At 42.0% G+C, this 72,089-nt stretch overlaps 1 protein-coding gene across 4 annotated transcripts; it reads left to right on the forward strand.

Annotated features, from left to right (window-relative positions):
- The first annotated feature begins 20,787 nt into the window (after positions 1-20,787).
- On the forward strand, positions 20,788-49,715 carry HMGN3 (high mobility group nucleosomal binding domain 3). 4 transcript variants are annotated; one of them, XM_046677620.1, is made up of 7 exons: positions 20,789-21,052; positions 39,025-39,075; positions 44,748-44,777; positions 47,174-47,224; positions 48,586-48,699; positions 48,821-48,920; positions 49,228-49,715. In XM_046677620.1, the coding sequence occupies exons 1-7, from the start codon at positions 20,831-20,833 to the stop codon at positions 49,239-49,241; spliced, it is 582 nt and encodes a 193-aa protein (XP_046533576.1). In that variant the 5' UTR covers positions 20,789-20,830; the 3' UTR covers positions 49,242-49,715. The 4 variants fall into 4 exon arrangements, with proteins under 4 accessions (XP_046533575.1, XP_046533576.1, XP_046533577.1 ...); XM_046677621.1 differs by having other exon boundaries at positions 20,791-21,052; positions 48,821-48,863; XM_046677619.1 differs by lacking the exon at positions 49,228-49,715 and having other exon boundaries at positions 20,788-21,052; positions 48,821-49,221.
- Positions 49,716-72,089: the final 22,374 nt, after the last annotated feature.

The following is a 72,089-nucleotide window of genomic DNA, read 5'->3' on the forward strand; positions in this document are numbered from 1 at the left end:
AAGGCAACAAATCAAAAATAAACAAATTGGACTACATCAAACTTAAAAGCTTCTGTACAGCAAAGGAAATCATCAAAAAAATGAAAAGGCAACCTACTGAATGGTAGAAAATATTTGCAAATCATATTCTGATAAGAGATTAATATCCAAAATATATGAAAACTCATCACAACTCAATAGCAAAAAAGCAAACAATTCAATTAAAAAATGGGCAGAGGATTTGAATAAGTATTTTTCCAAAGAAGAGACACAAGTGGCCAACAGGTACATGAAAAGATGCTCAGCATCACTAATCATCAGGGAAATGCAAATCAAAACCACAATGAGATATCACCTCACATCAGTTAGAATAGCTATTACAAAAAAAAACAAGAAATAAGTGTTGGCGAGGATGTGGAGAAAAGGAAACCCTTGTGCCCTGTTGGTGGGAATGTAAACTGGTGTAGCCACTATGGAAAACAGTATGGAGTTCCCTCGAAAAATTAAAAATACATCTACCATATCCAGCAATTCCACTTCTGGGTATTCATTCAAAGAAAATGAAAACACTAATTCAAAAAGATATATGCACCTCATGTTCATTGCAGCATTGTTTACAATAGCCAAGATACAGAAACAACCTGTTTCCATCAAGGGATGAGTGGATAAAAAAGATGTGGTATATATACACAGTGGAATATAATTCAGTCACAAAAAAGAAGGAAATCCTGCCATTTGTGACAAGATGGATGGACCTTGAGGGCATTATGCTAAGTGAAATAAGTCAGACAGAAAAAGACAGATGCTGTATGATCTCATTTATACGTGGAACCTAAAACATTAACAACAAAAACTCCACCAAGCTCATAGATACAGAGAACAGACTGGTGGTTGCCAGAGGTGGGAGTGAGGAGTGGGGATGAGTGAAATGGATGAAAGAAGTCAAAAGGTACAAACTTCCAAGTATGAAATAAATAAGTCCTGGGGATGTAATGGACAGCATGGTGACTATAGTTAATAATACTGTATTGCATATTTGAAAGTTGCAAAGAGAGTAAATCTCAGATTTTCTCATCACAAGAAAAAAATGTTTTGTAACTCTGTATGGTGACAGATATAAATTAGACTTATAATAACGCTATATGTCAATTATACCTCAATTAAAAAAAGAAAAGAAAAAAGTCGATTGGTCATAGATGTATGAGTTAATTTCTGGACTCTACCTTCTATGCCATTGATCTTTATATTTATGTTAATGCCAGTACCACACTGCTGTTTCTTTGAAGTAAGTTTTGAAATCAGGAAATGTGAGTTCTCCCACTTTGTTCTTCCTTCTGAAGATGGTTTTCACTATTCTGGGTTCCTTGCAGTTCCATGTGAATTTTAGCATCAGCTCGCCTGTTTCTGTAAAAATGGCAGTTGGAATTTTGACAGGGATTGCATTGCATCTGTAGATCAATTTGGGTGGTATTGCCATCTTAACAATATTAAGTTTTCCAATCCAAGGGCACAGGACATCTTTCCATTTATTTAGGTATTCTTTAATTCTTTTCAGCAACGTCCTGCAGTTTTCAGTGTTCAAGCCTTGCACCTCTTTGGTTAAATTTATTCCTGAGTATTTTCTTCTTGTTTAAGTTGTTGTAAATGAAGTTTTCTTGATTTCATTTTTGGATTGTTCCTTATAATGTATACAACACACCTCACTTTTGTATATTGATCTTGCATCCTGCAAATTTGCTGAACTTATTAGCTATAATAGCTTTTTTTGTAGCTTCTTTAGGGTTTTCTCTATATAAGATCATGTCATCTGCAAGTAGAGAGAGTTTTATTTCTTCCTCTCCAATCTGGATGACTGGTTTTTGCTATTTGTTTGTTTGTCTGTTGTCCTGTTGAATAGAAGTATTAGGAGCAGAAGTCCTTTGCTTGTCCTTGATCTTAGGGAAAAACTTTAAGTCTTTCATCATTAAGTATGATGTTAGCTGTAGGTTTTTCACAGATGCCCTTTATTAGTTTGAGGAAGTTCCCTTCTGCCTCTAGTTTGTTGAGTATTTTTATTATGAAAGGGTATTGGATTTAGTCAAATGCTTTTTCTGCTTCTATTGAAATGATCATGTGGGGTTTTTTCCTTTATTCTATAATATAGTATATTTCATTGATTCATTTCATCTGTTGAAATAACCTCAGATTCCTGGAATAAATCCCACTTGATTGATTCCATTAAAAAGGTGTATAATCCTTTTTACATGTTGCTGAATTTGGTTTACTGATATTTTGTTGAAGATTCATAAGACATATTGGTCTGTAGTTTTCTTTCTTATGATATACTTTTCTGGCTTTGGTATCAGGGTCATAGTGGCCTCACAGAATGAGTTAGGAAGTGTTCTTTTCTCTTCTACTTTTGGAAGAGTTGTGAAGGATTGGTGCTAATTCTTCTTTAAATACATTGTAGAACTCACCAGTGAAGCCATCTGGTCCTGAGCTTTTCTTTGATGGAAGGTTTTTGATTACTGATTCAATCTCCTTACTTGTTATATAGGTCAATACACATTTTCGACGTCTTCTTGAGTCAGTGATGGTAATTTATGTCTTTGTAAGAATTTGTCCAGTTCATCTAGGGAATCTAATTTGTTGGCATATCACTATTTATATTATTTCACTATAAGCTTTCTAATCCACCTCTTCCCTATAGTTATGCAGCACTGATCTGGCATACATTTTGTGTATCTTCCATGAATTCAATGCTGATGCTGCTCATGTGATGCTCCAAAACAACGCCAAAACGATTGCTTAGTCATTCCTTCCTCAAAGGATCCTTTTCTCTTATCCTCAATTTCATCAAATCTGCCTTTAATAAGCTGTGACACCACTAAACCTTCCCTTCAATAACACTCATCACAATTGTAGTTTTATGATTATTTGTGCTAAGTTTTATAGTCTCTATGTTTTGTGTCTTTTTTCCCACCAGTATCTCCCCAGTATCTAGCATAAATCTGGCACATAGTAGATAGTCAACGAACTTATTGAATAAATAATTTCATTGAATTGAATTGAAGTGAATGAATGAATTGATGAATTAATTGTGTTTAAAAGAACTCAAAGGATTGCGTAGTTCAAAGAAGTAAAAAAAAATCAATGAGAACCATACCATAATAGTCAGCAAAGGCCTGATGAGGCAAAAGTAAAACTGTTATAACAAGTTATAAATCATAAAAACAAGCAGTATGACTCTAGACCTTGAGTCCTCCATTGAATTGCATTCCAGAAATCTTATTTTAAAGTCCAATTAAACAAATTGTATTTGGGTGAGAGTTGCCATAGTGTCATCTTAGAACGCTATCACGGGTAGTAAATATTAAAACTGTTCCAAATATGATAATTCTTGGATACTTCAGATCACACCCTGGGAACGTGCAGTGCCTTAGGGACATCACAGCAAACTACAATTATCGCAGCACAACTCAGCGGTTACAGACAACACAGGCTTGCTTTCAGGGATCTGTCAAAAATGCTGCACCAGCATTGGGCCTCCCAGCCTTCTGCTATGCTCTGGGCTGAGAGAGACAATGTCCTGGCATAAAGCAAGCAGGCAGAAGTAGCTCTTACAATCCTTAGGGTATGAGGGCAGCCACTAACCCTTTCCCCAGAAAATGGCCTTCACACCACTAGCAGCACAAGTGTTTGATGTTATCCATGCTAATGACAGCATTAATGTAGTGGGAAGTATGACAAGTTTTGTCAGAAATTTGGGAGGGACTTAATCCTGCCTCCATCATTACCAGTTGCATGACCTTGGAAAATGCATTTGACCTCTGTAGAACATTAAGCCAGATAAGTCGTTGAAACATTTTCAGTAAGCTCTCCTGTTAACAATTTTTAACCATGGACCTTGTGCTTCAAAATATTATGTCTAGAAAAAGTCACTTAGTGAGCAATAATTAAGTGTTTCACTTTCTGTTTTGTGAAAAATTCTGACAAATCTCTAAGGGGGATTAGGAATGGTGGTGACACAAATGAGGGAAGCTGTAGCAGGCAGAGAGCAGCGCAGGCGACTGGGCTGGAGGGAGGTGTCAATCTCACCGAGTAATTCAGCAACAATTTGATGTCCTGTTTTTATGGAACAAAGACCTATAAAACTGAACACATTAGGGAAAAAGCCCAGCAAGAGTATGATTTCGTCTAGGGATTTTGAAATCTTGAAAATAGCTCACGACACTCCATTACTATCTTCGTAATTATTCAAAGATCTCAGGCTGGACACCACCACACAGGACATCCCAGAAGTCCCTAGGAAAAGTGTGCTCCAGGACGAATTTCTATTCACTGAGCTTTGGGGTCCCGGCCTTCTACAGTCAAATTAAGGAATGTTTTTTTAGAGGGGGGTAGTTATCCCTTGTACATAGAAATCACATGTAAGAACCCTCCAACAATGAAATTACACAACTGAAAGGAAAATATATCTTTCTTGCAAATATTTACTTTATAAATATTTTCTGTCAGTGCTTTAAATTTATATTATGCATTCTCAGTGGGGCACTACTACACCAAACAGGACAAAAATTGTTCCTTGGGGAGTGTTAAAAAAAATCTTAATATTGCAATGTTATATAGCCCTCTGAAGCTCAACCCTATCTAATAAAACCTTATTCCTTAGTATTTAATTCCTCTTGTTGGGTTTTGGGTTTTTAGGCGTATCACATGAGTAGCATTGACACTGAAATCATGGAAGGTACACAAAATGTATGCCAGATCAGGTCTACAGAACCACGGCTAACAGAAGGCTGAGAATCAAGGACCTGCTCTTGCTCGACGGTTCCATCTCAGAGTCACATTTCAAGAGATGGCCTGCACATGGCTCTGGGCTGCTGCTGGCCTGCTGAAGGCTGTTGATGTTTATTCTTCACGTTTCTGTGTGTGAGTGGACTTTGAGAATTAAATAAAAATAGTTTACATTTTATTATTTAACTCTACAAAAATTATTTGATACATTATCAGTTATGACAAGTGCTGAAAAGAAAAAGGTCAACAAAATCTGCGTATCTAGTAGCTAAATTAAAAGCTATGTTCTCACATCGAGCAAAAGTCTAAAGTTAAGTTTACTAAAAGTAATTAAGAAATTAATTTTTCAATAGTTTCACTCTTGCCAGAAAAATAACACTTTTGAGTGATTTTTTTTAAAAATTTGGTTACATTACTATCATTATTATGTATTTATATACATTGCTAGAATTTGTCCCCTTTCTGGAATTTAGTTCCATTAGACTTCTTTGAGTTCCACAGCCCTCTGTTTTTTTTTGAAATATGATTTTCTTAGTTTGTCTAATTTTTCCTCATTTAAGGATGGAAGTGGGGCTGGCCCTGTGGCCACGTGGTTAAGTTCCCGTGCTCGGCTTCGGTGGCCCAGGGTTTCACTGGTTCGGATCCTGGGCATGGACGTGGCACCGCTCATCAGGTCACGCTGAGGCGGCGTCCCACATGCCACAACTAGAGGGACCCACAACTAAAATATACAACTATGTCCTGGGAGGCTTTGGGGAGAAAAAGGAAAAATAAAATCTTTAAAAAAGAAAAGGATGGAAGTGATTCTCTGTCACAACTTTCTACATTCTAACTGGAGCAGAATGCCATTTATTTTAATTTTGCCATTTTGATAAAGGGGAAAAGCCAATAGTATACAGGGATTTTATATTTGATTTAAACTTTTAAGGACATAAGGGCATGGCAGCATCTGTGATGAGAATTTCTCCAGTCCAAAGACACACTAGGCAATTTACTCTGAAGGGAGTCTCAGTACAGGGAAGGAGCCAAATGAAATTTTTAGAAATGGGCCACAACACTGGGGACAATGCTGATTCTCAGACTGTGGGGCTAAAGCTCTTCAAGCCCTTCTTATGTAAAGTCACTTGGTCCTCACCTTCAGACTAAAGTTTCTCATGGTTTCCTTTTAGCATCACAAGCATATGTGAAGCCTCATTGGCTTTTTCTTTGGTCTAGCAAGAGATGTTGGTCAAAACAGTGTAAATGCCAGACTAGATCGAAGATCGAGAGAGGAGTTCTAGTTTCTGATTCCCTGTGTGGTGACCCTGTGTGGGGCACAGATTATGGAAGCCTGGAGCTAATCAGAGCATGTATTCTTCTGAAGTTCTGAGTTCTGAAAAGTGATCATTTTCCTCAATTGAGGGGTTCTTGTACACCAAGTAAAGGAAGTGATGAGTTAGCTGAAAACTGAATGTAAAAAAATCTGAATAGAAAAAAAATATAACATTTTGCTGTGTAATAAGATTTGATTTATTTATAACCCCATTCATCCTAAAGCTTTAAAATACTTCTTTGGAAACCACTGATCATTTCTCGAAGGTTCCTTTCAAGGCCAAGGTTATAAGTAAAGCCGCTAAGCTCCTTCCCCCTGGCTTTGGGAAACAGAGGCCAGTGAAACTCCCAATTTGTTCAGAGTCCAAAATACAAAAAGCAGTTCCAAACTTAATCAAAACGTTCAAAGCTCTTCCCATCATTAAGAGAGGCAAACAGCTTGTTCTGTTATTCTACTGTTACACGGTTAGACCCGAGACAAAGGAACTGCCCTGGCATCTGGTCCCCCCTTATGACCAAAAGGATGTATTTGTGTCACAGCTGGCCATGGTGAAGGTCACTGACTCTGGTCCCTCGGTTTTGTAGAACTTTGTAATCTACGATGCACACTATCCAGTTTTCATGAGGTAGACAGCTAAGGCAAAACCCATCAGCATCTTTGGGAAGCTGACAGGCATAGCCCAGTACCTATATATTTCGACTTGCCCATCAGATAGCTAATACAGAAAAGAGTCAAGGTACCCAGAATGCTAATAATAAAGGACTGGGACATGCCAGCCATGCCTCCTCCAGTTCTTTCCTTGGTTTTGTTACTATGAGCTCTCTCTACGTTTGAATGACAAGATTCACCACTCAATGATCCAGTTCAGAAATGCAGCATCATCCATTACAATGCAGCTCCACCTAGTTCTACTCACCAAATTCTCTGATGTCTACAAAGCAAAGCAGAGTAAAGCAGAGACTGCAGCTAGCTGCCACCTACTATCTATTTATACTTCTCCCTCAGCAATGGAAGCCCCAAATGTTGGCTAGGCATATGGAACCCCAAAATAAAGACGACATTCTCCCTTGTAGCTTGGTGTAGCAATGTCAATAATTTTTCACTAATGGGACAGTAGATGTGACTTCTGGAAGTTGCCTTTAAAGGGAGACTGAAAGCCCTTTTCCTTCTCTTTTCCTCTTCTCTCTTCTATCTACTGGCTAGAATGCAGGTATGAGGGCAAAGGTGGAGCAAGCAGTGTGGACCCCAAAATGGGATCTACATGGTGAGGATGATGAACCCTGGGAATCTGATCATCGTGCAGCTTCCCATCAGCCCCAGATCTGACTTTCACTTGAAGTAGGAAAAAAACCTCTACCCTGTTTAACCCTCTGTTATTTTGGAGTAGCTGATGCTCACAATCAAATCTAATTAGAATTTGGTACCCAGAAGTCTGGTTCTGCAAGTAACAGAACTAGACATGACTTAATGAAAGCGCTCAAGCAGTGAAAGACAAGCACACCGGAAAACCAGTGATGCTTGCTATTCTGTGGCAAATATTTGGTAGTAAAGTGACCATAGAAACCTTGACAGGCAGGGTCAACGGCAGGAGAAATTCAGAACGTAGGTGTGTACTGGATGATTCTTGCTGCCTTCAAGGAAAAGATCAACTCAGGAAGGAACTGAATAGCGTGAAAGCAGAGAAAGTAAAGAAGATAGCTCGGCTAACAGAGGGATATCTGCCTGCAGCCTGCAAACTAACTTCACAAAAAGTCTGGTAACGTGGGGTTTTGCAGGGCTAAGAAAGGTGGTATGCTCTGAATCAACAGTCATAGCTGGAAATAAGACTGTGGCCCCAAGTGTTTTGCAAGCTATTTCTATTAAGAATTATCTGTCAGACAATGAGAGCCAGTCCAGCAGCAAATATCAGAATAAAAATATTTTCTTCCTACCTAAGCCTATTGTTCCATATGCCCTCTAGGTAGCTGTCATTTTGTTGAGAGGAAGAGATGGGAAGAGCATGGAGGTCAGTATTTAAAAGAATAATCTTAAGGCTTAAAAATCATAGGGGCTGGCACGATGGTGTAATGATTAAGTTCATGTGCTCTGCTTTGGTGGCCCAGGGTTTGCAGGTTCAGATCCCAGGTGTGGACCCACGCACTGTTCATCAAGCCATGCTGCGGCAGCATCCCACATACAAAATAGAGGAAGATTGGCACAGCTGTTAGCTCAGGGCCAAACTTCCTCACCAAAGAAAAACAATTACATATAGACAACATCTGCTATTGTTAATTGCCAATGAACTGGCTGCAAGTAAATAAATTGGAAGCCTACCAAGCATTTGGAAAAGTATATTGCCAAGAAACTGCAAACTTTGAAAATCCAAAACTGTTTAACCTTCAAAGCGATCCTTGGGCACTCAAACTCATAGCAGGAAGAAGCAGGATACCAAAGTTTAGCAGCTTCTAAATGCGATGAACTCTTCAATGCCCACTTCATATTGGCCCTGGAGGATGCAGCACAAGGCAGACTTCCCAGTAGGCAGAGTTAGAGAGTATGCAGGAAAGTGGGCATCCTCCTGATGAGGATGGCCTGCCATCAAGGCTGCCAGATGAGCCAGTCAAGGAACTCAGTGCTGGAGAAGAAGCCTCATCCACCCATCACAATATACTCGGTGTTTGGAGAGCAGGTAACTTGGCTCCATCCAGATCTGATGGACAGGACTGAATCCGTCCTGGCGGGCCTGGACTTTGAGCTGCACACTATAAATGGAAGAGATGGATGGGATTTGAGGTGTCTCTCCGTTGGATAGGTAAGTCTGTTCTATGTGTGAAAAAAAGAGTATGCACAGATACTTGGGTGGCCAAAGGGGAGCACTGTGGCTGAAATCTTAGTGCATTCATTTTCCAATGCTGTTCTAGCAAATTATCATAAGTTTAGTGGCTTAAAACAAAAAAATGTATTATCTTACTGTTCTATAGGTCAGAAGGCCAACACAGGTCTCAGTGGGCTAGGATTAAGGTGTGGGCTGGGCAGTGCTCCTTTCTGGAGGCTCTACAGGAGGATTCGTCCCCTGCCTTTCCCAGTTTCTAAAGGCCACCTGCATTTTTTGGCTCATGATCCCCTTTCTTCCTTTATAAAGCCAGAAATGGTGAGTGAGTCTTTTCCTCACGGAATCTCATTGACTCTCCTGTAGTCACATCTGCTTTCTGACCACAGCCAGGAAAAGTTCTCCACTTTTAAGAATCCACATGGGCCAGCCTGGTGGCAGAGTGGTTAAGTTCATGTGCTCTGCTTCAGTGGCCCAGGGTTCACAGGTTCAGATTCCGGGCATGGACCTACAGACCACTCATCAAACCATGCTGTGGCGGTGACCCACACATAAAATAGAGGAAGATTGGCACAGATGTTAGCTCAGGGACAATCTTCCTCAAGCAAAAGAAAAAAGAAAAGAAAGAATCTACATGATTAGATTGGGCCCACCAGGATAATCTCCCCATCTCAAGGTCATTACCTTAATCACATCTGCAAAGTCCTTTTTCCATGAAAGGTAATATGTTCACAGGAATATTCTGGGAATTAGCATGTGGATATCCTTGGGGGACAATCATTCTGCCTACCATAGCTAGTTATACCTCCATGACTGTTTTTCTCTTCTTCAAAAGTAGAATCTCCATGTTATTTACTGAAAGCAGAGAACATCACTGCCCAAAATAAAGACCATGTTTCCCAGTTTCCTTTGATGTTTGATGTGATTGAATTCTACCATGGAATTTAAGTGGAAAGAGTATATTCAGCTTCTGGAAGTTGCCTTAAAGAGAGATGCATTTCTTTCTCTTTCTCTTTTATCCTTCCTGCTGGCCAACATGCGCACAGGAGGAATAAAGCTGGACCAGGTATCTTGGACCATGACATACAAAGAAGCTGCATAATGAGGGTGACAGAGTAATGAGACAGGAGACTGCCTCCCACTTGGTCGTGGAACCACCATATCAACCCTGTGTTTTTAATGTGAAGGAAAACAATTAGCTTCTAAGCTTCTGTTATTCGGGAGTTTTGTGCTCAGAGTCAATCCCACTCCTACCAAACATACAAGGTACAGTGATGTTGCCAATCTAAAGTGGAGAAAACGAGACAAACGGACAGGGAATGAGAAAAAGGGATTTGGGATTTCTCCAGGCTTTGGCCAGCTAAAGGAGGAGAAGTGACCGGTATGGCCATGGCCACAAAAAACAAAACAAAATAAAACAAGAAAAACCTCAAGAAGAAGGTGTAACCAAGGGGACACCACAGAAGCATAGGACTCAAATACGGGAGCCTTCCTCACTATGGGAGTCTTTGATGAAGTGTTTGTCTCTGCAAACTTTGGAAGAGTCAAATTTTAATTTTAAAAGTTAAGATCTTATCAGTTTTCACTGGCGAAAAAAGAACTAAAATCTCAGTGGCTTTAAACAACCAAAGTTTATTTCTTGCTCACTGTTCATGTCCAACAAGGGTCAGGAGTGAGCTCTGCTCCTTTTGCTAACTCAGGGACCCAGGCTGCAAGAAGCTCATCTTAATGTGCACCTCCTGCTCACAGCAGCAGGAGAAAGGGAGCATAGTGAATCACACCCCGGCTCTTTAGAACAGTGCTCAGCAAAACAGCGCTATTCTCAATAGTCAAGAGGTGGAAGCAACTCAAACGTCCACTAATGAATGAATGGACAAACCAAAGGTAGGTTACTCATACAATAGAATATTATTCAGGCTTTAAAAGGAAGGACATCCTGTCATGCTACAACATGGATGAAACTTGAGGACGTTATGCTAAATGAAAGAGGCAGTCACAAAAAGACAAATACTGTCCGATTAATTCCACTTACCGGAGGTACCTAGAGTAGTCAAATTCATAAAGACAGAAAGTAGAATGGTGGTTACCAGGGGTTGGGGAAGGGAGAAAAGGAAAGTTGTTTAATGGGTACGGAGTTTCAGTTTTGCAAGATAAAAAAGTTCTGGAGATCTATTTCACAAGCACATTCATGTGAATATGCTTAACACTACAGAATTATACACTTAAAAGTGGTTAAGATGGTAAATGTTATGCTGTGTGGTTTTTACCGCAATGAAAAAAAAAACAACGGTGCTCAGGAAAGACAAATGTCACTTGTTCACATTTAATTAGCCAAAGCAAGTTACATAGCTATGCCTAACTTCGAAAGCGGGGGGGAGGGAAAGCACAGTCCTAGCAAGGACCCACAAGGAGCACGGCAGATGTACTGGTGCACAGCACTAATTATTATCACAAGCTCCTCTCCTGGGCACGAAGCATTCCTCTCACCTTCCTTTCTGCATACGAAATGCATTCACTCACTCCCTTTCCAGGGAGGATAACTCAAAAGTCCCAGTGATGGCATCAAGCCCAAAGCCTGGAGTCTCTGGGTGATCTTCCCATCAGGGGATAACGGGCAAGGGGCCTCTGCAGCAGGTCCGTCTCCTCTTGATCCAGAGATGCGCCCTCCCCAAACACACACACACACACACACACACACACACACACACACACACATCCAGAGGGGGAGCAGGATCAGCATAACTGATAAACGTTCACATTACAAATAGGAAGAACGGGGGAACTGGCCTGGTGGCGTAGTGGTTCAGTTCGCACATTCTGCTGCGGCCACCCAGGGTTTCGCCAGTATGGATCCTGGCACAGACCTAGCACTGCTTGTCAAGCCATGCTGTGGCGGCATCCCACATAAAGAGGAGGAAGACCGGTACATACGTTAGCTCAGTGACAATCTTCCTCAAGCAAAAAGAGGAAGATTGACAACAGATGTTAGCTCAGGGCCAATCTTCCTCACAAAAACAAAAACAAAAGGAAGAATGGAAACGTGACAGTCACTGACCTGTTACAATTCTGATGTTAGACTGGGCAAAAGTTTAGACCCCCCACCCCGAAGGTGAGAAACGTTCTCTGAATAGCTCCATGTGGGTTTCCTAGCAGGGGCTCCTCTGCCTATTGAGCTCCACAGTTCTTGGATTTTCCCTTTGGGAGGCTCTTCGTTTCCCATCATCCTTCTTGGCCTTGTCTGAGGTAGGTGTTGGAGGAGACAGCTGCCTCAGAGGTGGAGCTGCTTTATCAGCCTACTACCCACCTATAGATCCTAGGGGGTCCGAGGGTCATTTTAAGGCTCAAATAGCCACAATCACATTTAATCCCGGTTGGTGCCTCTTTTACCGGTAAAACTCTTCCAAACTTAAACTTGGCTGACTTGTACCTACCCCCATGTTTTCTTTCTCCCATATTCTTTCATATTTTTTTGCCGTATTTCTGCGCTCTCTTGCCCCAGTGACTGTCTGTTTGTCTGTCTGACCCTCCTTCCCTCCCTAATTGTAGGTTCCTTGAACCTAGCAGTGGGAGCAACACTTTTTCCCCTGTTTAGGTCATTTTGAGTCTTTTGGTCCAATTGAAAGGAATTTTAGGGCCCCGCGGCCTAATCCACGCTCAGTGATCTTATCAGTGCTGCAAAGCTGAGTTTTAATAGGGCTTTGTTGCTCCAAGTAGCAATTTTATCTTCCATGTTTGTGTGGAACCAGTGCCTTTTCCAACCTTAAAAGTCTCTGAATTTGTAGACTCTCTCGTCTCTTTTATTCTTACTAATTGACCAATTCTTCTCTGAACATATCTCTTTCTTGTAAGATCTTACCAAATGCAGCTATACCAATAGCAACCAATAAACAGTAATAATAATTTGTTTCCAACCTCTTCCCTAAAATTAGGTGTGTCTTTCGCCTTCCAATGTACTGCAGACAACACTTTTACCAAACGTTTCACCACTAGAAAATGTGGATTTCCATTCCTCCAGTCTTCACTACTAATTTCTTTGACTCACCCTGACCAGCTGTTATGTCAATGCCACATATTTTAGGGTTTATTTCATTATTAAAGCAGCATCCCACTCTTGGGTTCCAAGTTCTGTATCATTTCAGGATAAGATAGATAATCCTGTGGTAACAAATTTCCCCCAAATACCAACAGCTTAAATAAAAGGGTTATTTTCACTTGTCTGCTAGAGGGGGTCTTCCAAAGGCTCTGTTCGCCGTGGTCCCTCAGGGACACAGACAGTCTCCATCTCAGCATCTGCTTCCATTCTCATAGCTTCAAGGGGAAGGCAGGGTGCTCCTTAAAGCTGGAAATATTTGGTAAGCAACACTGATAGAAGCTCTAAAGCTCTGGGTTCAGTTGCAGAAAACAGAACCCACTGTGTCTAATTTAAGGAGGAAGGGATTGACTCAAGGATTCAGTGGCTTATGGGATAGCTGGGAGGACTAAAGAAATAGACTCTAGGTGAGCTTTCAGATAACTCTCCCAAGTCACACCCCAGAAGCAGGTCATCAACGGGGCTGTGCTCCTTCTGCAAGCAGGAATCCACTAGTGTCAGGACTCCATGAAAATAAAAACACTTTCTCAATCAGGAAGCCACTCTCGCTGCCGGTTCCAGACCATACCACTCCTGCTACAGTGTATGTCTACAGAGTGGATGCGGGGAGCCCTGCCTCTCCAAACCCACAAAGCTCGTGCCTGGGAGTTCTGCTGGTGTTGCCAGAGGTAAACAGAAAGCAGCAGACACAGTAGACATGGCTAAGTGTGGCCTTCTCCTAATCTTCAGCTTTCTGAATCTCATGCTAGTGCATCTGATTCACCAAATCCAAATCACACCCAGAACCCGGGGTGCTGTGGGCTCTGGAATACGGTTTTTCAACTCCAACATCTACAGTGCAGGGAGGCACGCTACAAAGACGGGGCTGAGCAACAGCCAACACATCCATCCCCTCACACATGGCAGTAGACCACGGTGCAGGGCAGCACATTCCATGGCAACAGCAAAGCTGTAGAACTTAAGCATAAAATGTAAAGGTTATAATTTTTATCCCAGCCTACATCAATTTTAAGAGGTTTACACTGATTACTCCTAGTCAGGCCCCTAGGGATTCAAGAAAAGTTAAACTTTTCCTGTGCTCTCCTTTATAATCTATGGAGGAATATAATATACTTTGTTCAAACAAAATATGTTGAGTACTAGGCTTCGGGCACACATGCATTCCCATAGTTTAGTGTCTTCAATTTTAACACTGATTCTATCAGGCAGTGTATCAGTCAGGGATTGTATTCAGCGGTATGTCACAGACATCCATCTGCCGTGGCTTGGTCAAGAACAGTGTTTCTTTTCCATACCTAACAAGTAGCCTGGACTGGGGCAATCCAGGGCCAGTACAGGGACCCAGACTTCTGTCTTTCTCCTCCTAAACTTGTGGCCCTCATCCTCACAGACATAAGATAGCTCTTCTACTTCCAGACATTATCATCACCTTCCAGGATGGAAGAAAGGGAAAAACAGAGGCCGAAGGCAGCTGCTGGGCTGGGTCTGCCCCGCAACAGTGGTGTTTACGCTCCTACCTCCTGACTTCCGCTCACGTCTCAGTCCCCAAAACAGTGTCACACAGCAACCTCTCTCTGCAGGGGAACTGGGGAACTAAAGTGTTTTAGGCTAGGACTATCACCCAAGTCAGAATCCTGTTAGTAAGGAAGAAGGCGAGCATGAATACAGGGAGACAACTAGCAGAGCCTGCCTTGGAAAAACATTATCATCATCATTTTACAACAACGAAACCAGGGTCCAAAGAGGTTAAGTAATGGATCGTAGCTGAATGACTTGGGATTTGAATTCTGACGGCAAATTCAAGGCATTTATTTAAATAGCTAAAACTTTAAAAAAAATTTTTTTGACATATAAAGAGGCAAATTGGCTAAAGATTCTGGAGCACAGAAGTGGGAACAGCAATGAGAAAAGGGGAAAGGATGAGGTCTTCTGTGGAAATAGCACAATCCCCTGCTTAAAAACAACAATAAACTCAAAAAAGGTCTGTGCTTAAAAGCAGCCTTAAAGATTATGGCACATTTTCAGGCTAGTTTTCCACTGCTGGGTAAGAATTTATGGCCTTGTGGCTGGAATTCATTCTGACCTGTCAAACTCATTTTACTGCCTCTATTAACTCTTACCTAGTGTTTGAGAATTCTAATAGTTATTAACCAAGCTAACCTGAAAATCCTCTCCAACTGTCATAAGGTGTTTTCTGGAATGACTCATTTGATTCTCATTTTCCTAAACCCAGAATTTTTTGCTTTCTTTGAGAAAAGGAAGTGGTCTGATCTACCCTGAAAGGCAGGACCCCGTGAATAGTGACACATTCACAGATGTGAATGGATGAGCTATTGGATGTTTTTTTTTTTTCTGCTTTATCTTCCCAACCCTCCGTGTACACAGTTGTATATCTTAGTTGCAGGTCCTTCTAGTTGTGGGATGTGGGACGCTGCCTCAACGTGACCTGATGAGCAGTGCCATGTCCGTGCCCAGGATCCGAACACTCGGCCGTCGCAGCGGAGCGCGTGAACTTAACCACTCAGCCACGGAGCCGGCCCCTATTGGATGTTTCTTAAAGCGCCCACGGTTTGAAAGAAATGCAGAAGACATCACACCTGGGTGACCAACCTCCCCCCTTAGAGGGCAGGAGTGGCCCTGCGTGAGAGTGTGCTAGCAATGGCAGTAGTCTACAAGGATGTGTAACTCAGCCGAGGGCTCTGCCACAACCCCTCACTGCTTTTGGCACCTTGCAGCTTGTGGTTTTCCCCTAAGGGGATGGGATGTGTCCCTACTTTGCGGTGTCCTCCCCATGAACCTTGGGGATTCCCCTCCCTCAGCTCTGGCCTCCTTGAACCTGGCTGGCTCTGGCACCGGACATACTAACTAACGATCTGGCAGAAAGGGATGGCTGAATGAACGTAGCTCAATCCCCAGTTCTAGCTACTGAGCATGGCTAATTCACCCCCAAATAGTCATTTGGGAGCTACAAAGACCAAATTAATTACACTCTTGTGAGTTTAAGCAGCAATAACAAGAAGAAGGAGAGGAAAATAACACAGAGATTAAACCTGAAAAGGACTTGGGGGTGGGAAAACTGTCTAAAACGTACTTGGGGTAAAGAATCTGCACACAGATTAAATTTGATTGAAAGCTGGGAAAAACAAAAACTGGGTTCCTGTTGGAAGATCAGAGAATGCCCTGGACGGTCTTGCTGTTAATGCAGTTACAAGGTATGCTTGTATAATCATTGAAATAATAAAGCCTTGAAAGGGTGGGGCTTGTGGGCTTTGTGCAAGTTGGGTTCCCTTTGAGGCTGTGGGGCCAGGGGATTTCATCTTGCCAGGGGCTCCAGGAGCTGCCTAGAGCACTACCAGGGAAGATGGGAGGAGGTGCTTTTCTAGTGTCAAAAAACAAAATTCAACTGAGTATACTGGAAGATCTAATTGTCTTTACCAAATGATTCAGGAATCTAGCAAGCAGAGATGCCCCAAGGAGTTACACAAAATGGAAAGCTTTTATAGAAAGGACAGTGGGGCAAGGAAGTCATTAACAAAGGAAAAATGAAAGTTCCTTGAGGAAAGTAAGAGTTCACGGTGACAACGGCTGCTCATTGGCTGAGCTGGGGTGTTTTCCATTGGCTGTGCTTGTTGCTGGGCTAACAGAAATCTCCCTTTCTCCCGCCAGGGTAGTAGAGAGACTTTCCTGTCGGAGATGTGAGGGATAACGCTTCCCATCTGGGCTGACTGGCACAAGTGGTAGGGCATGAGGGCTCCCTCTAGAGGCCTCCCCCACTCCACTCTTAGTTGAGGTTTCCTTTATTAATTTTCACACCAGGAATCTGGAGGTGTGCTGTTTTTAGTCACCCTTCAGGCTCCTTGCACGTAGAGAAGAGGAAAGTGAAGGAAGCAGTTAGTGCCAAGCACCACCTGAGGAGAGATGGAGCACAAAGCACAAGGTGAGGTCTATAGGGGAAGTTGCACTCACACTTATTAACCCACTTCCTGCTTTGGAAGTGGGTTAACAGGTCAACAGGCTTTTACAGACATATGTCATTAGAATCTAAGTACCAGCATTCAGCAATTATTTGTTGAAAGTTAAGGCCTAGTCTAGAATTCTCAAATTCTAGTATAAGAATCACATGAGAAGCTAGTTTGAAATGCAGATTCCCAGGTCCCGCCATAAAAGATTCTGATTCAGTAGGTTGGGGGTTGGAGTCCGGGAATCTGCATTATTATCAGGCAGCTCTGTGATGTAGGATCTCTTGGACTATCCTCGTTACCTAGTAAAAGCTAAACGTGGTCTCTTCAAAAGTTGGCATCCAATTAAATAAGAGACTTGGCTAATAAAAATACAAACAAAATAGAGTACTCCTTTGCCACCTCCTGTCTCTCTCCTCTCTCCTCTCTCTCTCCTTTTTCTTAATGACAGTCATGACACCATAAATGGTGTTGTTTTCGATGTTGCTTTCTTACATTTCTGAATTCATTCACCTTTGGAATTCTTTGGCCTATTTACTGAAGAACAGTAACCGAACCTGGAATCACAGTGCTGTCAGAGGCAACAGCACAGATTCTAGACATGACTTCTCCAGCAATCCGCCATCACTTAGAGCAACAGCCGAAGCAAGCCTGCCCGTGCCTGCTGAAAGAGGGAAGGAGGGACACATCAACAAGGCGGTGATTTGCAAGTGATCCTTTCCTTTCAAAATTTCCCTTCGAGATTTGAAAATTAAGCACCTTTCTTCCAGAGGAAGAAAGTGCTGGAGCCCCAAAGATCCACAAGATTCATTAGGGCTGTGCAGTACCTTTAAAGTTTTTTCACTAAGACCCATCCTAAAAATACATTTCAAGTCAAAACCTAGAACACATACATACACACAAACACACACACCACACATATGTACATGTGTGTGTTTATGTGCAAATGTATGGGAAATGGAAACATTTTATAAGCACTACTTACTTTACCATGTGAAATGCACTCTGACATTTTCTATGGTCTGCCCTTTCTTTTCTTTTCCTTTTTCTCCTCTCTCTCTCCTTTTTCTTAATGACAGTCATGACACCATAAATGGTTTTGCCCTGCTGTGTGAAAAATGCTGGGGTTGGTGTAGGATTCCAACAGTTTTGAGTAGGAAAGAAGGGAAGAGGAGTTGGAATTGGAAAAGAAGTTCGTTCACTAATTTGTCCTCCCTTCTTCCTCAGGCAGTAACTCCCTTAATGTACCCCTTGTCTGTCTTGGCTAGGATAGTATCCACATCCTGTAGAGAAGACTTGACTGTCTTCTGCTCCTTTCTGCTCAGGTGTCTTTATCTCCTAACCTGGAATTCTAGCCACCCAACCAAATCATTCTCTGTGCCTACTCCTCTTACCCCAGGGCTGCCAGCAGAGGGCTGTGGTTATTCCCCGAGACCTCGAAAGCTCCTGAAGGTACAGGCTGAACCCTCCTTTGCCCAGAGTCCTGCTCAGGCAGGTGCAATCCTCTTCAAAGGGAAGAAAACCAATGCTGTTATCTATTTTGCAACTAAAGCTGTTATCTTCATCACTTGTAAATGAACTAAGAGACTCAAGGGACCCACGGTCCCCACAATCAACTTCTTCATACAACTAGCAAGCTGTACTTTCATCGTAGCTGTTTTATTATTTTGCGCAGTAAAAACACTCACAATTTTGTTCGCTGTTGTTGAAAGTGTTTAGCCTTGAAAAATATCAACTAAAGAAGCCAACTTTACGAGTTATTTTTCATCACAGAAGGAAAAAATTCACCATAGTCCCACCTTCGTTGTGACACCTTTTTATCTCCATAAAGAGAAACAATCCAACCCAGATTTCACACACTGCCCAGCATCTGTCCCACACAGATCTTCTTATTAAAAAGGTCTTCACCAGCTTTTTTTTTAAAAACCATCAGGCACTTTACAAATTAACTCTTTTCTAAGCTATCTTTATTCTAAACATTACTTTTAATGGTAAAATTGTTAACCTCTAAGTTTTTATCCAGCTCTAAAGCAAATAACTGGTTTTATCCCAGTTCTTTTGAGTATACTGTGATGCACTGAATGCCTGAAAGCAAGGAATCTATCAAGACAATTGACATCATGCCAGAAGGGCATAGGCACTAATTCAAAAAGGCTTTCACAGCAGGGCAATATGAGCGTCAAAAAAAGAACTGTAATAATTGCAGTAAGTTAAAGCACACCAAGCACATAAAAATCCATGAGTTCCCAAAGATATTCCAAAACAGAAAGTCACTGCCACTTAGAGTTTGCTAGGACACCAATTCATTATTCTGAAAATTAATAAAGAAAAAGTCAACCACTAAAATTAATTACTTGATGACATTCTTTAATATATATTTGCAGCCTCTGTGTAACCAAACTAGATTTGGCAATATTTGTAACGTCTTTAGTACATTTTCCTAAGATGAAAACTTTTGCCTTCTAATGCGAGTGTGAAAGTAACCTTGGGGCCAGCCCCATGGCTGAGTAGTTAAGTTCCCACACTCTGCTTCCGCCGTTCAGGGTTTTGCCTGTTTGGATCCTGGCCAAAGACCTAGCACGGCTCATCAGGCCACACTGAGGCAGTGTCCCACAGAGCAGAACTAGAAGGACCTACAACTAGAATATACAACTATGTACTGAGGGACTTTGGAGAGAAGAAAAAAGAAAAAAAAAAAAGATCGGCAATAGATGTTAGCTCAGGGCCAACGTTAAAAAAAATAATAAAAAAAATACTAACCTTGCCTACTTTCACTTTTTCTATAACTTTATATGAATGGAATTATCCAGCATGTCTTTTGTATTTGAACTCTTTCACATAGCATTCTGTTTCTGACATTCATCCCTGTAGAAATATTTTGTTTTTTTATTGCTGAGTAGTATTCCATTGCATGTATTTACCACAATTTGCTTAGCCATTCACTAGTGCTTTTCCTGTGTCTGTTAAAATGATCATATTGGGTTTTTTCCTTTATTCTATTAATATGATGAATTACACTGATTGATTTTCAGGTGTTAAACCAACTTTGCATTCCTAGGATAAACATCACTGGTGATGATGTCTAATCCTTTTAAATGTTGTTGGGTTTGATTTACTTACATTTTGTTCAAAATTTTTGCATCTATGTTCATGAAGGAGATTGGTCCGTAGCTCTCTCTTCTTTCCAGGTCTTTCACTGTTTTAGTATCAGGATAAAACTGATCTGATAAAATAAATTCAGAAGTGTTATTGCAATGCCAGTTTTAATGCCTTGCAGTACTTTGGGAAATATTAAATTATGCATATTTAAATGATGTATATTTAAATACATGTTTAAAATATAAAATAATCTCTTCTGACCTTGTTTGTTTTTCTAATTTCCATAACAAACATACTCTATTCATCTTCAAGCCTAGTTTGAAGTACACTGAATTAGTGAATGACTTGTAATCACAGATTTTTAGGAAATTCGACCTAAGCAATTTTAGGGATTATTGTTGTGAGATATCTAGAGGGGGGAAACCAAGACCCTTAGAGACCGCCAGACTCTTCCAGAACAGAACCTTCCCACTCTTACAGGTCTCTGTCATATATGGGTAGGAAGCATATAAAGCGCCTGCTATGTATATACTTACGTTTTAAAGTTAATGTGTCCCTGCACTCTTCTTCCTCCTTAGGAAGGCCCACACTGCTCCTATTTATACAATCGAAAGAAGGAGCAGCAAAACAATGAAACTCCAAGATCGCGTGGTTTTGGGGGGGGGGGAGGGGGCGGGTCACTAGTTGAACTGGGCATGCTCAGTCGCCAGGCAGATTTTTTTCGGTCAAGTGGAAACTACAACAGCGCGTACCGTGCGCGCGGAGAAGGGCGCGCCCCCGTGGAATTTAGAACGTTGCCGCAACCAATGGGGCCTCGCGGCCGGCTGCCGGGGCTCCTCATTGGAGGAGTGAGCGGCAAGCGAGTAGAGGGCCCCTGGGGGGAGCCGGGAGGTGCAGGTCGGAGAGGCCGGGTGCGCCGTGCCCTGCGCGTGAGCGGCGGCGGCAGGATCCAGCGGCCGTGCCAGCGCTTCCAGCACGTTGCTTTACTTTTTAGCTGCACGAACGTGGTCATTATGCCGAAGAGAAAGGTAAGTCTTACCAAAAAAGATTTCACAGGCCTTCAGATTGTGCTTACTGCAAATCTTGTCACTGCCATGGATTGCGCGGAACGCGCTCGGTAGTAACTGGGCGACGCTTGTTTTCAGATGCCTGTTGCAGACATTTCTCTCTCCCTCTCTCCGTCTTCATCGATCTCCGATTACTTTCCCTCCAGCGGCGCGGCTCCCCCTCTTTTTGGAACTCATTCTCTCTGGAATGGTTTCCACCTCCAACAAGAGGCAAAAGCGCTTTCCATTCCCCTTTCCAGGAGGGGAGTTTCCTCTGCAAACTGCCAGGTTGTGATTCGTGTGGAGGGAAAGCAGGGAGAGGGGGGAAACAAGTACGCGCAGACGGAGATCGGAAAAAGTCGGACAGATGTTGGGTTATTCCCGTGTGGGCCGTGGCCCCGCCGGGTGCGCCGCGATGGCCCCGAGGCTCAGGCAGGAGGAAAGCCATGTTTAAAATAGCGCTCACCCCCCGCTCGGCGCCGCCGCAGACCCGTATGTACCCACTCGGTGTCAATCAGGGCTGCGGGCGGCGCGGGCGGGGCCGGGACCTGCCGGCAGCTCGCGGCCGGAGCGGCGGAGTCGGCGGCGGCCGGGCGCCCACTGTGGCTGCCAGGGCAGGGCCCCGGACCGCGCCCGCGCGGGGAAGGCGGGCTCGGCGCTCTCCGCACCCCCCGCTGCGCCGGGCCGGCTGGGGTCCTGTTAGGCTCACCTGCCGCTCCTTGCGGACTGTTACGGCCCCTTCCGCGCGGGCGCGGACGCCAAGTGTTTGGCACGGGGACGCGGGTTTCCCTCCGAGTCCGGCTGCGGAGGGAAGGGAAGGCTTTGCTCCACCCTAAGGAAACCGGTGAGCGGCCGCTGTGCCTAAGAAGGTGCCTGGCAATCTCCCACCGCCTGGCCCGGTGTCTCCAACTGTGTCAACCAGCGAGGGTATTACATTTGAAGCAGAATTACAAGTAATGTCCTGCTTTATCAGTTATAGACTGTAGACTGATTTGTGTGTGTAAGGGAATATATTATTCAGAAATTTTAAAAATACAGGAGCTTTTGCCTTTCTTAGAGTTTGTTGTGCACGTACTATGTGCCTCTGACTGTGGGAAGAGTTGAGTTCCGTTGTCTCATTTAATCAGAGCACCTTCAGAAGTGTTCCCTCCATTGAAATGGGGCTTCGAGAGGTGAGTTACCCAACATCTCGTCAACCAATAGCTAGTACCAGAGATTTAATTAGATACCGTAGGTCCACAGTCCTTACTTTCACACATTATTTACTCATTCTCTTCATTTAGTAGTGAATGGGTCGAGAGGAATTTAGAAACTCCAAAGAGACTTCCAGCCTACGAGGATGGATGGTGTATTGAGAGAACTGATACTTGAGGTTCATTATTTAAACTTAATTTTTATGAAAGTATTGTTTTTTTCAGCCTTGTTGTACTAGAATGAGGATATTAAAACCATGCCACCGTTTTCATCATTTTCTCTGAGGTTTAATGACAAGGTTGGGAATTCTAGTAGAGTCAGAGGAACTAGTCATCAAGAAATGGGCTACAGAGTTAGTTGGTGCCAACTCCTTTCCTGGGAATTATTAACAAAGTTAGATGAACAGTAGGTTAAGTGTGCATGAGCTCTAGGTATAATGAACCCTGTCTGGCGGAATCCTTGTGGTTCAAGGGCCAGAGCTGATGAAACCATTCCTTTTACTTCTCCTCACTGTCCACCTCTCTTAAGGAAATAGAAGGGGAGAAAAGAACCGTAAAGGAACTGGCTTTTGATTATTAGTTTATTTGTCTGGAAGGCAGAGCCTCCATGAAGAAGCTAGCCAGGCATCGTGGGACTAGAGGCAGACCTGTATACAGGCACCTGTGTGTCATTCCTCACTACATCCGAGGGCTCTTCAGAGATGGAAGATCTCTCCTTGGTTAATAGGAAGGGTTTTCATCTATACGTGGAGGCCGAAGACCTGGGTTGGTACTGGACAAGCAGTCCCAAAATAAACGTGGCTACCATGGCCATCCAATCTATCAGTCAGACCTTAGAGTTGCCTCATGGAATTCTCCAGTTCACTGGGACTTACCTTGGAAACCATTGTCGTTAGGTAAAGCCTGCCTAGATGCAGAGAAAGAAACTGGAAACGATCCATGCCTAGCTCTTGGAGATCTACAAAGCTGGGGTAACTGCCAGGACATTTACATGCTACTCCACTATATTTTTCTTGACTAAAGGACTGCTTGTTCTACATTATAATAAGTTTTAAAAGTGCTCCCCCCAATACTTTTTGCCATCTTGGCCCGTTTTTTCACCTTTTCTCAGAAATCAAGAAATGTTATTTAATGAGCACCTGTTTAGTTTGTTCTTGAGCTAGAAGTGGCGCTAACAAAGTCGATAAAGAACATCTGGAATCCTAGCACTGCTTTCATGCCAGGGGGATGTGCGGTTTGAGCTCATGGAGCTTATATTTACTTCAATGAGGTGATAAGACGAGCAGGCTCAAAACAACGGAATAACATTGAGCCTGTGCATATGTTCCAGAATGTAGAGTCTAGATTCTACAAGCTGCAGGATAGATAAGGAAAGAAGGTTGCATTTGCGCTGGTCTCGAAAGTATGGGTAAGGACTCAAATAAACAAAGAGGAAAAGCGTCATTTTCTGTTATCAGGCATCTGGATGCCTCTTTTGATTGTATCATAAGGTGACCAGCCCTCAGTTTTCCAACTTCAAGGCTGTAGCATCCACATCTATGTAAAGCATCCTGTGACGGCTCTTAATCACATCTGTGTGAGTTTTATCTATGTTTTTGTGTGTGATGGTTACAGCTACATTAAACTAAATGGTTTTTGCTGACCGCTGTAGTATTTTTGAAGCAGTACACCCCTCAGCAGTGAGATGTTCTTCAGGTAGCGTTAAATCACTTTCTGAGTTTGTGAGATTGAAATAAAATTGAGGTTCCTGTATTTATTACCTAATGGCTGGGTCATGACCATTAATAGTGACTGGAATAGCAGGGAAAATGATAATATTCACAGACTCAGGTGGTGGTGGGCTGGTGAGTGACTCTTCTGGTCAGCCGTCCACGGATGCTTGCAGTGGTCACGTTGTGACGTGGTGATCCGATGTGCTACAAAGGCATCGGCAGTGAGGCCGAGACTCTGGTCCTGGCATGGTTAGCAACAGCAAACACATTTGCACATCCTTTTTATTTTTCCAGTTCCTCATCACTAGAAGTATTGGAAATGTCTACCGTATGACATCAGAAATTCTCCAATGAGGCAATTTGCCTGAGTTTGGGAAGTAAACAGTAGTGTCTCTTTACCTTAAAATAAAAGTTTAGGGAAGAAAAGGCTGTCTGCCTCTAGCTTTGAAATTTGAAATTAAGTTATATCTGTTTTCTTACAGTGGAAAGGCCGGTAGGGCTGAGGGTGCCTGACTAATAATACTTAGAGTTTCTGATTACTCTTTCAAAGGAATATCGCTTCTCGTAACACAGAGACAGATGCTGAAATGAAAATGATAATATAGATAAATGAAAATGTAGATACATTTACGTACATGAAAATGAATATTTCAATATGGCCCAAAAAACACCGCTGTTAACAGTATTTTAAAACTTAATGAACAACTGGGAAAAATATTTGTACCACATATGACTGAAGAAAGTTTGCTATTTTCAAAAGGTAGTTTCACATGTCCTTAAGGAAAAGATGTATATCCTGATAAGAAATGAACAGATTCTGGGGCTGGCCCGGTAACGCAGCGGTTAAGTGCGCGCGTTCCGCTTTGGCGGCCTGGAGTTCGCTGGTTCGGATCCTGGGTGCAGACATGGCACCGCTCATCAAGCCATGCTGTCGTAGGCGTCCCACATAGAAAGAAGAGGAAGATGGGCACGGATGTTAGCTCAGGGCCAGTCTTCCTCAGCAAAAAGAGGAGATTGTCCACAGGTGTTAGCTCAGGGCTAATCTTCCTCAAAAAAAAAAGAAAAGAACAGATTCAAATAGGTGAAAATGTTCAGTTTAACTAGAAATCAAAGCAATGTGTACTGTTAAGAATGACAAGATGTGATTTTTTTAAACCAATCTGATTTAAAAAAAGGTTGATAGTATCACTGCCTGGTGCTGAGGGTGCTGACACTTCAGCACTGTCAAGCGGTGTTGATGGCAGTATAATTTCTTTAAAAAAAACAAAGCTTCATTGGGGTCTGACCTACTAACCATAAAGTCCATTCATCTATTCAAAGTATACAAGTCAATGACTTTTAATAAAATTGTAGAGTTGTGTAACATTATTGTAGTCCAGTTTTAAACCATATCTAGTCCCCCCTCCCACCCCAGACCCAGCAGCCACTGATCTACTTTCTGTCTCTATCGCTTTGCCTTATGAGGAAATCTTATATAAAGGGAATCAGGCAGTATGTAGTCTTCAGTGTCTGGTTTCTTCCGGTCAGCGCAGTGTTTCAGGGTCCATACATGCTGTAGCCTGTGTCTGTGCTGCATTCTTTTTTATTGCCCACTGATACTCCATCGTACATATAGACTGCTTTTTGTTCATTGTTTCACATGGTGATGGAAGTTTGAACTGTTCCAGTTTTCAGTTATTATAAATAATGCTGCCAGAAATTTGTATGTAAGCCTTTGCATGAACATATTTTCATTTCTCTTGGGAAGTTTCCTAAGGGTAGAACTGATGGGTGGTTTAAAAGTCTGTCTTTAACATTTTAATAGACTACAAACTGTTTCCCTACGTGATTGTACCAGGATGCACGAGGGTTCCAGTTTCTCCACATCCTTGCTTATACCTAGTATTTGTTTTTTTTGCTTATAGCCATTCTGATGAATTTAGTTTACATTTCCATAATAGCTAACCATGATGGGCAACTGTTCCTGTACTTACTAGCATAATGTGTATCTTAGGGGAGATGCCTATTCGGATATTTTGACCATTTTTTAATTGGATTATTTGTCTTGTTATTGCGTTCTAAGAGTTCTTTATATATTCCGGATTCAAGTCCTTTATCAGATATATGATTTGTAGATATTGTCCTCCATTCTGTGGCTTTTTAAAAAAATTTGACTTTATGTTTTTTGAAGAACGGAAGTTTTTTAACTTTGATGAAATCCATTTAGTGTCATATCTAATAAATCTTTGCCTAATTTAAGGTCACAGATATTTTCTTCTGGGAGTTTCATAGTTTTAGCTCTTATATTTAGATCTATGATCCATTTTTAGTTAATTTTGTATATAGTGTGAGATAAGGGTTTAAATTCATTTTTTTGCATATGAATATCTAGTTGTTCCAGCACCAATTGCTGAAAAGACCATAGTTTTCCCACTGAATTGCCTAGGTACCTTTGTCGAAAATCAATTCATCATAATTGTAAGGGTTGATTTCTGGGCTCTGAGTCATGGTCCATTGTCTTTTTGTCTATCCTTAATTACACCAATACCACATTATCTTGATTACTGCGGTTTTATGGTAAGATTTGAAGTCTGATAGCGTCAGTCCTCCAATAGATCCTTTTTCAGAATTGTTTTGGCTGTTGCATCCTTTGCGTTTTCATATACGTTTTAGAATCAGCTTGTAAATTTCTACAAAAACGCATGCCATGATTTTGATAGGAATTGAATTGAATCTATAAATTGGTTTGGGGAGAATTGCCTTCTTAACCGTATTGAATTTACCAGTCTGCGTATGAAAGGGCTTGACATGTAGTAGGCCATTTATAAATGCTTGCTGAGTTTAATTGAGTTAATACTGATATAAAACCTGGTTGAAGTAAAGACAAATGTGGCAGGGTTGTACATTTTATTCATCCATGAATTCACTGACTCCATGTTAAATACACATTTATTGAGCATCACCTTTATGCAAGATACCATCACCTTGGGAAAGTAAGTGAATTATTGTTTTTTTCCAACTCATTTTGAAGTGAATGAGTAAATGCCATTATTTTTAAGGATCTTTCAGTCTGACAGGGTAGGTAATATACATATGCAAGTATTTATAATTTATGGCAAGAAGTGATCATGAGCCAAAAGAAAAGATAGGAGCTATGAGCGTTCAAAGGTTTGACCAGACTGCATGTCCGAAATAAACACTGACAAAAAGTTGTTTGGTTAAAAGGGTTTGGGGTTATAGCTTTTTTCTTTTTTTCAATCTCAAGAGGATCAGGGCTGGTTTGTAACTGAAGGAGATCGGTCAAGTCTTGCTTTCTTTGAACTACTGTCAGGAAGTTCAATTCCAGGCCTGTTAGAACAGTTGAGATCAGATCGTGTGCAGTAGCTGCCTTCCCTCCTTAGGAAAGATTCAGTGACTTCTTGGTCCCTTTCTTTTAACCACTCTCTTGTGTTTTAAAGGTGGTTGTCTGGCACCATGTTTCTAAATTGGCACATGATATTTGAGTGATTACCTATTTTGAATTAACTGTGTGATCTTCCTAATTCAACTTGCCCATGAAGTCTTTGATGGCCCTGATCTCTCTTTTATCCCCTGTAGCACCTAGCACGGTAGTGTAACTTGAGCAAGTGTATGAATGAGTTGTTTTCAAGAGAAGAAAGGAGTAAGTGTAATTATTTCATATACTTGTTGGAGAGATGATCCGGTATTGTTCTGATGTTTACTGTTTACTAGCTGTGTTACTTAACTTCTCCCCGAACTTCTAAATTCCTAATTCTGTAAGACTCAGTTTTCTTATCTGTAAAACTGGGAGAAAAATATCTTGTACCTCATTGGGTTGTTGGGGAAATTAAGTGAGATGCTGAATGCAAGTACTTAGCACAGTGTAAAGCAGTCAATGGATGTTCCTTATCTTGTTGATATTTATGATTATTAAGAGAACTGCAGTGAAATAACAGGCTTGCAGTAAGCACTAAGCTTCCATTTTGTAGGAGGACGAATGGCACATGCAGTGGATAGGGAGCAAACAGAGCTCACCCTGGATGTTTAATTCACTGCAGTTATACGAGTAGACGTTCAACAACCAAATAACACAGGTCGTGTTTCTGAAAGAACATAAGCTTTAATCTGGTGCATTTTTACATGGTTGATTTTTCTCACAGGAAAAAAATATGTTTAAAAATATCTCTGTATAACATTAAAATTCCTTTGGCAAATCAGTTATCAAGTGATCCTCTTTTCCTGTATTTTCCCGGTAAAACGTTGCTTTCGTTTACGCCAGAGTTAAATATATTCCACTTTCCTGCAGGGTACAATTTGGAAATGGTGACTGAAATAGATACCATTTAAGCTGTCTGCTTTCATGATACCTAGTATGTTGAACCATGATGTTAGTCTCCTGAGTAATTTAAAAATCAGTGTTGCAGATAACAAATCAAATCAAAATGTTGAATTCCTTTTTCACCGGCTGTTTATTTATTGTACATTTCACTGTCTTCTTAGAAGAGTTCAGTCAAATCACCTATTGCTTCCTAGTCAAGGTATTTATTGAGTCCAGTATTCTTAGATCTTGTGGACATGTCCAGAAACACAGCCATTTAGATAGGTCCAAGGCAGATGCATGTTCAGTTACACATAAGGTAAATGACATGTAGATTCAGAAGTAGGGAAATAGAGAAAAAGGTATTAAATTTCAAAATTGGTTTCAAAATTTAATATTTTAAGAGAAATATATCAGTAACAACATACAAATATATTTATTATCATTAAAATTTAAATAGCTACCATTTAATAAACACCTGGATGTTCCAGGCCTGATCTGTGTGCTTTATATTCATTAGGCACCTTAGTGTAAGTGAAAATACGCATAGTTATTAGAAATAAACATATATGGGAAGTATTGTGGTATAATTTCATTACTTCATTTTATTCTCACAACAATTCTATGAGACTGTGCTCATCTCACAGACAATATTGACAGCCACGGTAAAGAACATTTAGGTGTCTCTCTATGACTCAGGCACTGTTCTGAGCACTTCGCATTAATAAGCTGAATCCTCCCAGCCACCCAGTAAGGTGTATACTCTTCACTCCTCCGTGTTACAGATGCCCCCTGGCAGGGAACGGCTGAGCGGAGAGTGCAGGCCTGGCAGCCCGGCTCCAGACCCCATTCTCTTAACCACTGAGCCTGTGTGGCCTTTCACACACACACTGAGAATATTGGGACTTAGAGAGATTCAGGAATTTCCCCTGGGTCACAAGCTAGGAAGTGCTAGAACCAGGAATTCTAAGCCAGCCCTCTTTCACTCAAGAATTTTGCTCTTAACAGTTACTCCATAATATTTCCCATTTATGTTTCTTTCTTTCTTTCCCTCTAGTAACCATCAATCCAGTCTCTTTCTATGTGTTTGTTTGTCGTTCTTTTTATCTTCTTCTTATGAGTGAGACCATATGGTATGTGACTTTCTCTGTCTGACTTATTTCACTCAGCATAATACCCTTAAGATCCATCCATATTGTCACAAATGGCCAGATTTCATCATTTCTTATGGCTGAGTAGTATTCCATTGTGTATATATACCACATCATCTTTATCCATTCATCTCCTGATGGGCACCCAGGTTGCTTCCAAGTCTTGGTTATTGTGAATAGTGTTGCAATGACCACAGGGGTGCATGTATCTTTATGCATTCATGTTTTCATCTTCTTTGGTTAAATATCCAGCAGTGGAATAGCTGGATCATATGATAGATCTATTTTTAATTTTTTGAGGAATCTCCATACTGTTTTCCATGGTGGCTGCACCAGTTTACACTCCCACCAGCAGGGTATGAGGGTTCCCTTCTCTCCACATCCTCTCCAACACTTATTTCCTGTCTTGTTAATTAGAGCCATTGTGACAGGAGTGAGGTATCTCATTGTAGTTTTGATTTGCAATTCCTTGATAGTTAATGATGTTGAATATCTTTCCTTGTACCTGTTGGCCTTCTGTATATTTTCTTTGGAGGAATCTCTGTTCAGACCTTCTGCCCATTTTTCAATTGGGTTAGTTTTTTTGTTGTTGAGCTGTATGAGTTCTTTGTATATTTTGGATATTAACCCCTTATCTGATGTAGGGTTTGCAAATATCTTCTTCCAATTGTTAGGTTGTCTTTTCGTTTTGTTTATGGTTTCCTTTGCTGTGCAGAAGCTTTTTAGTTTGATGTAGTCCCATTTGTTCATTTTTTCTTTTGTTTCCCTTGCCTGGTCAGACATGGGACTTGAAAATATGCTGCTAATAAGGCCAATGTCAAAGAGCGTCCTGCCTATGTTTTCTTCTAGAAGTTTTTGGTCTCAGGTCTTACATTCAAGTCTTTAATCCATTCTGAGTTGATTTTTGTGCATGGTGTAGGGTGATGGTCCACTTTCATTCTTTTGCACGAGGCTGTCCTGTGGGAAATTGTTTATTACTATTCCAAGAGGCACAGGAGTGAGACGGAATGGGAGCATTGCATATTATGTGCTCCTTGGCGAGGTCTACAGATTAAACTGTTCCCCAAACTGGAAGCCCTTGGCTCTTCTGTCGTCCCAGATCTGCACCCAGTCTTGGAATTAGGAAAACTAACGCAAACCACTTAGAGTGGTGTAGTGGTTAAGAGAATGAACTCTGAGCCAGCCTACCTGGGTCTGAATCCCAGCTCTTCCACTTACCAGCAACATTACCACTGGGTAATCTTTGACAAGTTACCTAACCTCTCTGACCTCGATTCCTCATTTATAAAATGGATATGATGCTATTTTACCGACCTCAGAGGATTGTGGTAAGGATTAACTCGCTTAGATCATTGCCTTGCACATAAGTGCAGTATACATGTTTATTAAGATTATGATTATGATTATTTCTCTGGGTTTCTTCTCTTGTCCTTTTCTCTTGTCCAAGACCCCGGACCTGGCATCCCTCTGATATACACATGACCCTTCCTAGTGTGATTAATAAGGACACAGCAGCAGCTAAATCAGTCAGCGAGTGAGATCTGCAGGTCCCTCCTCTTCGTGTTACTTGTGAAGAAACTCAGGCCCAGGGACACGAGAAATGAGCCAGGCTGGAATGCAGGCTTCAGACCTCAGCCAAGTGCATCCTCTGTGGTCCTATCCATCCCAAACCACACCACCTAGAAAAAGGGAACGCTCATGAAAGAGGCAACTCAGACCAGAAGAAGGTGCAAAATATTTTAAATTTTTTATTTCATATTGATGTCATACACCCATTATTGAATTATGTATAGTTACACTAATAAAATTTCACCGAATATCCTTGACCATGGCTTTTTCTTTTTTTTGGTGATCTTTTATATCTGAATACAATGTGAGATATTTTCTTAAAACTATCCCTTAGAAAAGAGAGATGCTGTTTATTTCAGTTCATCCAGAGTCTTTTACAGCAGGATTCTTACTCAGTTACTTTTATCTTTGATAAAATTGTGAACAGCAAAATATTATTTTGGGAAGACATTCTAGCCATAACCTCAGTAATAAGTAAAATTTGGGTTTTTAGACATTGATGAACTTAATAGACACAGGCAGGGGAGGAGGTAGCAAAGAAATTGAACGTCAGTTTGATTATTAATCCTCTGCATGTGATCTCTTAATTCTGAATATTGGATTTTTAAAGATTCTTTTAAAAAGCAGTTGCAGTTTTGGAGGCTCCCAAACTTGCACCCACAGGAAGAAGGAAGCACAGCCATGCCAATGTTAAGCAGTGGTCCTGTGGCTCTGAGTAAAATTTTCGGTGTCTGTTTCATGTGTCATAGGAATATTTGGATTTAAGGGAACTACGTGTTATTTGAAAAACTGCATAAGAATTTCATAGACACTGCCCCCATCTGTGGAGGGAAATTAATGTTGTGTGAATCAAGTAGTTGAGTTGTGTGTTCATTTTAGCAGAAAAGTGACATAGTTATAGACAGGTCTTGGTCTTTCTCTGCATAGGTTATTTGGATTTTTTGTCTTAGAATGCTTTTCCTCTGCTAACCAGCTCACTGTTGGACTACTTTCTTTTCTCCAGTCTTCGGTTTGTAACAGAAAATATAAATTACTTTTAAAAGAAATTTTAAATAATAAAAAACCAATAATTTTAAAATATTGACCAGCAAGTTAGAGTAAAATCATCTCAAAGTAATATGTCCCCTAGGTTAAAAGAAGTGATTGCTGAGAACGACCTGGTGGTGGTGTGGTTAAGTTTTCACTCTCCGCTTCAATGGCCCCCAATCCAGGGAACAGACCTACACACCGCTCATCAAGCCGTGCTGTGGAGGCATCCCACATACGAAATGGAGGAAGATTGGCAGAGATGTTAGCTCAGTGACAATCTTCCTTACCAAAAAAAGAAGAAGAAATGATTGTTGGTTTATCTGCAGTGTTATATTTACTCCCAGCTTTTCCACGTTAGCATGGATAATCCAGGAGTTGAGACTGGAGTTGTCCTATGGCTGCTGCAAATGATTACTTGAATTTCAGACATACTCTAGGCTCTCAACTAATTCACTTAAGTTATGAAGTAATAACTCTTGTCACTTAAAATCTTGAAAGTAAAGCTCTTAAGAGCCTACGCTTACCAGTAAAGACTTTTTCAACTTTAATATAAGGTCCAGCACTCAGAAGCCTGAGCTGCCCTGTTTCTTCTCCTGTGTGGCTAAGAAACATGGCGCCAGGAGGTACTAGCCTTACTCTTCCCAGCCTCCTGCCACACCCTGTGTCTTTCTCTGAAGTGACAAATCCACATGCTGATGCCGTCTAGAGCTGTTCCCAACCAACTGTTGAAGGTCGTGAGGATTTTCCTGTCTTCTCTGATACCTTCCTCAGTTTGGAGAGAGAAAATTGGGCTCATGACCCCAACAGTGACCCTCTGCATGGTGGTAAGTGCCATATATTGAAAGAGAAGTTCAGCGTTGGGTCGCTTTTCCTGTTGATTCCTTAGGGGTGGTCTATAGATAAAAACTCCGAGTTTCTTTTCTTGGTTTCCTGATAAGAACTGCTGGTCCTGTTGTAGTCCTAAGGAAAAATACAGTTGTATCCCCTTTGGTCCATTTTCATGTTCTCAGGCATCTTTGTGTAAAGAATGTGTATGGTACAATTCGTGAGCTGCTGAGGACATTCTTGCCCTCTCTGCCCAGCTCTCCTGCCACCAGCGCCAGAGCGAGAGTTCTGAATCTGCGTCTGAGGGCTCTTGGCTTCCCTTCTTGCCCAACTCCAGTTTCTTCATATTGGCACAGATGAAGCAATTATGAATTATACGCCTTGAACAGAAAGGAGGAGGCAGTGTATGAGCCAGATTTATAAGCCATTGAGGACGTACAGAAAATGCCATGAGTAAATCTAGTCACAGAGCTCATGTTAGGGCATGGTTAAACTAGACTTAGTGGAGCGAGTTTGCTGCTGGTCTTTTTTTTTCCTATATTGATAATATTTTTATTTGGAAAAAAATTTAAATACGGAAAAACTCAGGAAATAATATAACATACCTATTTACCCACCAATCAGAATTCACTGATTTGCACATTTTATCATATTTGCTTCAAATCTTTAAAAAAAATAAAATGTTACAAATCAAGTTTGAAAAACCGTCTTGGTTCCCTTCCCTTATCAGCCTCCCTAGAGATAAGCATTATCATGAATTTGATGAGTATCCTTCCAGTCCATGATTTTAAGCCTTTACGATATGTATGTCATATATAAATCCTAATACTGATTTGTGCCTGTCTTAAAATTTGTAAAAGTGTAATCATACATGTGTATTCTTCTGCTGCTTCTGTCACTTGGTATCATCATGAATGAGAATAATTTGTTTAGCTATACTGTGATTACTAATACATTGGGACTTTTCTTATTTTGTGGTTTCTATTTATCCTATGTTTGCCTTTGTTTTGTGCTTTCCTTCTCTGCCTTTTATTGGTAAAGTTTGCTTTATTCTACTCTTCCTGATTTGGAAGTTTATAGATCCAGTTTCTTCTGAACATTTTTAATAGCTATCTTTAAATTTTATTTTAACAGAATCTAAAATTATTCTGTGTCTGTGTCATCCTCCAGAACAAAACCAGGCCCTAGCATGCTCTGACTTCTGATCTGGTCACTACTCTCATCCTTTGTGGTGGTTATTGTCTAAAACTGTGCTATCTAGTATGGCAGCCACTAGCTGCCTGCGACTCTGAAGCACTTGAAAAGGATGAACTGAGTTTTTCAATTTTATTTCATTTTAATCAATTTAAATTTAAAACCTGATATTAGATTCAGATATTAGAAAATTTTAAATATTTTGGGAACAACTTGGGTATGTGAAACTACTAAATATCTTATGAACACTAACTACAGATCAGATATTCTTGGTGAAAATTTAGCATTTGAATAGGGATGTGCTATTAGTGTAAAATACATGCCAGATTTTAAAGGTTAGTACAAAAAAGTTTGTGAAATACCTTATTAATAATTTGTGTATTGATTTTGTGTTGAAATAATATTTTAAATATGTTCAGTTAAATAAAATATATTATTAAAATTAATTTCACCTGTTTTTTTTAAAGATTTTATTTTTCCTTTTTCTCCCAAGGCCCCCCGGTACATAGTTGTGTATTTTTAGTTGTGGGTCCTTCCAGTTGTGACATGTGGAATGCTGCCTCAGTATGGCTCAATGAGGAGTGCCATGTCTGTGCCCAGGATCCAAACCGGCGAAACCCTGGGCCGCTGAAGCGGAGTGTGCAAACTTAACCACTCGGCCATGGGGCCAGCCCCCTCACCTATTTTTTTACTTTTTTTTTTGAGGAAGATTAGCCATGAGCTAACATCTGCTGCCAATCCTCCTCTTTTTGCTGAGGAGGATTGGCCCTGAGCTAATGTCCATGACCATCTTCCTCTATTTTGTATGTGGGACACTTGCCACAGCATGGCTTGATGAGTGGTGTGTGGGTCTGCACCCAGGATCCGAACCAGTGAACCCCAGGCCTCTGAAGCAGAGCGTGCAAACTTAACTGCTACACTGCCGGTCTGGCCCCTATTTTTTACTTTTTTAAGGTGACTATTAGGAAATCTGAAATTACATGTTGTGCTTCTATACAGCACTTGTATAGGATTTCTATTAAAACATTTTAAACACACACACACAAAATAGGTATTATTATTATCTACAGGTAATGGTTAATTAGATTACCTGTGTCTTTTATACTTTCTGCTTATATAATTTCCTTCTATCTGAATTCATTTTTGTATTTCTGAGTTTGATCCCTTACTAATAGACCCTTGTTGAAAGAAAGGCTCTGTTGGTGGTAAACTCGCTTAGTATTTGTATTCTGGAATGTCTTGGTTTTGCCTTCACTCTCGAATAATAGCTAGGTATAGAATTCTAGGTTGACAGTTTTCCTCAGCTCCTTGAACGTTACTCCATATTTTCTTACATTTGTGGTTGCTGGTGAGAAGTAATTCTTTCTAGATAGTCCATCTCTTAACTGATAACTTTTAAGATTCTTCTGTTTCTTGACGTTCTGTAGTTTTATTACCGTATGTCTCATTGTATTTGTTTTGTTTTGTTTTGTTTCCAGTTTGTTCCCTGGTGTGAGCTTTCCAACTGGAGGCTCATGACTTCAGTTTGGGAAAATTCTCAGCCGTTAATGTCTTTTCCTTCCTACTAGTTCATCTGTTCTCCGCTTCTGAAATGTCTGTTAGGGTATATGTGGAGCCCTGCAATGAGCCACCACGTGTCCTAACCTCTCTTTTATGTTGTTCATCTCTTTATTGCTCTTTGTTGCATTCTGGGCTGATTCCTCAGCGGTCTATGACAGTTCATTATTTCTTCTGCTCTCGCTGTTCTAGAGTTTATGTTTTGAGGTATTTTTATTTCCATGAGGCTACTTTTATTTTCAGAATTTGTAATGAAAAAAAATTCAACTTCCTGTTGCTTTTTGCCAAAGTTCGGGCCTTCTTGGCCAATTCTCTGTCCCCATCCGGTCACCAGTTGCTCAGTGATCCACCTGCCTGCTGACTTGCCCTCAGGTCAGCTCTCAGTGGTGTTCCAGCCTCCCCAGAATTCCTGCTGTGCCTTCCATCTGGTCACCATATGTGTCCCCCTCCCCTTTGCTGGCTCTCAACTCAGTACCCATGCCATTTGGTTGCTGAAGGAGCTTCAGATAATGGGAATGAGACCCTGTTGTTTGACCATGGTTCTCTGCCCTCTTGTCCATTCTGGGTTCTAACTGGTTTGGCATGAGCTTGCCCTGTCCTGGGGAGTGGAGCAAGAACCCCTCTGCCTTGGAATTCCTCATCTTTCCCATCAGCCCCCTAGAGGTTGAAGCACATCTGAGGTCGTCTGTGCACACCCCCAAGCCTTGTTTCCCCCTCTTCTTTGTGTTTACTCCTCCCAATCCCTAAGGACAAAAACTGGGGTCTTTTGTTTTCAACCCTTCATACCATGCCCTCCTTCCTGCCCCCAGCCTGATGGCTAAGTGTGCATGGTGGACCGGGTGTGTGATCAGCCAGCCTGAAATGGTAGGTCTTTCTGAAAGAGTAGTATACCTATTCCTCTGTCCAACAAAAACAGATGACAAGATTGTGGGGAATCTGGATGTAAAGAAATGTGCTCAGCTTTAAGGCTCTTGAATATAATTTCATATTTGATAATTCAGAAGACTCATTAAGATCTTGTATCTTTTATTGCGTAACATCTGCATAACAATTCACAATCTATGAAATTCTCTCTCCGACATCTTGCTTGATTGTAAGCATCACCCTTTCAGTTAGATGTTGTTGCCATCTGTCACTCACAGATGAAGAGACTGAGCCACTGTGATCAAGTCGCTGCCGCAGATCACACAGCTCCCAAGTGGAGAGCCGGGGTTCAGGCTGGTGTCCTGACCTGCATTCAGGCCACACTGCTGCACTGGCCCCAGGGTAAAGATCAGTTGGCTTGTTCCTGACTGTAAATTTGTGCGTGCTTGTTAGTAGAAAGCGCTGTGGAAAGGTTGCCAGAGAAACCAGCTTTGCCTGGAATTGTAGCTGTTCACATCTAGAGTCTTACATTCATTCGTCTGAAGGCATTAACACCTTTGGTTATACCTGCTTTTTTCATGTGGTGTCGTTCCAAGTTTCTGTTTTTCAATAATTTGCATCCAATACAAACATTATTAGATCAGTGTTTAGAGAGTGAGGTCTTGATCATATTCCCTATCACTAATCCATTGCATAGGAGAATATTGAAAATAATGTCGTTAACGTAAGTTTTTTTATTTTTTTAAATGTCACTTAACATCAACCATAGCTATGCGCTGCTTCTTTAAATGCCTGTCAGTTACAGGTGGAGGGTGCCCAGGTTGAAATCTACCGAGTGGCCTGACAGGTATGGACAAGAGCCCAGTGCTCCTGGACAACAGAGGCGCGAGTTTGTAGCCTTGGAAGTGAGCAAAGCCGAAGGCCCACCTAGGGGTTGTCGTCATGTGCTCAGACTTTCTAAGATTTTGCTGTCTAACTCAGCTGACCTCTGGAACAGGAGATCTGTGAAACAGACATTCCTGTGCCTGAGAGTCAGGAACAGAAAATGGAAGCTCTGTTTCTCTTCATGGAGAAGGTTCCATGGAGGAGGGGAAAGTGGTTGGTTGATTTGGGAAACGGGAGAACTGTGTGGACCTGGAAGGTTCTGGAGAGGAGCAGATGATAGACTGTGGGTAACAGGCAGCCCTCGGGGAGAAGAGGAGGTTCACCGTGTCCTTTGCCTTGAAGAAGAGCTGTTGTCTTTCCCAAAGACTTAGTATACTTCTGACCTATGTTTTACATCTTATTTTGTAATCTAAGTTTTTTAACTTAGCATTATTTTATGTGGACTTTCCATGTATTCACATAGACTATTTTTAATCTCATTGCATTAATGGTTAGTAGTTTGCTTAAACAGTTCTCTATTATTAATTGATCAAGTGAGTTGTTTCCAGTTACTCCATTTTAGAAACAGTACAAATAAAACCATACTTTTACAGTTTCTTTTTTTGAGTCGTGGTTCCAAAATTGGAATTACTGGGTCGTCGTCTGATTAGTCCTCTGTGTTTTTTTCATATTGCCAAGTTGTTCTTTGGAAATATGATGTTAATTTACAGTGTCACCAGCCCCACCAAGCAGTGGGTTCCATGATCTTTTAACTTTTTTCCTCATTTTATCGTATAAGGTATTACCACATAGCTGTTTTATTTTGCTGAGCCAAACATTTTGCCCAATGTCAGTTTGCTATTTGTATTTTTCCCTGGTGGGAACTCTATTCATATCTGGTGTTAAATACTTTAATTTTCTAATTAATTTAATTGTTTGAATCATATTTATTGTCTTTAGCCAATAAAAATATATTGAGATAATTGATGTGTCATATAGATCTAGGTATATTTTCCCCATTGTGTGCAGCCTGTGAAGGAGTTGGGTTTGAGCTGTCATGAGAGTGGGCAGGTGCTGCCTCAGGGGATGGATCAAAATGAGGAAACAGATCAGCTGGGGTGGCAGGGCCCTGAGCTATCCTGCAGAGGCTGGGAGTGTGGTAGAGACGCTGGACTTGATAATGGAGATACAGTAACCCATGACACACTGTCAGGTCATATCAAGAAATGGGCTAGAAATCAAAGCCAGCGAGTCTGGGATGAAAGCATGCTTTGCACTTGGCTTGGGCTTTCCCAGCGTCCTGCCCTCATCTTAGAGAAGCCAAGTGACTGGAACGTGCGCTGCATCCCAGGCACCCCTGCGTCTGACTGCTGGGTCCCTGTTCTTTAACTGGTGGTAGAATCATCAAAGATCAAGGAAAATTCCTTAAGGAGAGTGTACCTTGAGAACAGGGGCTCATCTCAGTTCTTTCATATTCCTGGTCTAAAATTAGAGCAGTTATGCAGATAAGTGCAGTGTGTGTGTGCGTGTGTATGTGTGTGTGTAAAAACACATCCTTTTACAAATGTACTTTTCCCCCACAAAATATCTGTTGGCTTATGTGGTCCAGAGAATTGAAATAGCTTTTTTTTTTTTCAAATCTCCCTCTAATGTGTGTTTTCCAATTTAAATACAATTTACTGAAATATTTTCTTTCTAGTCTCCGGAGAGTACAGAGGGCAAGGATGGATCCAAAGTAACTAAACAGGAGGTGAGTGTATCTTTGACATCCTGTATTTAGTGATTTAACTGGAATTTTTGATATTGTTATGATTGTCTGCGTCTGAATGAACGTTCTCCTAAACAAGGCTGTTGAGACCGCAGAAACCAGACAGGAGTGTCGCTGTGTAGTCTCGCTTGGCCTAGTGTGTTTCAGTGGGGTACATGGATGAGGCATTTTCCACTTACAACTTCCAGGTTGTTTATATTTCTACCTGTTGGTCCTGCTGTCTGTTAGAGCAGATACTTTGAATTCCTTCTGGGCAAAAAGCAAGATAATAGGTAAATTCATCAAGGAGAACAAAGTCTGCCTTTCACAGCAAGGAAATGAAAGACTGTTGATTTAATAAATTCTCTGCTCCAGTGAGTGAATTATAAATTACTTTTTAGGTTCGGAATATTTGCCTAAGAGGAATCATCTCTGAAGTCAAAAACTACAGAAGGATACACAAAATGTCAAAATGTTAAAGTTGGATATTTTTAATCGAGAAAATTCTTAGGACTTGAGATAATTGCTTAGGCAATAATTCAGGGAAATGTGTGCTAAATACAGAGACCTCTGAACACTGGGAACATGGAAGACAAGCTTGCCTTTGACCCTCCGTGGTAGCATCGTGAACTTCTAAGAGGAGATGGATGAAAAAGTAGCAAATGACATGGTAACTGTGATGACAGCCATTCACTTTTGCACAGAGCTTTACAGTGTGTGGAAAAACTGCAGCTCTTCCCCTTGAAATTGTAAACTAAACGGGGTCATGAGAGAGACAGAAACAATGTCTAGTTACAGGTTCTTTGATTGGGTGGTTCATATTGTTAATAATTCAGAGGAATTTGTCATGATGGCAAAACCCCCTACACAAGATTTGTACAAGGAAATTCATTCTGCCACATGGAGAATCTTTAACAGTATCTATAAAGAAATAAGCTAAAAGCAAAACAAGCAAAACTGCCTGTAACCAAGTCCCCACTATCCATTTACCAGCTTTCAGTGTCTAACAATTTGGGAGGTGAGGTTTGTGATCCAGAATCAAGTCACTAAACATGCTAGAACCAAACGAAAAATGATAAATGCTTCAATTTTCTTGGAAATGGCAAACTATAGTTTGTAGGGCAGTTGGCTAAGTGTAAGGAGCCTTAATGTTTTTAGATTTGGGCACAAAACGCATTTGGGTTTCTCCATAAGGACTGCTGTTTAAATTGACCTTTCACTCAGAAGACGTACAAACCCTCGCACACAGCAGATCTTGGTGGCGAAGTCTCTCCAGTCCTTCTACACTGAAAACACGAAGATATGTGAAAGATTTTTGCTTATGCAACTGTCTTAGACATATTATTTTAGCCCCCGTTTTAATGATTTCTATTTTTAAATTATTTTTAATATTTTGTATTATTGCTAACAAAAATAATTTATCTTATTGCCAACAAAACCTTTCCTAGATGAGACTACTTCTCACTTAAGCCAAGACCAGGTTAAAACTCGTAATAGGTCTTCAGGACATCAGCCCAATTGTTTGAAAAGTGAAAAGGTCGTTCAGTTAGCTGCTGGTTTAGGATAAGAACTGTCAGACAGTCTGTTGATTGATTTTTTTCCCCCACTGAATTGACTGACTCTTCTAGTTATGTCATTGAGGATGCACAGACTTGATTGTATTGAATAGATGTCAGTTCCAGGGGGATCCTCTTTTGAAAATCCTTTTCCACTGTCATGATATTTGAAGGGCGTGGTACAGAGTATAGTACTTGGACAATAAATGGCCAAAACAATATATTACAGTTACTACACTCGGCAGTTTACAAAGCCCTTTCACATCCATTGTTTTATCTGATCCTTAGGATAACCCTAAAAGGAGAGCACAGCAGATTCATTCCTCAAGAGAAGTCAGTGTATTGAGCACCAGTACTCTGCTGAGCACTGCTCTGGGCCCTGCTGATTCCACAGGGATCAAAAGAAGCTACAGTCTGCCTGCGTGGAGCTCCCATCTTAGTGGGGGGAGAAGGGGCATAAAATAAAATAACTGGATATTTGCTATGAAGAAAAATAAAGCGAGGAAAGGGAATAGCGAATGTCAGAGAAGTGCTATTTTTGATAACAAATAGGCAGATGATATTATCATCCCCATTTTTACTAATGCAAACAAGGTTCTCAGAAAAATACATGATTTTCCCAGTGTCATAACCTGTTAATTGCAGAACCAAGAAAGATATCTGAGTCTCCTGATTCGAAATCCTCCGTGCTCATGCCCCCTTTGTGGTAGTCATAAGTCTGATTGCCCGGTGCTTTCTCTCTGTCTTTCCCGTTCCCTGCCACGGCTCTGATACACATCTTTCCCCGCTTCCCAGTTTTGCAAAGAAGATAATTTCTATTTAGCTCCTTATTTGTTTGGGGGAATTAAAAGCAACTTGACTTTTGGGTTTTGCAGGGAAGTACATGGTCAGGCTTAGGAACAATAAGAGATCTTGTAAAAATAGAAATGCTTCCAAATTCCAATGGAACAGCCCACGTGCATCAACCCGTATTCAGCAAAGTCCAGTGATTCTGCTTGAATCTTGCTATCCCAGTGAACTTTGTCCTGGCGAGATTCGACTTCCATGTTGCATTTGAAGTCAGGACATTAAAATAAAAGACTCTCTATCTTTCAGAGTAGTCTTCACCAGAATTTTCTCCAGTCCAGGGGTGATCATTTACTCTTGCTGAGCAATTCCTTTGTGCCCAGCACCTGTAAGCTGCCTGACAGACCCTCGCATTCCTGTTTCTGTGGCTCTCCTGGTGACTTTCCGTTCTGAAAGTCTCCCTTCCTTCCCTGAGAATCACTCATTTGACCACTTTTCCTGAAGATTCACACTTAATCACGAATGGAGGAAAGTTCTTATCTTTTTTTGTAGTAATCCTACCCAACAGCCTGAATCCCAAGTAAGTACCTCAAATTCTAGTGTTTGGAAAAGGAAAAAATAGCAGTCTAGTCTATTTTATATCCAATAAATATAGTTCAGTCGTTCATAGGTTTTCAGGCTGTGAAAGCTGCTGGAACTTTCTGGGAAGGTGTTCACACTTGCATGCATAACCAGTACCACTGACTGACTGAGGGCAAGGGTCGTTCCACTGTTTGTAGTGAAAAAGAAATTCTCTTACCATGGTTCCTGGAAAGGAAAATTTAAGAAAAGTCTTTTTTTTTATGGCATAGAAAGAAGAGCTGGTAAATTTTAGGCAGGAAGTCATAAAATGATTTTACAATATAAGAAGGATGTGCTTTTTGGAGATTGGTTGGTTTAGGCAGCCTAGAGAGACAAACTTCGCTTTTGCCTTCATTTCCTCGGCTTTTTATCTCGAATCTCTTGTGCGGGTCCTGAATTAGAAGGAGGTAGTGAGCTCTTTGGATCAGCACAGCCTCAGGCCCTGCGGAGTGGTGCCATGGGTGGAATGTCTCTCTGGAGATCTGAGGGCGCTCTGGCATCACGCTCCCTCTTTGGCGTGTTTGGGTGGAAAGGAGAGGAGCAAGAGGAGGGCAGTTGAGGAACTTTTCACGTTTTGGCCTCACTTCAGTGATATTTTACTCAGGACAACCAGTGGCGGATAGGGAGGCAGTTATGAGTAGTGGTTAATGTTTAGCTCCTTTTCTGGACCCAAATTGGGTAGTAACTGAATTGTGGCCTGAGCGTTTCCCCCCAGTTCACACTTGCTGCTCATTTCTGGTGCCCACCCGTTGCCTTCACCTCAGCATTTCCTGAGGGCCCCTGCTGGGCACTGGAGCTACAGGAATGCATGAGAAAGACGGCCCTGTGCAGTCAGGGTACAGACAAGAGACAGATGAGGTGAACGGTGAGGTAAGGCCACCATGGTACACTAAGTTGACGCCGAGTGGAGAGGGCTCGTTGAGGTCCAGTCACCCCTCTGTTTCCTCTCGGAGGGCATCTTTTTGGCAGTCTTCTGCTGGCTGCACTTTACTTGGGAGATGCTGTGGATGGTTCTTGAGGCCACACAGAAGCTTCCAGGTTGAGCTCTTTTTGGTAGCTGGCAGCGTTCCTTTGCTCCTCCACGCTTGGAAAGCATGCTGAAGAAGCAGAAGTTGCCCCTTGCTGCCCAGTTTAATTTGATACGGTTGCCTTTTCTTCAGTGGTACCCGTTCACGCAACTGAACAGGCCTCACAGGATTTGGGTTCTAGTTCCCAACGACTCGTGAGAGCATCGCTGTGAATGCGCCCACCATAATCCAGAGGCTGCGGCACTTCCTGTGGAGCATCTGATACAGGCTCTCCTCCCCACCTGTGTGCCGAGCTGTGCATCCTCTTATCCAGCGCAGTGAATATATCACAGCCACCACTTAACCTGCAACGCCTCCTGGCCTCCGCACCTTCTACTGCCCGGCCTCATGTCCAGCTGTGATCTTTCCTCGAGACCCCAGAGTTAAAATTATTCATGGAGCCTCTGGCCCTTTATTTCCTTCTATAGTCTAAAGAAAGATAAGTTTACCTTCCTCTGGCTGTTTTCAGCAAGAAAGTTCTTAGATGTGGAGATGGCAAGAAATATTTCTTCCAGTTTGGCCTGCCCAGCTGACGTGGACTCACCCGAGCAGGCTTCAAGAATCTCCTGATTCCCGGCAGCCAGGGCCCGGGCTCCTACTGACCATTTTTGCTGACTCCCTTAAAAAATTATTTAAAACAAGCGAAGTCTGTGTAAGGCAGCAAGAATAAGAAAAAAGCTCGAGTTCATTTATTCAGCAAATATTCTTGAGCATCTACTATATGTTAGGTGGTACACTCTTCTACTAAAAAAGGAACGGTGAATAAACGGGTGAAAAGTGTGGAGTGTTCACTTCTGGAACACTTGTGGGGAAGGCGGTTGTCCTTTGAGAATGTGAAATCCTTTGGGGAGCCGTCTTTTGCGGATGGTAAGCAGCGTGTCAGTTCTGTATGCTTCTTCCTGAAATGCCTAGAACAGTTCTGATATTTTAAATTCTCTTGCAGTCTCATTTGCTGTTAACTTGTACCATCGTTGAAGAAAAGATTTCCTGAGAAATACCAATCTCAACAGTTTCTCTAAATTTTCTAAACTTCCAAATTAAAAGATTAGTGAACTTTTTACTCTATTTAAATTTTTAAACATGTGCATTTGGTAGATAAATAAATGTGTTTATTTTGTTACAGGTAAAAGGAAGTCTTTCTTGTTTACTGCCTAAGATTTGTAGTCACTTTCTTTTCTGACATAGTAACAAGGCAGGGAACTCCCGCAATTTTGGTTTCTACACAATTATACGTGTCCTTTGTATTAACTTATAAGCTTTAGTTGCATTTGTAAGGAACAAGAGTCAGGCTGGAACCAGATCTGAAATAGGACCTCAGTGCTCTTGCTGTCAGTTTCGTCACAAAAGTAGATTATGGTTTGAGTCAGAGCGTAAATTCGTCTTCCTTTCCTTTTCTTACCCGCCACACCCTGAAGTGGGAGGCCGTTTCTTGGGGCCGTGTGCCTGTCCCTCTTGGGAAACACTTCCTCTTGAGATTTAGGGTGCCTGGGAGACGTGGGGTATCTTTCACAGTGCTCACCTAGAGAGGGTGATGGGAGTCAAACGTTATATTCTTTCAACAAGGTAAGATGTTAAAAATGATTTTTTTTTAATCTTCTTGGTTGCGTATAATCACAAAAAGAATATTTTCCCTTTTCTTTTGTAGCCCACCAGACGGTCCGCCAGGTTGTCAGCGGTGAGTACTTCAGACCCCTTGGTGTGAGTTCTTGGGAGCACACGTTCCTTCTGTCCAGAGCACAGCAGCCAAAGGAAGATTAAGGTGGTGATTCCCTTGAGTTGTTGTATTGACTTTTTGGAACTTGCCTGGCTCACAACTTCTAGCAGATTTGACCCGTGTTGCCACGCAATTCTGTTGACGAGATGTGTTGGTGAAAAAGTGGCCAGCCCGTTGCTGGGAATATGAAGCCCAGGGAGGTCTTTGATGTTGCTGGATCTCTCAGTGAAAGAAGAGCATTAAGCCCTGGCCTTCCAGTTCCACATATGATGTGCTCAAGTGGACAGCAGTTCTGCTCCTCTGTCCAGGACTCCTGCTTCAGTCAGAATGTTCAGAAGGTTGTCTGAATCGTGTACTTTACCTTCATTTCGAAACTAGAGATTCTTTGAAAAAGTGGTGATTCTGTTTTGCCGCTCAGAGGCTCGCTCTTGGCCGGGCAGGGCAGCGTTAGATTGCAAAGCTGGGATACGCAGGGCGACTCTGGCCTGCGGGGAAGCCTGGATGCCCTCCTCAGCCAGCGCCTGTGCACGGCATGGTGGAGGGAGGCACAGCAGAGATGGGTGTTAGGACTGCTCACAACTCAGAAGTATAGCTGAGTTTTGGGCTGGGTGAGCCGCTGTTTCACGGAGTCCCAGCCTAAGGAGGCGACATCAGAGCCCCCAGGAAGATTAAGAGCCGGGAGGAGCGGGTGCGTGCGTGCACAGTGACTCCCGATTCGGCCGAAACCCCCCCAGGGTGGTGTGCGTGTCCAGCAGTAAATTTCACCACGTTTCAGAGGTTAGGTTTTCACTCTTTGTAGATTTAACTCCAGATTATACTGAAAGCCATTGTATCCATGGGTCTCTAACCTGTTAAGGGGGTAGACTTTGTAAGTCAGAAACCAAAATTTAAAGCCAGGCCTTTCCTGAGCCCTGGGAGCCAGGAACGTAAGCACCTTCCTCGGAGGTCGTGCTGGCGGTGCTGCCGCAGGGCCTCCTGAGAGGCCTTGCCTTCCCTGTCCCGTGGAAAGGCTGCGCCAGGAGGGGAGGGGGGACGTGGCTGTTTTACAGAAGATAATATAAAAGGAAATTATTTGCTGCAAATTGGAAAAACAAGCGTATGGTAGTACAATATATCAAAGCGCAGAATAACAAAATTTTTAAAATCCTAACAATTGAGGAGCTATGCAAGCTCCTGTTTTGGGGAAGCGGACTACAGATTTAAGGTGATAAGAAGATTAATAAAAACATTTCTTCCTTTTCAAGTTCAGTTTTCTTTTTTTATTTGAAAGGTGATATCTAACAGCCAATGTTCCAGAATTGAACTATCTGCAATTTCACTTCAAGCCCTTGATGAAAAGGGCCAGATTTCGAGATGAGCCTGAACCACCGCAAGGCACTGGGGAGACCCTGGCCCGTGTTCTCTATTTAAAAACTGTTCTTCCTAGTGCCAGGAGAGATGTACACTTATTTTTTTTCTAGCTCAATGAGAGAGAGATTTGCCCTGAATATCCATAGAAAACCTGTGGTTTAAACTGGTTATCTTGCCCAGCGTCCTCGTGTGCCACGCAGGGTCAGGCCCCGGGGAAGCGGCCAGGGCCAAGGCTCTGTGGACGGGCCAGGGCCACAGGGCAGGCGGGCACTGCTCACGGGAGCGGGAGGAGAACCACACGAGGCAAGAGAGAAATAGTTGCCTAGTGGGCTCTTTGGCTAATAAGATCTGTGAAAACTCTTAAACTTTGGGAGCTAACCCTGGACATTTTCTCATTATAATGCTGTTCTTAATAAAAAGCTCTAGGGACAAATGAGCCCAGTGTCTGGGTGGGCAATGGCGTCTTCCTCCTTGGGCTAGTGTTGGAGGATGAAGGTTGGAAGAAGCTCGGCTTCAGAACTGGAAATCCACGTCAGAGCTGGAAGGATCTGGCCGATTTGAAATCCTTCGCTGGCGGCTGTCTTCATTACCGGACGGGCTTTGCCTGTGATTGTGCTGATTTCTAGACTGTTGGAAGGCCAGTGTGACCGAATTCGTTGAGTCATTTGGCCAAGGGCCTGAGTCATTCCTCTTGCTGCTGTGCTGTGATAAAAGGAAGTACAGAGACATCGGAGAGAGAAGCTTAAACCTGTTCCCGGATTGCTGTTGTGGACCAGGGAATAATGAGTTGGCTTTTAAACCTCACCTGCCGTTCACTTGAGAACCCAGGATGAAAACAGTCACAAAATACAGACTTCTTTTATGCTGTTACTTGATGCTGAAAACAGGACAAAATATTTTTTAGATGACGAAATCATAGAACGGACTGTTGTCTTTTGCAGTCTCTGTGTTCCTTTTGGTGCTTGAGGGCTGTTTTTTTTCAGTACGTGTATGATTTATCTTTGCAGAAACCCGCACTACCAAAGCCTGAACCTAAACCAAGAAAAACGTCTGCTAAGGTAAGAGGTGCTCCCTCCCCAACTTTGGCGTGCTTTCTTTTTTTTTTTTTGGCTGAGGAAGACTGGTCCTGAGCTAACATCCATGCCCATCTTCCTCTAATTTATTTGTGGGACACCTGCCACAGCCTGGCTTGACAAGGAGTGCTAGGTCCTCGCGGGCAAACCCTGGGCCTCCAAAGCGGAACGTGCGAACTTAACCGCTGCGTCACTGGGCTGGCCCCCCACTTCGGCTTTTTAAACAATGAATAAATTATAATTCCATGTCCAAAAGTCATCCAAGGAGAGAGCCCATTTAGTGATTCAGGCTAAATATACTGACTAGAAAACTGTGACCGCTGCTGCGGGCTTTCTGCAAACGCACAAAGCACAGTTTTATGCTTTACCAGGAGTGTGTCTTCCATTTGGTCAGTAAAGCAAAGGAGATCAGAGCATGTTGCTCTGAGAAGCCTCATGTCCGGGGGGCTTGGTGGCTGCCTTGGGATCGTGCCGTCCACTTGACCCTCAGAGGGGTGAGCCTGGGCCTGGGCGACATGCCCGCCCACAGGTCGATGAGTGGCAGGGGCTTCTGACTCCGCATAATTACTCCTAGTGGGCCAGTATGATGACTAATAATAATCATATAATGATTAATACGAGCAAAAATACCCACAGACATTTATATGGCCCTTATATATGCCAGGCCCGTTCTGATTGCTTTTCTCCTAGAACCTTCGCGTCAGTCCTGCCAAGGTAGGTACAGATAGTCTGCTTTGCTGATGAGGAAACTGAAGCACAGAATTATTAAGGAGCTTAACCCCAAATGGCTTTTCTATACTCTGCCCTTCAGAACATGATCCCGTGTTGTGAGTTATTTGAAACTGTGTGTCTTGTGGCACGAGTAGGTGATTCTGAAGCAGAACTCGCTTCTGTAGTGTGGTCTTAAAAGCAGGCACTTTTCGCCATCTAGTCCTTCATTTTCAAGTGCTGTCTCAGCTTTGTAGTCACCCGAGCCCCGGGTCCCCATGTGAGGTGTTGCGCTTCTGGGTTCCTGCCCACGAAGCCTCGTGCTTCCCTGACGCCGCTGTCACCCTCTGCACGGCAGAACCCTGCGGCGGGAGGGAGGCCCCCCACATGCGGGACAGGACTCCGGGCTTTCCTGGAAGGGAAAGTCTGTGGACTTGCTGGGCAGCCTGTTGCATTTTCACAGAGACTCAGTGTAACGCACTTGAAGCCCAGCAAAATTGGGTTCCTATTTCCCCTAAAAGCCATCGTACCAGCCACGGGGGGCCTCTCCCCGTGTTTGGAGGGAGGCTGACTGATTTCAGCCCACATCGCACCACATGTAACACGCTCTGTTTGCCTGTGCTTTGATCCTCTGTCAGAAAGAACCTGGGACAAAGATTAACAAAGGTGCTAAAGGGAAGAAGGAGGAAAAGCAGGAAGCTGGAAAGGAAGGTACTGCACCATCTGAAAATGGTGAAACCAAAGCTGAAGAGGTACTTTTCTGCAAACACCTCCCGCCGATTGAATCAGTGTCTCAAAAGAAATTTCTCAGTCCTTCAGCCGGTGATAGCACGTTCATAATGTCTCTTCTTATTGCCTGTAATGTTATTGCAGATCCACATCTCTCGCTCAACCGTTAATGTCTCAGCCTCCAGAGGTACCCCACCCAGCACACTGTCAGTAAAGGGGCAGATTGAAACAGTGAGAGTTCAGGGTACAGTAGAAAATTCTGCATGTTTGCAGTGACTAGAATCAGATCGTAGTGTGGTGTTCTTTATTCTGAACAGTGGGAGCGTGCAGGTGGAGCTTCTGTGGTCGTTTGGAAAGCAGAAAGCAACAAATGCAGCAAAGTGTATGCGTAATAAATCCTGCCTTGTCTGTTTTACACTCAGAGGTGAAATAGGTTTGCAGTAGAGCTGCTAAAAACAGGTGTTCAGAAGTGTGTGTGTTGATGGGGTGGACTTTTCTTTGGCTTCTAGAAGTTTTAATAGTAACTATATCTCTTTTTTCCTTTTTCACAGGCACAGAAAACTGAATCTGTAGATAACGAGGGAGAATGAATTGTCGTGAAAAATTGGGGTTGATCTTGTGTACCTCTTGGGACAACTTTTAAAAGCTATTTTTACCAAGTATTTTGTACATGCTAATTTTTTAGGACTCTACTAGTTGGCATACAAAAATATATAAGGATGGACATTTTACTTTCTCATAGTCATGCTTTTTGGAAATTTCCATCATCCTCAAGGAAAATAAATACAGATTTAATGTTGGAAGCTGTGTGTAAAACTGATTGAGCATTCCATGCACTTGGTTTAAGAATTTAGTCCTGTGCATACTGTGGTGTTTTTACGGTGCATATTTGAATTTTTCACGCAGTTTTTCTAGAGCAATAATTAGTGGTGCTTTTGTACCTAGGTTAGGTTTTATGTGGTTTTAATGAAACATGGATAGTTGTGGCCACCTGCTGACTATTTGTGGTTTAAAATAAAAGGTTTTCTTGCCTGCAAAATACCTGCCTCTTAGTAGTGTCTTTACTGAATTTAATCAGTGTTCTCATTTTATTGTTGCAGAAGATGTAAAGAATTTCTAGTCTGTACCATAACAGTATCTCTAATAAATCAAATAGGATTGCTTCTTAGTTGTCCTGCCTTTAAAAATGTTAGTGTTTTAATAAAATCACCTATGAGCACCAGTGTAAAAGAATTACCTCTAACGTACTTTATATCGGGAGTGCCCAGCAATGATTACCGCAAAGTAAAACTTCATAAAACTCTGCTTTTTTTTGAAGTCCTTATAAAGAGGATAGTGTTCTGCTAAACCAGAGCTCGGGAAAAAACATAAACTAGGTCTCATCCTTGAAAATCTCCTACTAAGTCCCATTCATTGAGGACGTCACAGCTTTGAAAGCTCTCAGCCCACGTTAACCACATTTCAGCTTTGCATCAGCCTGAGAAAGGCATTGGCACAGGTGTTGTTAAAGCTCCTTTTCAGGCAAAAAAATAGGGGCATGGAGAGTATGTGACTCACATCAGGCCCACAGAGGGGAGAGAAACCAGGACTTGAACCTGGTCTTCTCAGTTTTAAACATAGTGTCTGTCTGAGTCAGTTCAGGCTGCTATAACAAAACACCACAGGCTGGGTGGCTTATGAACAACAGAAATTTATTTCTTACCGTTCTGGAGGCTGGAAGTCCAGCATCAGGGTGCTGGTGTGGATGGGTGAGGGCCCTCTTCAGGTTGCAGACTTCTCGTTGTGTCCTCACGTGCTGAAGGGCTAGGGAGCTTTCTGGGCCTTTTTTATAAGAGCACTTATCCCATTCGTGAGGGCTCCACCCTCATGACTTCAGCACCTCCCAAAGGCCCCGTTTCCTAATACCATCACCTTTTGGGGTTAGCATTTCAACATACAAACTTTAGGGGGACATAAACGTTCAGCCCGTAGCAGTGTTTCTCTGTTTCTGGAAGGACGTAGCAGTGCCAGAAACTGAGGAGCTCTTCTGTAAATGTATTTTTCGGTTTGCATTCCTGAGAAGTTTGGTAATGGCACGAGCACCCTGGGGAGGCTGAATTCTGGGGATTCCTCTTAGATGAAGAAGTGAATCTTTTAAGATGGAGAGTGGTGTCTGCACTGCTCAGGGACTCTCGAAGAAAGGCTGTTGTTCCTCAGAACTGAGTACACCTGGGTAATTGTCCCAAGTCTGTCATTAAGGTGCTGCAGATATCAACCGTATTATAGACAGAGTAATCTCATTCAGAGTTTCCTTGGCTTCTGATTATGAAATGTACCCTAGTTCCTGTTGGACTTGCTGAAATCCACTTTTACCCCAATAAAAAATAGCTGGTATCCTGTGAACACTTCACAAAAATATTGTGAGTATGCAGTTAGTACATTGTTGAAGTACATTGCTGGCTAGCTTCCAGTTCAGAAAGGGAGTATGAAATTCATAGGTTTACTTTTTCAAAAATTACAAAAGTGCTACAGGTGATATTTTAAAAAAATCAGACATTACAATAATATACAAAGTGGAAAAATGTCCTCCTTTCTCCCATTTGTATGTCCCTGAGATAATCACTGCATATCATGTTCTCTGTGACATGACAGCATATAAATGCCATCTCTTCTTACCTTTACCACCACTTTTATTTTGGTCAGTCTAATAAGTGGAAAATAATGCCTCACTTTTAATTTTAAATTTATTTCATTACTAGTGAAACTGAGCTTTTCATGTATTTGATGGTTGTTTGAATTTGCTCTGTGAGTTGTGATTTCTTTCTGTTACTCTGTTTGGGAGTCCGTGTGTTTTAACTCATTATTCGCAGTGACCATTGATGCCATTACTTTTATTTCAAACACACAAAGATCAGGGATTCTGTCAACCGTTAGTATGTGTCTACTAAAGTTTTATCATTGCCGCATTGACAAAGTGAGGGAATACTGTAGAGCAGACGGCTACCACAATAGCCCAGGACCCTCAGAGTGGTTCCCCAGAACTTGAAGACCTGACACATGGAGGGTTTGGGAATACCCACTACTGCCACATTGCTTACCCCTTTGGAGAATTTATACATGTTAGGAAAAGGGCCCCCTTCTCCAAAACACGTGTCTGCTAATCTGCTGGAAAATCCTAAGAACCCTGAGTCTACAATGACTTTGAGCCAATTGGCGTCACCTGTCGTCATGAGTGGTAGTCCTTAAATTCTCCCTGGAGGCTGCCCCATGGATTGTGGTGGTATAGAGTGGGCTTTGAGGGACAAAGAAGCCCAGAAATTCCCATTTTTAAATTCTGTGAGAAGATCACCTGAACCAAAAGTCAAGATCCATTGGTCCAGCAATAGGTGAACTGTCTTATAAAATCTTGAATGTACATTTACATAATTAAGGAGTTTGAAACAAGGTTTTGAAACCAAGGCTTTTTCCTGTCCTCAAATTTTCGGAGGCTTCACTCTTGGCTAGAGGTGCAAGTGCTGTCCCTTAGGTTGCCAATCTTGCAGGCACAGGGATGTCATCAGATGGTTTTAGCTGTCAAGTATCCTAATGTTTCTCTTTGCTTTGTCTTAATCATGAGTTCCACACTTTTATTACTACTTTCTACTTAATATTTTATGCAGAACATTGATTTAAAATCTTTTATAATAATTATATGATTAAGGTAATAATAGTAAATAGCCACAATTTATTTGATGCCCTGTAATAAGCACTTTACATAAATTAATTGGGGAGAAAATTTGTAAATTCTTTCTTTTAATATAATGTTCCCATCCTTTAGTTAAAGTAAGCCCAATTTTCCAATGCCGCATTCAGGTTTAGCTTCCTTTAAAACTGCAAAGGGAACTTTGTGATTTCAGTCGTCCGCTGGTGTCCTCAGGGAGTTGGTTCCAGGACCCCGCATGGATACCAAAATCTGCTGATGCTCAAGTCTCTTCTATAAAATGGCATAGTATTTGCATGTAACCTACACACATCCTTGTATATACTTTGAATCATCTAGATTACTTATAACACCTAACACAATGTAAATAGTTGTTATACTGTATTGTTTAGGGAGGAATGACAAAAGAAAATGCTGTATGTGTTCACTACAGATGCAACCATCAAAAGCCTTTCTATCCTTGGTCAGTTGAATCCACGGATACAGAATCCGCCCATACGGAGGGCCAACTGCCTACATATCTCCGTAGTGGGAGAAGAGAAGTCTTTGAAAGCCCAGTTTTAAAATGATACATAACATAAATTTCGTGACTTTGAATTAGGCAATAGTTTCTTAGGCATGACACCAAAAGCACAAGCAACCAACAAATTGGCCAATGTCAAAATTAAAAACTTGAAGAAAGTCAAGAGAAAACCCATAGAATGGGAGACAGTATTCAAATCATATATTTGGATAAGGGTCAAATATTCAGAATATATAAGGAACTTTTACAATTCAACAATAAGCAATTTTTGAAAAACAATTTTAAAAGGGACATTTAAAATAGACATTTCTCCAAAAACAGTTTCATATCAATAACCAATATGTAAATGAAGGGATGCTCAGCATCATTAATCATTAGGGAAATGCAAACCAAAACCGTAATAAGATGCTTTACATGCACTAGGATGACTATTTGAAAAAATAAGTGTTGGAGGGGAAGCGGAGGAGTTGGAGCCCTTATTCATTGCTGGTGGGAATGTACAATGGTGCAGTCTCTCCTAAACAGTTTAGAAGCTCCTCAGAAAGTTAAATATGGAGTTATCTGTGACCCAGCAACTCCACTCCTGGGTATATACATACGATCACACAAAAACTTGTGCATGACTGTTTATAGCAGCATTATTTATAATAGCCAAAAAGTGGAGACAATCCAGATGGCCATTCACTGATGAGTGGATAAACAAAGTATAGTCTATCCGTACAATGGAATATTGTTCACCATAAAAAGAAATGAAGCACTGATTCATATTACCACATGGATGAACCTTGAAATCGTGCTAAGTGAAAGAAGGCAGTCACAAAAAATCACTTATTGTATAATTCCATGTATATGAGATGTCCAAAATGGGCAGATTCATAGTGGCAGGAAGTAGATGGGTGGTGGCAGAGGCTGAGAGGAGGGGAAAGTGGAGAGGTGACTGATAATGGGTACAGAGTTTCTTTTTGGGAATGATCAAAAGTTCTAGAATTAGTGGTGATGGTTGCACAATCTTTGAATATACTAAAGACCACTGACTTGTACTCTTAGAGAAAATGACATTTTCTTAGAATCAGGTCTGCGTTTAAGTTGCAGCACTATTTTTCTCACTAATTACGTGAATCCGGACAGGTCCTTTAACTTGTGCCTCTCAGTTTTCTGATCCTTAAAATAGAGATAATATTTATTTGTTAGGATTGATGACATGGTCACTGTGAAATCTCCTAGTGCAGTGTCTAAAATACAGCAGGTTTTCCATAAATGCCAGCTGAATTGAAACTGGATGAATACGGATGGGATGGAATGGGCTGGGTAGACGTACTCGCCTGAGTGTGTATCGTGTGTGTTTGTCATAGGCAGGCAGCCTCAGGTCAGCGAGTCTCTTTGAACAGTGCAAAAAGAAGTGTGCTTAGGGCTGGCCTGGTGGTGCCGTGGTTAAGTTCGCACATTCCCCTTTGGTGGCCTGGGATTTGCCAGTTCGGATCCCGGGTGCGAACATGGCTCCGCTTGACAAGCCATGCAGTGGTAGGCGTCCCACATAGAAAGTAGAGGAAGATGGGCATGGATGTTAGCTCAGGGCCAGTCTTCCTCAGCAAAAAGAGGAGGATTGGCAGCAGATGTTAGCTCAGGGCTGATCTTCCTCAAAAAAAAAATAAAAGTGTGCTTCACTTAGAAGGCAATATTCCTTGAAATTAATGCAAGAATTAAACCATCTTTATTTCATTGAGTTTGTATTTAACCCAAAGCCTTTTAAAACACTAATACCACAACTTCAGGAACATTTTTCTGTTGGTTCTGGTACTATTTTGGGGACAATAGTCTTCTACGTGTGTACTCACATATTTACTTTTAATTTAGACCTAACCTCACTTTTCTAGAAAAATTACACCATGATCTGTAATACCTTTCTTTCTAGATCACAAAGTACTTAACAGTTGAACAGGAGATGTTCACTTAGAGATAAATACACCTGCACTAGAGTAATGAGTATCATTGAGTTCCTTGAAGCCAAGTCATCAACTCTGAAAATGGGATGAACCTCTGAGGTCATCTAGTTCCTCTCTGATGTGGCTTAGATTCCCTTTTACAACAGGACCAGCAAAGAGTTTCTCACACTTACTGAATACCTCCAGTCATGACGAAGTTATCACTCAAATCGCTCTGAGAGTTAGAAAGTACTTTCTTATTGTTGAGCCAAGAACCATCTCCTGGCAGCTTCCAGCTAGTGATCCCCGTTCTGCTGGGATCAGGGACACACAGAACTAACTGATTCTTCCCACAGCAGTCCTTCAAACATCGGAGGACACCTGTTACCCGTCAGAAATACCTTGGTTTCTCTCACCTATCCTTATAGATTATGGTCTTAGGACATAGATCTCTTTAAAAGGTAATGCATTCAAATTAGTTTCATAAATTCAGACAGTTGAGAAATGAGAGCAGAAATTTTTCAAAATGATCACATTAGGTTGAACTATGTGAAATGCTCATTGTATCTTCTCTTTTACACCTTCAAAAACAGCAATTTCATGTGGTTCAACCTACACTTTTCCCTGGTTTTTCTCCACTCTGCAAATTTGATTAGTGTATCTTCTGTGAGCCCATCTTGACCTCTATTAAGTATGTTCAGCAGGCAAAGAGCACTTCAGGACTGCACCAAAGTCTGTCTTCCAGGGTCATCCATTCATTAGAAATAGACTGAACATCCAAATGCTGGGCATTTTGCAAGGTATTAGGGATACAGGGGTGAGAAGGTCAGTATCCTTGTTCTTACGAGTCTAGTGGGGAAGCCACCATTAATTACTTAGTAACACAAATAAATGTATGTTTATAAGAGCCATGACCGAGTCCTAACGTCTTCCACAGTAAACTCTTCATATAAATCCTCTAATAGATTTCATTTTAACAACTGTATCTCAGTGACCCTAACATACATTAGCCACAAACAAATCCACAAGAAACTAAATAATTTATTGAATAGCATTTTTAAAGTAGTATTCACCTGGGTTCTATAGAATGCCTGTGACAAAATCATAATTTGGCTTGGCATAATTAATGTTTAATTGTACTTCCAGGAAATAATTAGTCCTGGGTACTTCTTGTAGCTCTTCTACTGGTATCTTTTTAGACCATAATACTCCCATCTCTCACACAAATGACCTGTGGAATTTGAATGACTTGACAGGTAAAATAGAATTTAGGGGAAGTGGTGGCTGGGAGAAAGGTGGCCTCAGAGTTGGAAATCACAGAACTGGGATTGACCTTTGTGGATATCTGGTATAGTTTGTTCTTAGAACTGAGTCTCCTTTGAATTCTAAAATAATTGCTTTTGTTCCTGTGAAATCTTTGACGTCTTGTAATAGTAGGCTCTAAATGAACATAAAGTGATTAAAAATCTGCATTCACTCTCTTTGATGGAATTCAATTTGAGAAGTTGATAATGAACGGTACTCTCAAAAACCAGTTTACTCAGCAGAGTAACCCGTGAGCTGCGTTTAACTAGCAACTGTTAAGCAGCTCCTATGTTCTGAGAACTTCGCTGCAGAATTTATAACAATCCCGAGAAGAGATGTCATTTTGGGGTTTGTTCTTGTGAGAGAAGACAGACCTTTGGCCATATCCACTTGTGGATTTTTTTACAGCAAGTTGAATAACTGATTCACAAAGTGACATAGAGTAAAATCCTCAGTTAACAACTGGTGAGTGTCCACAATGTGCCCCGTGGTGGACAGAAACAAATGGAAACTTTACTGGCATTATCTGTTGCAATGAGTTGCTTTTCCTCTTGCATTCTCATAGTACCTTTCTTGACCTATATTTTGCACTTACTTCATTCTGTCTGGTACCGTAAAACAATATTTCCTTATCTAGTTCCTCAAGTGGAATTTGAGCCTCTAGAATCGCAGAGCTTTTCATCCTTACATTTTCCGAATCACCTGCCTGGAGCCAGTACATGGTAGTTACTCAAAGAAGGTTTATTAACCTGTTTAGGTGGACTAAGTTAAAAATCCAAGTTGTTCTCCTGACTTTCAAAGTACTACTGACCTTGAAGGGAGTCCAAACTAAAACACATAAAAGAGGAAAAAAGACTCAGGGTACAAAATTAAGTGTTAAACGTGTGCTGTTAGACTAAATGGGCTCTAGGAGACCAGAGGAGGGAACCGTCTTGAGCAGCTGTGGAAAGATTTCACGGTAGAGAAAGCATAGATGCTCCTGATTTTTCAGATTAGTTGCCGAGGAGCTGAAGGATCTGTCCGACAAGGTAATGGCAGTTGAAAAGCCTGGAGGGAAGAGCATGGAGTTAGATACACCTGGAGTAGGTTTGTCTCCCAAAACCTTGTTTCAGATACCTGGGCAATTCAATTCATCGTTTCCTGCTTCCGTTTCTTCTGTAAAATGATTAAGTTGGATTTGATTAATGGCTTTTAAAACTATTTTTTTAAAGCAGTAGGTTACCAATAATTCTTTCTTGATGGTGGTTGGGGAAATTGCAGGATGTGTATGACCCACCCCTTGGCCATCGCCTCACCGCTTGGAGCAGCTCCTAAGGCTCATCGGCTGAACCCATGGGACACAACTTGAAGACTACTGAAGGGGAGGACCTCTGAAGGCCTGGGTGACGGGATGGCTCCTCCCAACTATCACCATGCACAGTGTAGGGAAGGAAGACATTTCCTCTTCCCAAATGGGGGTTCGTCTGGCCGGAGAACGAATTAAATTCACATGAGACAGAATAGCAAGAGAAAATTAAACAAAGCTTTATGAGGAACCATGGCCCGGGGCCTTTCTTCCTGAAGGAAGAAAGGGCACCAAAGAAGTGGGGTGCACATAGTGGTTATATACCCCCAAACAGGGTGTTTCACATGTGATTGAAATGTCCCTCCCACAATAGTCACAAGGTTGCCCTGTCGGCACAGCGCTTGATGGACACAGCAGGTAATGGTCTGCTATCTCTGAGGGCGTAGCAGGAGGCTAGTCGATTGTCTGGAGCTGGGCGGTCACAGGTGAGCTCAGCAATCAGTTCCTAGCCTAAGGAAAGATGCTTAATCCTTAAAGAAATGCCAACGTTCAGAGGGGGAGGGAAGTCAGTTACAGGAGGTTACCAGACAAGCACAATAAAATGCAGATTTAAGTCCTTGCCTTTGGTATTGATTAAGAGTTTCTAGAGAGAAGGTCATCTCCTTTCTTTTTCCTGGTACAGAGAGGGAGGCACCTTTACAGACAGAGATTTACCTTACAAACGTAAATGTGTCCTAACAAAGGGCAAGTTCCATTCCTCTTTCCCTGTCCCAGCTTATCAAAAGCAATCAGCCTCAAATAATCCTGACGCCAAAGAGACATATCTTGGGGTGGCCAATTTCAGGTCCCCACAACAGTTTGTGTGGAAAGACAGGGAGACACCAGGACCGGCGTGGAGGGTTGATGGTGGGAAGCGGCGGGTACCGAGGCTGTGAACGTAAAGCACTCAGCACGGCGCCCGGCAGAGGTCCACATGGTCCTAGAAGCCTTGACTGGCAGTCACCAGTGTTTGGATATGATTCAGCCAGAAACACGGAGCCACCCCCGATTCTTCCACAAGGGAAAGGCATGGTGTCCGCGGAGGGGAATCGCAGCTAACTGGATCCCTCGATTAACTAATATTTTCCCTTTAATTAGAATATGATCTAGATATTACATATTAGGGAATTATTATTAGGTTTCTAAGGTGTAATATGGTATTGTAGTTATTCTTAGGAAATGTGTGCTGAAGTCTTTTAGGGATGAAGAGTTGTGATAGCTGCACCTTATTTTCAAATAATTCACATGTATTTAATGTATGTTATACAAACATGTATGTCCATATATACATCTACATAATTACAACAAATACGGCAAAATGTTAATTGTTGGATCTAGTGGTGAGTATACAGGTCTTCCTTATATTATTCTTTTCTGTTTGCTTGCATTTTTCATAATAAAAATTTGGGGAAAAGTGGGAAAATGTGTTTCTCTTTGATACTCTTACAGGAGAAAAAGGACAGTGAATGATAATCGCAAACATCAGGAGAGTACTTCCTTTGTGCCAGGCTGTGTAGTAAAGAGTACTTTGTGTCAGGCTGACCCAAAGAGAAGTCTGGCCTTTGTCTCAGCTCCTGAAAGGTAACTTTTAAACCCTTGGAATTTCCCAAGTGACAGGAGGGTCTTTGTTATTCATGGTGGGCCCCTGGGGCCATGTGGTATCAGCCCAAACTCTGGGGAAGACTGGAGACAGTTCAACCACATGGGCAATCAATCAGTCATGCCTGTGGAATGAAGCCCCAACAAAAGCTCTGGACACCAAAGGGGTGGTGAACATCCCGGGCTGGGTACTCCGCGTGTATTGTCACACGTCAGTAAAAGGAGGTAACACGTCCTGAGGACAATGACAGCTCCTAGACTCTTCCCTCCGTGTCTCTTCCTTTCGCTTACTGTAACTTGTATCCTTTCCCTGTGATAGACTGTAGGTAGCCATGAGTGTAATAGCTTTCAGTGGGGTCTATGAGTCCTTCCCGTTTTCTCCCATTATCAAACCTAGGGGTGGTTTTGAGAACCCCCTGAACTTGCAGTTGTGTCAGAAGCTAGAACAGTCCTGGGACTGTGCCCTTAGACTGTGCCGTTTGGCTAACACCCGGCACAGGCACTCTCCTTAGTACTTTTTTTCAGTTGAGGTATAATTGACATATAACATCATATTAGTTTCAGGTATACAACAAAATGACTCAATATTTGCGCATATGATGAAATGATCACCACAATAAGTCTAGTTAACATCCGTCAGCATACATAGCTACAAATGTTTTTATGATGAGAACTTTTGATTGACTCTCTTAGCGACTTTCAGATATGCAATACAGTATTATTAACTGTATTTCTCCTTAGTAATTTCATATGAATATTCAATGCTCATAACACGAGCATTAATAAGTTGTGATAGGACCCACTATTTGGTCTACTTTACAGATAAGGAAACTTAGGAACACATAACTATCTTGCCCATGGTTATACAGTGAGTGAATGGTGGAACCAGAATTTAAACCCTGGCAGGCTGCTCCGAAGCTTATGCATCTTGCTGATAAGGAAACAAGCTTATATCAAGGTATAAGTGAAAAAAATTCCAGAGTAGGTAGGTCCAGGGAGCAATGCAGGTTGAGTCCTGTCTATTCCACTCTCTAACTGCAATTCTGTATAATAACAATGGGCCTTCAGAATGAAGACAGTGAGACACTGTGCCCTGGAAGGAAGATTCAGTCATGCTTAATACTACACACTTTTTTAAGGCCATTAAGTGGACTAATTAATTTTATTAAAAAGTCCAAGAGTTCTAACAGAATGGGCTTTCTCATAAACTTTTCCCTTATCCAAGAAACCAGACCTCCACATTCTCTGACCATTCCAGTTAATAGGAGCCTTGCTGTAAAATTTCAGTGGCATGGAAAAAATGCTTTAGAAGAGAAACCACACCTCTCTCCACTAATTGATAGTTGACAATAATCCAAATCTAAATGGCATGTACTTCAGAAATCAAAATCGGGGGTGGTAAAAATTTCAATACCCGGAAGAAATGATATGAGGGAAGAAGATCCATCTAACAAGTCAAGCTCCTGTATACTATTCTTTTGCAAAATTCAAAATGTTCTAATAGGAAAGATCTAATTTTAACAGGACACAAGTTTCAAGACTTTGCAAGCACTTTGGTCATTATTTACACCAACCAGCTGAATGTGCGTTAAGTTTGAATCAAACCGTCAAAAAGCTTCCAGATAAATAGTACTACATAGGTGCAAGCAAAAAGTGTGAATGACCCTCAGCAGTAGTCACGAAGTTGGGCTTCTGCTCTTTGAATGCGTGCAGTGATGTGTGAACAACGCCCTTACATGGTTGCGAGGGTGCTGTTCTCTCACCGCCCCCAGAAAGCCTGGGGGTAAGCAATTCCCTAGTTGGGGGGGGGGGGCGGAAATTAGGCGATGCCGAGAGCACATAAAAACAAGAGAAATGCAAGAGATCAAACCTCTGGTGCTGCTTTATTCTGCACAATTGAGCCTAATGGCCAAACAGATCTCTAAGAGGTTTTAGTTTATGCCCTTCTATGGAATTCCTTAAGTGGCTTATATTTCACCTAAAACAAAAAAAACCCCTCACAACTCCAAGCATTGCATCTTGAGATCATGCTTTGCTCTGATCTCTACTATAGTCATTTTCTGATTTTTTTTCAATCGGTAAAAAAAAAATTGCTTCCAAAACATAGTTATGCACTGTCCTAAAACCTTATGTAGAAAAAAGACAAACAAAACAAGACAAAACCACCAAAGGAAAATAGGAAATAGTGTTTATGTGTTTTCTCTTCCGTAAAGTAAGGATGATAAAAGTGCCTGTCTCCTAGGGTTGTCATGAAGAGTAAATGAATTCATATTTTTAAAGTGCTTAGAACAGTGCCTGGAACACAGTAAACTATATAACTTTGTTTAATAAAATTTTTCAAATACAAGTAAAAACCACTTTGCAGGCACAAGTGGAATAAAGCGGGTGAACATCAGAAAACGTGCCTTTGTCCTCCTTACAAGTAATTAAGTACTGTGAGGCAGCTTGGGGCAGAGAGGAATGAGGTACAGTGGGAGAGATGTGTTCCCAGCAAGTCCCAGCTAAGTGTGTTATCCCTTGGTTTATTTTCATTATAGGAGTTTTTTGATTCCTGCATACTTTGAACTTAGCCTCAAGGGAAAAAGTTGAATTGGGACTCTTTGTGACTAGAATCTCTGGCCTGGAAGGTTGGCGCCTTCCACTGTTTCTTATGCCAAGCCTTTGAGATTCTGTTCCCGTTCCAAAAGCTGACAGGAGCTTCCTTGCAAGTTTTTCTAAAAGAAATGAATGAGACTAAACTCCAACAGATTTCTGCCTTTCTGGACCCTTAACCAGCCTAATTAGCTTGGTGAATTAGCAGTGCGAAGGCCCGAGTGCCGAGTGCAGGGGGCCCCAGCTCTGGGGGTGGAGACACATGAGGCCCCACAGACCACGAAGCAGGACCAGTCCTGCAGCTGGTCAGGACACTCAAGTAAGGCTTCAGGAAAGCGACTGCAGAAAAGCTGCTGCCATCTTTTGGCTGATTCCATGGGAATGGGGATTGTGAACTTTGAGCCATGCAAAATTATATTTATACCCAGAAAAGGCTTTGTAATGCCAAACGCAGTGGGCATTAGATATTGCATCATTTACACTTTGGGCCTTGAAAGGAAAGTTTTGAGGTGGTTCTGAGTAGCTCTTTTCCATCTCAACAGGGACGGGGGAAAGGACTGAAAATTGAAAAGGGCATTAAGCAGTGACAGAAGGGACCCAGGTCTAACACAAAAAACTTCCAGGCCTTCTTACAGCCTTTGTACTCGCCCGGTCAGACCCTCCCACTTTGTTTAAAAAACGTTTGTTAACATCCCTTTTCCTATCCTGAACTAAAGCTCATAGACAATATAACATACCTACAGGCATAATTTCAAAAACCCAGTGCACTGCTCTAACTGCAAAACAAAGAGGAATTTAAAAGAAAAGAAATTTGTAACATACTATGTATTTTGGTATGTAAATGTTTGGGCATGACTTCACAAGAAGACATAACAGAGCAGAGAGATGCACAAAATAAATTTGAATTTAAGAAAAATAAGACACATTCTGTGAATTTTCAACGTGCCTCCTTTATACTTGAAACCTTGAAATGGGGGATAACTATGTTTCTGTGTAGCCGGCCCTGGTCTTCTGGAGGGTGAGCTCGGCGCTCTCACCATTGCACCCGGTCACCTCCCATCAGGGAACCACACCACCGCCTGTCGGTGTCATACTGTGGTGGCTGCATGTTGCTGTGACGGTGAAAGCTGTGCCACTGGTGTTTCGAACACCAGCAGGGTCATCGGCGGACCTTCCAGGCCAGGGAGAAGGACCTGGCCTCCCACTTCCTGTCACTGTGACACAGCAGCTGGGGCCGCACTGGCGCCTCACACGTTGCTGTTGACAATGTGGTTTACTGAAATGGTGCACAACATTCGTTCAAGTTCCAAACCAAGCACAGTGTTTAAAACTGTGCAAAAAGTATTCCGAATATTCAGTGTGTATGTGTAAAAACAGAGTTAGGTTCTAGGCTTAGAAACTTATAAACAGGATTTTTAAATCTCCATGAATGCTTGGGGGACGTGCAGAGGGCGTGAGAGAGGCAGGGCGATGCTGCGTTGTGCGGGGCTCTTCACACCTCGTAGGATGTCTAGCATCCCTGGTTTCCACCCAGAAAATGCCAGGAACCTCTTCCAGAGCCCCTTCTCCCACATCCCACTTCCGGTCATTGTGACAATGATGACTCCACAAAAGACCAGAACGCCCTCTGAGGGTACAGTACAGCTGCCCTCGCATATTACACAGCCTCCAGAACCTGGGCCACCAACCCTGTGAGGTCGAGTGGGAGTCTGGGGGTGACGTCAGGCCTCCAAGGGTGGGGTCTTGGCTCATTTGGGGAGAACGACGGAACGGAGGGTTCAAGGTCACAAGCAAACTTCCTCCTCTGTGTTTCTCCACTCTAACTTTTTAATTTTAATTAAAAAATTTTTTTAAATCAAATGTTTAAAGAGGCTAGCAGTACATAGTAGTTACCTGCCACTTTCCTCCCCCAGGCTCCCCAAAGGCCTATACCCCCAGGTGTTTCCTCAGTATTGGCTTCTGTAATTCTAAAGAATATGCTTTTCTCCCCCCCTAGCGCTTGATTTTTTTTTAAATCATAATAATTTTAAATTATATATTGTTAAAATAATTTGTAATCATAAATATTACCTTTTGGCTTTCATATAGGGAATATAAAATTTCACACCATATGTACAGCATATATTCAAATTAAGCTATTTTCATGTAATGTTTTAGAATTTACAAGTGAGTTCTCACATGTATCATTACATGTGATCCTCACAGAAGTTTTGAGAGGGATATCATTAGTGTTGTTCTTATTTAAAAGATAGGAAATGAGAACACACATAAGTGCCCGACGTCACATGACTTTAACATAGCAAAGCTAAGACTAGACCCCAGAATATCTGCTCTTAACAACTGTTGATTTCAACCTTGTTTCAACAGCTAAAGTGTCTACACGACTATTCTCCTTGGATTCCCTTCTGGCAAAAATTCCTTCAAGGCCCCGTTCCAATGGCACCTTCTTCCGGAAACCTTTGCTGACCCTCCCCAGGCAGGTCTCTTCTCTGAGTCCCCAGCGGTTCCTCCACACCTCCATCGTAGCACTCACCACAACGAATCGTAGTTGTTCTTTTCACACTGCCTGAAGTTGGATCACGAGCTCGTCAAAGCCCTGGGCAGCTTCTGCTTCCCCTTTCTGTCCCCGGAGCCCAGCAGGTCATCAGGCACATAGAAGGTGCTGGTGGTCTGGGAACGTGAACGTGAGAAGCGTCCTTGTGCCGGGAGCTGTGCTAAGTGCTGGGAGGACACCGACGACTAGGACAGAACACACTCCCTGGCCGCCCAGCGTCCGCTCCGGTAAGTCCGTGAGCACAGGAGCGCTGCTCTCTGGAATGGATAGGAGAGCAGCGGCTCCAGGAGGATCCCTCCACAGAGTCCAAGTCCTCTCCGATTCGACTTGCTTTGCACCTTAAAACTGAAAACATTAGCCAAAACAGATGGAAAGAGATAGCCATGGAGGACAAACTAGATTCATAAGATAACAAAGATCCTGAGAGGAGAATGGAGTTAACAAAAGAGGAGGCCAGTAAAGAAAAAGAACAAAGACGGAAAATGATTTGTGGTGATTGGATATGATTTGTAAATATGACCAACAGAAGTTTACATTAATTGAGATGGAAAATGGTAAATGTGGCGATTGATATTTTATCTGCAAGAATATTGAATGGCTTTAACAATATCTTTGACTTTCTAGGTGGTCAAGGAGAAAAAGGGAGAGGAACAGTTGAAAGAGACAAGCCTTCAGCAGCGATATGGTAAGAGAGGAGGTGTAAGATTTAGCAATAAATTAGTAATGGACATGAAGTTGAAGGGAGTTTATGAAGTTATCAGATCAAGTGCTATTGAGAAATTACGAAGGAAAAGAGAGGAGACAGTGTTTTCGGGGAGAGCGGGGTGAGGAATTCTTCATTGTCCAGTTAAGAACTGATGGCAACGAACACCTGGTAGAGAGCACAGTCTGCAATGTAGAGCTTATGTCTATAACTGCCGTGGAAAGGCGTTTGATCGCCAGTCTTGCATTTCTCTTCTCTTTCAACCTAAGAAGGAAAATATCCTCATTAACTTCGGTAAATAAACACAGTTATAAATAAATACATATCAATAAATAATTATAACCACAGTTACAAGGAAATAACTATGAAGAGGTGGCCTGTTCCTGAAGCCAAGGACTAGGTTCTTGGTTCTCATCGCCTGGCACACAGACACCCTCCAGAGGCCTGTACGGGCCAAGCCCGGTACCTCCTGCCAGCACCTCCTTCCCATGCAACACTAGGGTTGACATCTATTGTTGGATTAAAAATTGGAGGAGAAGTAAAACTTTCTTTATTCACAGACAACAGGATCTTGTGTATAGAAAATCCTAGGCAACACACACACAAAGGCTTTTAGAACTAATAGGAAAAAAGTCAACAACGTCCTGGGAAACAAGATCAATGTACAAAAATCCACTGTATTTCTATGTACTAGCAATGAACAATCCAAAATGCTCTAAAACTGGATTTTGAAAATGGTTGCAGAACTTAGTAAATTTACCAAAAAATCATTGAATTGTACACTTAAAATGAATATATTTTATGGTAGGTAAATTGTATTCCAATAAAGTTTTTAAAATTTAGAGGATGTCAAAAAGACATAAAAGGCATTATTTTTTCCATGAAAGGAGAATTTTACTCATTATTTATTCCTAATTTCTATGTTGTAATCTCTGGTGTCAAATACTCTAACAGTGAGGGGTGGAGCCCCAGCTGGGGCATTTCTAGGCCATTTCCAGAGCAGAAGTGAGGTGAGCAGTGTCGTCAACCTCTTCGCTGACACCAGCAGGCGGAACTGGAGCAGTCACGCTCGTGTTGCTGTTTATCTGGCAGAGCACTGAGGAGCCTGGTGACCAAACGTGACAGAGGGGAAGTGAAAGGTGAAGTCAGGCAGTCAGGACAGTTCTGGGGGGTCGGGATCCTTATTCCCCGGGGTTGCGTGGGTCACAACACCCTACAGAGACAAGAGGCCCTGGGTACTTGGAAAGAAACTGCTTCCTTGACTTCCAAGACCCAATCAGCACTTTGGACCAGAACAGGTGTCCTGGTCCAAAACAAACAGAAAGCTCAGAACAACAGTCAACTCTCAACAATTCTCACCGTCATTGCAGACAAAGAGGAAAACGCAATCCTAAGGATCTACAAGCGATCATTGCAGAAAATTTCAAGCCAGCCCCAGTGGCCTAGTAGTTAAGTTCAGTGTGCTCCACTTCAGCGGCCCAGGCCTGGTTCCCGGGTGTGGACCTACACTGCTCTATTAGCAGCCATTCTGTGCTGGCAGCCCGCATACTGAAAAATAGAGGAAGACTGGCACCTATGTTAGTGCAGGGCAAATCTTCCTCAGCGGGGGGAAAAAAAATTCAATGGCAGGATTCCCACCAATGGCCCTCTGCCTTGGGCTTTTTAAAACCCTACACACTTATAATTCAAATCACAACTGTAAACATAAAATGTTCCCAGAAACATCCTCAAGAATATTTAATACTTTTGTGAGCAATTTGTATTTCCTGTCTGGAAATATCATGAAAACTATCGATGGAGTAAATTTAGATTCTGGGCTGAGAAGCAAAGTTTTCAGATATGATCTCCCATGCTTTGGTGATTGAAATAAACTGGTGCTCGACAGGAAAAAAATATTCCTTTTTTTTAATGCAACAATGTAATTCATGAACTGATTCTATGGCATTTTGGCCCATAGCCATTTTTATTTAAGCTTTATTTTGTTGTTTTTTTAATCTATTATTTTTGAGAAATATTGAGAGACTTATGAAAAATACAGCAATCTTTTGTTATTTGCCATATTTTAGGAGTACTGCGTTAAGCAAATACTCTGGTTCAAAGACAGTTGACTACGTGTAAAGAAGAATAATATGCATAATAATAGCTACATACATGTGCTAAGTCTTCACACAAACTTGTCTTAATATTCTGCAAAGAAGTTTTAGTGAGAAAAATAAAGCAATTTGCCTGTGGTCATAGGGAGCAGCTTCATAGATTTGCAGTACGAGGCACTGTGCTAAGCATTTTATATACAATATGACCTTTAATCTTCATAATAAATCTAAGCAGGAGGGGGCCAGCCTGGTGGCGCAGCGGTTCAGTGCGCACGTTCTGCTTCCCAGCGGCAGGGATTCGCCAGTTCGGATCCCGGGTACGGACGTGGCACCGCTTGGCACGCCATGCTGTGGTAGGCGTCCCACGTATAAAGTAGAGGAAGATGGGCATGGATGTTAGCTCAGGATGAGGCTTCCTCAGCAAAAAGAGGAGGACTGGCAGTTGTTAGCTCAGAGCTAATCTTCCTCAGGAAAAAAAAAATCTAAGCAGGAACTATTACTCTTATTTTGTGGATGAAGAAAGAGGGATTTAGGAATAATTCTTCCCCAAGTTGGTAATAAAAGTTGTAGCGAGAATCTCATCAGAGTCCACCTGGTCCTCTGGGTTACCCATCCTCTTCTAGGTGGCATCCAGCAATTCTTCTTGGGTGATAGAGAATGCATGTGCAGTTCTGCAAAGGTGTCGATGTGAAAATGAATTATTATAATTTCTGGAAAAGCTAGTTAATTAAACTCTCTTTTGTTGAAAAATCATCACCATTCTCATAACCGATGACAAACATCTGCCAAAAAGAAACCAATTTTCATTAATGATGTTGAGCTATGAAAATTCCTCATAAATGGCAAGTTAATAGCCACTTTGGAATAAAAATATGGGCTCAGTAAGAGGAACAGCAATAAGAGACAATTCTGGTGGCTTCAATGAAGAGCATCTTTAAAAAGATCATTTATGGGGCTGGCCCCATGGTGTAGTGGTTAAGTTCATGCTTTCCACTTCAGCAGCCTGGGGTTCGTGGGTTCGGATCCCAGGCATGGACCTATGCACTACTCATCAAGCCACGCTGTGGCAGGCGTCCCACATAGACAATAGAGGAAGGTTGGCACAGATGTTAGCTCAGCCACAATCATCCTCAAGCAAAAAGAGGCAGATTGGCAAAAGATATTAACTCAAGGCCCATCTTCTTCACCAAAAAAGAAAGTAAAGTAATTTATTATTTTATCTGAATGAATTTCCAGATGAAGTAACGAATGTTAAATTAGTCCTTTAAAGTCTTAAAGGAAGTTTCATAAAGAATGACTAAATACGGGGGCCAGCCCCGTGGCCAAGTGGTTAAGTCCCTGTGCTCCGCTTCAGCAGCCCAGGGTTTCGCCGGTTTGGATCCCCGGCACGGACATGGACAAGCTGTGCTGAGGTGTCATCGCACGTAGCACAACCAGAGGGACCTACAACTATGTACTGGGGAACTTTGGGGAGAAGAAGAATAAAAGCAGATGTTAGTTCAGGTGCCAATCTTAAAAAAAAATGAATGACCAAATACAATTTTATTGTTTCAAATTTTCTTCATTTATATGAGCATTTGTTTTAGAATAGCCAGTTGTTTTTCCTTAGCTGGTTTCTGAAATTAAATAGATTTTAAAAGAGAGCTTTTTAATAAAATAGCTGTTCCTGATGCATCTGTATCTCCATCCACAATGTCCTCACAGAGACCAAGAGCTAAAGAGAAATTTGGGGTGGCGCCCTCTCAGAACCGGGTGAAATGGCAATTACCAATGTAATGGGGCCAGCAGAGGGCCAAATAGCTTTTCCTGAATTAGCATGTGAAAGGAAATGTGGGCAGATTGACCGTGTAGGACTAAACTCCACTTTATTTGCTGCTGGCTGACATACTGCTATAGCCAGATTCATCTCCAAAAATGGAACTCGTCGGAGGATCCGGTAAGAGCTCATTTCACTTTCTTGGTCGTTAGTCTGCATTATAATAAAACTCACAGGTATTTAGTACTTACTATATAGCAGGCTTTAGTGCTTTACAGCTATTATTTTATTCTCATGATAACCCTATGAGATAATTGATTCCATCAGGATTCATTACAGGAAAAAAGGAACGACTCAAAGTATTTTAAGCAAGATGGGCATTGGCAGAAGAAATTGGGTGTTTACAAAATTGTCAGATGGACAGAGGAGTAGGTTCTAGGCTGGGCCTAAGGAAGTAATTCTCAGAGAAATACAGACGTGGCCCACTAAGAGAGCAACTACCTTAAATGTCACTAGAGATGGTAAATTCAAGAATACATCCCAGACTAGGAAGCCAGATTCCAGAAGCTGCTACCATTGCCACAGCTGTTACAACCAGGAAGCTGGAAAAAGGATACTGGAACCCCACTGCAGAGGACACCTCACGTCTCCAGGATTTTGCTTGCCTGCAGAAAAATGGCCAAGTGAGATGGGAGGATGGCCTCCTCACGTCTGGCTACCAAATTTCAAACAAATCCATCTAAATGACAGGTCCTAAATCACAGTCAAACCCTGAGCTGCAAAGGGGCTCGAGAAATGCAGATTTTTAGCATTTCAACTTCTGCAGGAGAGGAAGGACCCAAGGAGGGAGGTAGAACTTAAGATAAGCAAGGCGGTCCACATTCCTGTTCAAAGTGGGTACTGTCGTTGCCATCTTCTTGGCCCCTTTTGGTAGATAAGGAAACTGAGGCACAGAGAATTAAGTAAATGGCCCAAGGTCACACCAAAGCAGTCTGCTTGAGAACCTGTGCTCCTGACCACTGGGCTTTACTGCCTCCCTGTAGTCAGGTTATGGTTGTTTGTGCACACAGGCTAAATGAAAATCCCAACAACATTTTTTGCCAAAGGCAAAACTTTTTTCAATGATGAAAAAATCCAGCAAGATAAATCAGGAGAGAGCTGAAGCGCTAGCGCATTGCTGGATTCTTCCTACCTTTACAGTAATAAACAAAATCCACTTCACCTCATGGATCCAGCAAGGCTCTTGAGTTTTACTTTTTCAGAATCTCTGACTGTTGATTTAGGTACTATTAGAAGCTATTGAGAGGGTGTTTCAGCCTGGAGAAGCAGGAATATCCAAGGATCCAGCCCCAGATGAATCCCCATTAATCACTAAATTCAAAGCAAAACTCAGAATTTACTACCAGATTGTGACAAGGAGTCTCTTCCAGAGATGATGGAATCAGATCTCCAGAAAGCAATAGAAAATATCTTTCATTCCCCTAAGCCATAGCTGGTGAGGCAGAGACATTGCCAAGTGTTTACCCAGCCCATTGGGCTTTCCTCTCAGGCCCCTTTGCAGTTGTGCTGGGGCCACGTGAGTTCTGGCCAATGGAAATTGGAGAGCGTGATGTATGTTACCTACAGGCACGAGCACCCCTTCTGTGATGACCAGGCCGTGTGTTAACAATGGTGGTGTCACGAGACAGAAGGAGCCTGAGCTCCTCCTGAATGACTGCCAACCACATTGGACTGTGATGTGAGCGGCAATACATTTTTATTGAGTTAAGCCACTGAGGTCTGGGACCATTTGTTACAGCAGTTAGGCTGACCCACCCAGCTGACCTGCACCTTCTGCTACAGATCGTCTTAGTGAAGGCAAAGAAAATCAGGTCAAGGAGACCTAGCCTTTGGGCAGGGGCAGGCCTAGTTGGATTGGTAGGGGAGTGAGAAAAAGGGCATCGCTCCCTGAATAGCCTCCTTTTCACAACGTTTTACCTACCTTCTCATCAACATCAGACCCATTTTTCAAAAATTCATTCAAGAGTTCCCATTCCGTTTGCTTTGCTTCTGCTTCTCAGACCAGGGCAGTGAAGTTGGACACCATGATGGAGAAGAGAAAAGGGAGCTAAAATGGAGTTGGAAAAAAAGGGACTCCACCAGCAACTGCTGGATCTTTAAACTCCTTTGATAGTTCCACCCCTGGCAAGAGTAGCCCCTTCCCTGAGATGAACTCAGGTCGCTGGGATCAGCCCCTCCACCTGGGCTGGGAGCAAGCAGCACGGAAAGAGGGCAGGGAGAGGGGACTCGTGCTCGCTCTTTTGGGGACCATGACAGTGGGCACTGAGACGGACTGCACTGGTGGGAGTCCCCTTCTGTGCACCCCAAACACGAATAGGCTAAAACAGATTTCACCTCCGTAAGAATAAAACTCTAAAGCTCTTTCAAAGCACCATTTTATACAACAGCAAATGTGTTCATCGTAGATCACTTTTTGCTGTTCGTTAAACCAGATCCCCTGGGGAGGTTTATGCCAATGCTTTGCAAATCAGTCCTTGTTACTTTATGTAATTGGAAACAATCAAGTGAAGTGCCTGGTATACTCTTCTGTACTTTGAAACAGGGACGCCCAACCTGAGGTCCTATGTCCAGGCTCCTCGATGGCCTCCGAGGTAGTGATGGGAAGCTGTGCATTATTCTCCTTCTATCAGAAAACATTCCAGAAATGGGGCATTGAACTTAAAGCTGTGTGAGCTAACTAAAATGTCAAGCTTCTGTTTTTTGATTGAACTGAACATCAGCTTAGTATAACAATTGATTATCTCAGAGGATAATTGATTGATATTTGATTATCTCATGCTATCTGGAAACTCTGAATAACAGTCTTTGATTAATATAAATGAGTTAATCACCCAATAAGACTTCCATAAAAACAACTTTTAAGAAATAGGCTCCATGGAGGAAAAATTATTAGCAGTTTAAGAGTCTAGTCAAAAAACGGAAACAACCCAAATGCTCATCAATTGATGAATGATAAATAAAAAAAGGTATAGCCATACAATGGAATATTATTCAACCATAAAAAAGAATGAAATACTAATACATACTACAACTGGATGAACCTCAAAAAACATTATGCTTAGTGAAAAAAAGCCAGTCACAAAAGACCGTACATTATATGTTTCCATTTATATGAAACGTGTACAGATGCAAATCTGTAGAGACAGAAATAGATTAGAGGTTACCTAGGGCTGGGATGAAGGAGAATGGGGAGTGATGGTTAATAGGCATGAGAATTCTTTTTGGAGTGATGAAAACTTAGATTATGGTAACTCTTGCACAACTCTGTATATATACTAAAAACCATTGAATTATACACGTAAC

The sequence above is a fragment of the Equus quagga genome, chromosome 11 (genome assembly GCF_021613505.1).
Source record: "Equus quagga isolate Etosha38 chromosome 11, UCLA_HA_Equagga_1.0, whole genome shotgun sequence".
NCBI classification, from domain to species: domain Eukaryota; kingdom Metazoa; phylum Chordata; class Mammalia; order Perissodactyla; family Equidae; genus Equus; species Equus quagga.

Bases quoted from the DNA above. Each gene is read 5' to 3' on its own strand.
- HMGN3 (XM_046677619.1), top strand. From the start codon at position 20,831: ATGGGGCCTCGCGGCCGGCTGCCGGGGCTCCTCATTGGAGGAGTGAGC. The intron at 44,778-47,173 runs GTGAGTACTTCA...TTATCTTTGCAG, and splicing joins GGTCCGCCAGGTTGTCAGCG to AAACCCGCACTACCAAAGCC. The intron at 48,700-48,820 runs GTACTTTTCTGC...ATGTTATTGCAG, and splicing joins GTGAAACCAAAGCTGAAGAG to ATCCACATCTCTCGCTCAAC.